This window comes from Oryctolagus cuniculus, chromosome 1, assembly GCF_051225735.1.
Source record: "Oryctolagus cuniculus isolate XC-2025 breed Fujian yellow rabbit chromosome 1, ASM5122573v1, whole genome shotgun sequence".
Lineage (NCBI taxonomy): Eukaryota > Metazoa > Chordata > Mammalia > Lagomorpha > Leporidae > Oryctolagus > Oryctolagus cuniculus.
Window position 1 is genome coordinate 236,832,436 of NC_142867.1, and position 56,983 is coordinate 236,889,418.

The following is a 56,983-nucleotide window of genomic DNA, read 5'->3' on the forward strand; positions in this document are numbered from 1 at the left end:
TCACTCCCACTGTACAGGAGGGGAGACTGAGGCCGGGGTGGCAGCTGGAAGCCCGCCCGCCCCGCCCCTCCCCCCGCCGCCTGGGAAACGTGACCGTGACCGGCTGCCCGGCGGCTCCGCCCCAGTGCTGGTTCTCACAGCCCTGGCGGCGGCAGCGGCTCCCACACTCCCGCCGGCTTCGCCCCCAGCGGCTGGAACGCCGACCAGATGTTGGGACTGCCGCGGGGGCGGGGCGGGGAGGCGCAGAGGAAGTGGCTTCTGGGGGCCTGGCCGCTGTGACCACGGGAGCTGAGTGGACCGGAGCCCTCCCTGCCTGTCCTCCCCGCGGCCCCGGGGGGGGGGGCAGGGAGCGCACCGGCACCCACCCCTCCCCCTCCTCCAGGAGGCCGGCCCCCGCTGCGGACCCCAAAGCAACCCCTCTGCTGCCCCTGCACATAGGGAGACATCACGTGTGTGCACACAGGTACATGCGTCCACATGCATGCGTACACGCAACACGCATGTGCTGGCATGCACGCAGGTGGGTGCACACACAAGCACCCACACACGTACACACGCCTGCATGTGGACACACGCAGTAGGAACAAGACACGCATGTAATGGACCCCACATATGCACACACGCATGTGAACTTTGCACACGCGTGCCCCCTCTGACACTCACAGGCACACATGTTCACGCACACGCGTGACAGCCGTTCTTCCCCGGGTGCTGCGTCAGCTCTGCTGCCCCCTGCACGCTCTGTGCCCCGGGGGGCTGCCAAGCAGAATCCCTCCCTCCCCATGCCTGGGGGGCCAGGCAGCGAGGGCCGGGGAGGGGGGCGAGGGCCGGGCATGGGCAGCGAGGGCCGGGCTGCGCTGGGCTGTGGGGTGGGGGGGAGCGAGGGCCGGGCTGCGCTGTGGGGGGGGGGCGAGGGCCAGGCTGCGCTGGGCCGGGGTGGGGGGCGAGGGCCGGGCATGGGCAGCGAGGGCCGGGCTGCGCTGGGCTGTGGGGTGGGGGGGAGCGAGGGCCGGGCTGCGCTGTGGGGGGGGGGCGAGGGCCAGGCTGCGCTGGGCCGGGGTGGGGGGCGAGGGCCGGGCACAGGCAGCGAGGGCCGGGCTGCGCTGGGCCGGGGTGGTGGGGGGAGCGAGGGCCGGGCAGCGAGGCCCGGGGAGGGGGGCGAGGGCCGGGCACAGGCAGTGAGGGCCAGGCTGCGCTGGGCCGTGGGTGGGGGGAGTGAGGGCCGGGCTGCGCTGGGCCGTGGGGTGGGGGGGAGTGAGGGCCGGGCTGCGCTGGGCCATGGGGTGGGGGGCGAGGGCACAGGCAGCGAGGGCTGGGCTGTGCTGGGCCGTGGGGTGGGGGGCAGTGAGGGCCGGGCTGCGCTGGGCCGGGCACCTGCCCGGAGCTCCTGGACGCCCAGGCCTCACCCAGGTGCAGCCCGGGGCACTCACTGGGCTTCCTGCCATCTGGCCCAGCGCTGGCCCCCACGCTGGCCTCCCGGGCAGCGGTCTCTGGAGCAGAGCCCAGGGGCCGTGGTGTCACCGTGTGGCGTCACCGTGCGGCGTCATGGTGTGGTGTCACAGTATCTCAGGATAAGCATTTGCTGTTTCCTGCCCGCCCACCTGCCGCCGTGTGTGTGTGTGTGTGTGTGTGTGTGAGCACGATTGTGAGTGTGTGTTGTGTGTCTGTGTGTCTGTGTGACTGTGAGCGCACAGCCGGCCGGTCAGCTCTGGGCTGAAGCTTGTGTGGGCGCCTCTCCATTTTTGTGGCCTGGGGCGGGGGAGCCGGCGGTGCTCCAGGGCCCTGGCTCCAACCCCCCAGCCATCACCCCCCCCCCCCGCTGGCCCAGCCCCCCCGGCTCCGGCCACCCTCTCGCAGCCACCCGGCCTGCGTGTGCTTTGCCGGCCAGGGACGTCCTGCTGGCCCTCTGTGGCTCACGTGCCCCGTCTACCCTCGTGGCCTCAGCAGGGACTACTGGGGCGTCGCCGTGGTCCCCTCCCGCCACAGTGGGGGCCTCGCTCGGGGGCGGAGCCTGCAAGGTGGGAGGAATTTGGGAGGAAGCCCTGGGCCCCGCTGCTCCTCCCCCCAACCCCCCTACGGAGGAGTGGAAGCAGGAGCGAGGCCCAGCCAGAGCTGGGGGCCCCGGCCAGCAGCTGACCCCCTGCAAACAGCCGTGAGCCTGGCCAGGGTGCCCAGGGCCCCGGTCCAGCAAGCAGCCCCTGGGCCGCGGGGGACAAGGCAGCCAGGTGGGGGGACGGCCCTCCTGTGACAGCGGGGGGCAGCAGTGGGGGCCCCGCCCAGCCTGGCCTGGTGCTGGGCACCTGGGGGCCCAGGACACCCCTGCTGCACCCCTGGGGAAGCCAGGCTGAGTGGCCGCAGCCCGGGGGCTTTGCGAGCAGCGGCGCCAGTTCTCCCCAGAGCTGGGGTCAGGGGTCAGGGGTCTGCAGTGGCCCCGCTGGGCCTCCTCCTCTCCAGGACACTGGCTGGGCTGGGTCCCACGCCCACCCTCACCTCATTCCACCTGCGAGGTCGTGCTCTGGGCTTCCAGGTGGGCCGCGGCCCCTCGCCCAGCACCTGTGCCAGTGCCCCCTCCCGGCCTTGGTCGGTTAGCGGGGGAAGGTGTGGGCGACGTGCTCCTGGCAAGGCAGGCGGCGGGACAGGACGGGGCCTGTGGGCTGGCGGCTCTGAGCCCGGCTCCCCACGGTGGCGCGGCCGCCTTGCTGTGCACGGGGGAGGCTCTGGGGCCCGGAGCCGGGAGTCGGCCAGTGGACAGCATGGCCGCAGGTGGGGCCAGGCTGGGGCACAGAAAGGAGACACCTCCTACGGCCCGAGGGCCTGGGAAGCCGCAGCAGGTGCGTCCCCAGCCCCCGAGGCCCAGCCAGGGCCGGGCTAGGGTTTCGCGGGCTGGTGCCAGCGCTGGGCCAGCCCGTGGCCCGCTCCCAGGGTACCACAAAATATCCTTTTGTTGGCCGCACAGAGCAGCTCTGAGCCAGGCCCTTATCTCTGCTGTGGTGAGACGGACACCGGAGAGCCGCAGGAGCCAGCCGGCCAGCCGGGCGCCCCCGCCCCAAGCCCGCGGAGGCAGAGAAAGCTACGGGAGGGGCGGAGGGGTCCGCCAGAGCTCGAGGGAGGCAGCAGGCTCACCAAAGCCCCAGCTGGGGCCCCGCACTGTGGCACAGCGGGTAAAGCCACCGCCTGCAGTGCCCGCAGCCCATATGGGCGCAGGTTCGAGTCCCGGCTGCTCCACTTCTGGTTCAGCTCCCTATTGGTGGCCTGGGAAGGCAATGGAGGACGGCCTGAGTCCTTGGGCCCCTGTGCCCACGTGGGAGACCCGGAAGAAGCTCCTGGCTCCTGGCTTCAGATCTGCCCAGCTCTGATCACTGGAGCCATCTGGGGAGTGAACCAGCGGATGGAAGACCTCTCTCTCTCTCTCTCTCTCTCTCTCTCTCTGGCTCTGTAATTCTTTCAAGGAAAATAAATAAATATTTAAAAAAAAAAAGGTCCTAACTACCATCAGGGAATTCTTAGTTAAAACAACACCCAGAGAAGTCTCCTTATCGACTGCAAGTGCATCTGGAAAACAGGAAGTGGGCACGCAGGCGCCGCTCCCGCTCCCAACACGCGTGTGACAGAGGGGGCGAGGTCGAGATGGGGGCAGGGCGCAGGGCAGGGGGCAGGGCGCAGGGGAGGGGGAGAAGGGTGCACGGCAGGGAGGAGAGGGTGCAGGGGAGGGGGAGCAGGGTGCAGGGGAGGGGGAGCAGGGTGCAGGACAGGGAGGAGAGGGTGCAGGGCAGGGGGGAGCAGGGTGCAGGGGAGGGGAGCAGGTCGCAGGGCAGGGAGGAGAGGGCACTGGCTGTGAAGAGCTGGGAAGAGCCGATGAAAGGTGAGACCTGCAGGGAGAGGAAGCAGGGAGGAGCGCGAGCTGTGGACGCAGGAAAGCCCGGCCCACTCCTGGGTGCCTGGGCAGCGCCAGGACCCGCCCTTGAGCCCCTCCCCAGTGCCGTGCCCACCCCCGCGGCGCTGCTCCCACGGCTGACCCCCCCCAGCAGGGGCGCAGGAGGAGGCTTTGCCGGTCCCACCTGGCATGGGAGGCAGGGCACCGCGGAGGGGGCTGGCAGCCCTGGGAGGGGTCTCAGGAACCTGGGGACACTCCAGGGCCCCCCCCACCGGGGTCAGGCTCAGGCTCCAGGGTGGGTGGGGGAGGGGGGGCTGGCCGCTCTGCCACTCACCAACAGTGCCGAGCCGGGCGGGCCTTCTCGATACCCGGGCTCGGGCTGGAGACAGGTGGGCCAGGCCGACCCTCGGGACTGGGGCCGCGCTGGCCGGGGGCGGGCCCAGAGCAGGGGCACCCCAGACCCAGGCGGGAGGCCCCAGCGCAGCCCCGCCCCCAGGGAGGAAGTTCCCAGGGCCCCTGGACTCTGGGCCCCTCGTCAGCATCTCATTTGCACGGCCTGCAGAAGGCGCTGAGGCCTGCCCCAGCACTGCCCTCCCCAGAGCAGGGACAATGGGGCAGCAGGGGCAGCGGCCATTGTGTGCGAGGCCCTGGGCGGCTGAATGGGGCGCAAGCATCCCAGGAATGCTGCACCCCAGCGCCTGTCACTCACTGTCAGGGCGGGGGGGGGGGGCGGGGCCGGCCGAGCACCACTCCAGGGAGCGCCCTGGCCTGGGCAGCCCTGCGGCTTCCCATGGTCTCAACAGGAGCCGGGTCCCAGAGGGCACTGCTGTCACCCCCAGGTTGGAGGAGCATGGGGGAGGCGGGGGGGGGGGAGGGAGGGGGAGCAGGAGACAGGGGGTGGGGGGAGCTGGCCAAGGAAGCAGGAGATGAGGCCAGGGGACCCGGGGTCCGTGGACGTCATGGAGAGGCCGGGGCAGGCAGTGTGTCCCCGTGTCCGCAGCCTGCAGCCCTGGGAGGCCACGCAGGAATTTCTCCTTCTGCGCCCAGGGGTGGGTGGGTGTGAGGTGGGGCTGGGCCCTGCTGGTCCCCTGACCAGTGGCGGAAGGACAGGAGGGCTCCTTGGTGGAGGTGGCACGTCCAGCCGGAGCCCGGGGCCAGCGTCCCCAGCGCTGGGGGGCCAAGTTCTTTCTCAATGTGAGGCTGGGGACGCAGGCACAGACTGGGGAGGGGCTTGTCCCGGACACTGAGCGAGAGACTGGCAGGGTGGGCTCAGGAGGACGCCGGGGAGAGCACAGGACAGAGAGCAGGAGGGTCAGTGAGGCCGGGGAGTGGACCGGGCCGGACGCCACCCCTGACCCCACGCCAGGACGTTCTGGGCGCCCTGGCCCGGTCTGGGCAGACGGCAAGGTGGCAGAGGCCCGAGCTGATGGCCAGTGGCTAAGGGGCACAGGCACCCGTCCCCCTGCCGCGGCTCAGATGGGCCGGGGGCCTGGCATGAGCACGGTCACCACGCAGGGCCACGGAGCAGCCCACTTGAAGGGTGGCCCCGCCCCCCACGCCCCTGGGCTGCACTGGGGTCCCTCCTCCTCCCTCCACCAGAGCTGGCCCGGGATCTGGGAGGCAGCTGCCGGCCAGCAGAAGGGACCTGGGCCCCTGCCCTAGAGCCCCAACCCGCCAGGGGAGCACACGGGGAGGCGGGCTCTGAGTGGCTCCCACGGGTGGGGGCAGGTCTGGGGAGAGCAGTGGCGGGGGGTGGTGAACCTGGTGGGAGCAGCAGGTGGGCGGGACCCGGTGGTGCTGGGGGCGGCCTGGGCCTTCCTGGACGCAGGTCCAGCCCAGCCCCGGCTCCGGCCCCTGGCCTGCTAGGCCAGCCTCCCTGGCCCGTGCGGGACTCTGGGCGACAGCAGGGTGAAGAGGAGGCCGGGAACCTGGGTGAGGGGCCACGGGGATGGGGAGGGGGCAGGAGCTGCCTATGCCACAGGCCAGGCCCAGACGCCAACCACGAACCACCCCGGATGTGGGCTGTGGGCGGGAGGACCGTCCACGGGCAGAGCTGTGGACGTGGCCTCTTCTTGCCTCCGGGACGCTCTTGGGAAATGCAAGCCCGTGGCCCCAGCTCGGGGCCGCTCCCCTCCCCCACAGAAGGGGAAGGGGAAGGGGAAGCCGAGGCAGGGTGCCTCCTCCACACCCCTGCCCCTGGCAGCCAGAGACACCTGGGGCCAGGCCTCGCCCCTGCCCTTGGCCAGGTCACCTCCTCTCCGCCGGCTCAGCTGCGAGGGGACAGGAACGGAGCCCACCTGCTGGCTCCTGGGCTGGGAGGGCTCAGAGCTGGGGCTGCAAGCCACTCCCGTGCCCACCCAGCCCCAGGGCGTCTCCTCCCTTCCCAGGAGACCCCAGACCCCTGAGAAGCAGGCCCCTCCCCAGCCCCTCCCCTGCCCCGGCGCCTGCACATTCCATGGGCACGCGGGCTGCGTGGCCTCCCGCGTGGGCTCCCTCGGCACCACGGGGCTCTGATTGCGAGGCCGGTCCACGGGGCAGCCGGGAGCGCCACACCTTTCCCCACACTGCTTCTCTGCTCTGTCACCCGCACCCAAGGAAGAGCTGGGCTCTGCTGGCCTCAGCCCGCGCCGGCCCTGGGGGAGGAGGCTGCCCCCCTGCCCCGTGCTCCTTGGGAGAAGCCCAGGGGTCGGGGCCGTTCCTGCTCCTGGGGGCTGAGGGTGCACCTTGCAGACTCCGTGTCCCTGGGCAGAGGGCCTGGCACAGGTGAAGGGGACGGAGCGGCTTTTTCCTGGAGGGGGTGTTGGGCCCGCCCCCACCAGGGCTGGAGGAGGCTCGCCCGGCCCATGCCAGCCGCTGGCCGGGGGCGGGGGGCACGTGGCCCACCCAGCCTCGGAACTGCTGGGCCCTGCATGAGCATCCAGACGACGGGCGCCTTGTGAGGGGCTTGGCGGTCCCTGCAGGGCCCCTGATTTCAGCCCCAGTAGGAAGAGCACCAAGGACCCACGGGCGGCCTCTGGCCTGGCGGTGAAGCGGCTGCCTGGGACGCTGGGGGCCCACGTCCGGCGGCCGGAGCACGCCCTGGCTCCAGCTCTCTGCTAATGCAGCCCCGGAAGACGGCACTGGGGAAGGGAACCGGCCGGCAGGCGCTCTCTCCGCCTGCCTCCCAAAAACTATGAACTAACACTTAAAGTCACTGCCAGGAAGAGGGTGACAGCCAGCACAGCCCACTCCCCAGGTGGACGGCGGCCCTCACCCCAGCCCCTCTTGTCCAGGGGGCTTTGGGCAGAGCCTCCAGGATCCTGGGGCTCCCTGGGACAGGGAGAACCACGGAGGGGACAGCTGGGTGGGGCCTCGGCTCTGCCCCTTGCATGGCCCGGAGGGTTGGGGGGCCAGGCAGGGGGCTCAGACCCCTCCCAGGAGATTTCCCAGAGGCTCAAAGCTGTGCAGAGAACTCAAGGGGCATCCAGACTTGGGAGGGGCACCCAGCAGCTTGGGGAGCCGGGGGGCCGGTCCACTCCCGGCTCGGCCCTCTTGTACCTTGTAACCGCCTTTCAGACACAGAGCAAGCTCCCACGGGCTGGCTCCTCCCCCCTGCCCGAGTGCCGGGGCTGGGCTGGGCTGAAGCTGGGAGCCGGGAGCTCCGTGCGGGTCTCGCCCGGGCGGCAGGGCCCGGTCACCTGAGCTGCGCTGACAGCTGCTGCCTCCCCAGCAGGCGTGGGCAGGAAGCTGGGGTCAGCAGCCAGAGCCAACATCAACCCCAGGGGCTCTGATGTGGGACCCAGGCGTCTGAACCAGGTTGGAACCGCTAACCACCAGGCCGAATGCCCCCACACCTTTCAAACGGACCCGCCTCCCTGGCCCAGAGTGACCGTGGCTACTGCTGTGTCCTGTTCCAGCCACAGGGGCGGGAGGCCTGGCTGGGGCCCACCTGGTCAGGAGGAGGGGCTGGAGCGGGGGCGGCCTCCCTGCCCCAGCGGAGAGGCTGCTGCCCAGGGCCGGGTCTTCGCCCCCTGCCAGGCCCTCAGGGCTCAGGGTCTCACCCCAAGATCAGGACTTGGTGGGGGCACGGGTCACCCTCCTATGTCGCATTCCTGACGCCCTCCCCAAACCCCAGCTTCAGAGTGGTCACCCTCCTCTGTGATGGCCTCAAAGACCTCCCAAGCCCCAGTGTTGGCCAGTGGGGTGGGGAGGGCAGAGTGGACAGGCCTGGGAGGGAGGGGCCGCCTCCTCTCTGGGCTGAGACCGCATGCTTCCCAGCGTGGTGGAGGGGGCACACGCAGGCTGGCTCCGGGGTGGGAACCACAGTGCAGCCGGAGACGGACCCTGCGGAGGGGTGGGGGCGTCCGAGGCGGGGCGGCGACAGAGACCAGGCCCAGTATTCCCTCCCTCCTCCCGTCCTGCGGGGGCGCAGCGGAATCCGGCCGCAGTGCGAGACCCCCGCGGAAGGAGCGCTCTCCTCCCCGGCTGGGAACACGGGGCGGTCTCTCCCCAGCCTGGGCCCCTCTCGCGCCTGCACGGTGCCTCCCGGGGCTGGGGGCGGGCGGCCCCAGATTCCCACGCTGTCAGACGCAGGGGCCCTCCTCCTAGACAGAAGACCCCAGGGCCTGGGGCTATCCCCACGCTGGGCCCCAGTTCCCCGGGAGGGCGTGGGCAGTTTCTGCCGCGGGCGCCCCAGCCATTCCCGCACCGGCCGGCTGCGGTGCTGGCTGGGGGGGGGAGGGGGCACGGCACGGATGCCTCCATTTCCTGCCGATTTTAAGAGTTCTGCGTGCCCTTTGACCCGGCCCCTTCCTTTCCCAAAGGGGCGCCCAGGCCCCCTGTGGATTTTCCTGTTTGCTGCCCCCCAGAGCCTGGCTTGGCTGCAGCTGCTGCGTCCACTTCTGGCCCCAGCCCTGGGGTCCTGGGGTGTGGGGAGATTAGGATGCGGGTCTCCCACGGGGGTCCATGGCTCCCCAGCCGCCCACCCCCAGCCAAGCTGTCGCTAGAGCCCAGGGCAGTGGAGGAAGCCCTGGCATGGACTGCCCAGAGCTGTGCACCTGCCAGCCTGGGAGGGGGGACGCCTGAGGGCCCTGCAAAAGGGGGCTCCAGAGAACGCTGTGGAGTCCTGCGTCTGGACGTGGTGGCCCTGGGAGGACTCGCCCCCCCTTCCTGATTAGCACATTCCCAGCCTGCTGGCTGGGCTGGGCCGGCTGCTGCCACCAGTGCCAACCCCAGGCTGAGGGAAGGGGCTCGCCAGGCCCGCCTGCCTGTCAATCACAGGGCCCCGCCCACTCATGCTGGGTCCCGGCCTGCAGGCCGCCTGCCGGCTGCACCCCCGTTTCCCTCTCCCGGCCCGTGGCCCGTGTGGTGTGAGGAGAACCCGCCCTTTCTCAGAGAACAGCAAGGCTCGGCTCGGCGAGGTGAGGGAGGGAGGGAGGGCCGTGGCCACACAGTCCGTTTGCCACCCTCAGAGGCCTGGGCTCCCAGGGCAGCACCGCCCACCAGTGAGGCTCCTCCCACGTGGTGGGTGCCACCCATGCTCAGGCCCCGATGTCGCCCCATGGCGTCCTCCCCGGCTCCGGCTGGCCGCTGGTCACTGCCACGTGGGGACAGGGCTCCCATCCCTTCCTGCTAGCCAGCGGTCTCCCCACACTGTGCCCACGTCCATGTCCCAGCTGAGGGGGTACCAGGGACCCCCCCAAGGACATCCTTTCTCTGAATCCCAAACCTGTCAGTGGCTGTGGCCACGGGAGGCCCAGGGCGGCCGCCGGGGAGCCGGTCCCCAGCCTGCAGAGACCGTCTTCCTGCAAGACCAACAAGCTGTGGCCTGGCCATGGGCCCGGCACCTCTGATCCCGCGGTGAGCGCCGGGGTCCCCTTGAGCAGCTGGGTGCGGAAACACCTGCTGGCCCGGGAGGCGGCGGCGGGTGCAGCCCTGCGCGGGGAGAGCGCCAGCCAGGCCACTTCCCCGTGAAGCCCACGGCCTCTCCCCCGCCGCCCCCCGGCTGGCTCTGGAGTGAGGAAGTGTGCACGGGGTGGCCGGCGGCCTCGGCTGGAGGGCAGGGACCCAGCAGTGGGCTGGTGGCATGGAGCCCAGCGCTGCCCTGGCCTAGCCTCTGTGGCCTGGGAAGGCAGGGGTGGACGCGGTATCTGCTATGACCGGCTGTGGGCCAAGGCCCTCCCCACAGTGTGGCCAGGGTGGCTCCTGTCCCCCGGCTCGGCCCCTCCCCCAGGAGACAGCTCTGCACAGCCATCCCCCCTCCCAGACCCAGAAGCCCTAAGGTGTGGGCAGAACAGGCACCAGGGGTCCGCAAGCCTCAGCCATCGGCCAGAAGTGCTGCCCGTGAGCCACGCCCCAGGGGGCCACCTGGCCTGGCACATCGCCCGGAGACGCCAGCAGCGAGCCTGCTGCCGTAGGACCCTGGGGTGCAGCTGGACAGAGGCCTGGCCCGCGGGATGCTCCGAGCCACCCCTTGGAGGCCCTTAAGTGACCCTGACAACCCCACAGGACCGAGGCCGGCCCGTTTCCCGTGGGGGCTGGACTTGAGGGAAAGGTTTCCCGGCCGACCCATATCCGCGGGACACAGCACGGTAGTTTGAGCATCTCACTCGGGAGCTAAGAGGATCTTTAAGGGCAACGCAGACCTGAGAACCCACCCAGGAGATGCCCCTGCCAAGGGCCATCTGGCTCTGCACCCCCTGGGCTCCCGGACTCTCCCAGAAGTCTCCTCTCTCAGCTCCCGGGCCGAGAGCCCGAGGCCGGGCTGGGGGCCGTGTGCTCTAGCCTGCACTGCCACTGGGCCCCAGAGAAAGCACCACCCAGCAGGAGCCCCCCCCCACCATGGAGGCGGCCTCCCTCTCACTGGGCCAGACGGTGTCCCCGGGGCCCCACACCACCTCCACGCCATAGCTCGCCTCTGCAAACCTCCATGAGTTTGCTTCCAGGAGCCCGAGGTGTGTGCTCAGGGTTCCCGGGGCTGCCGGGGGTCACAGGAGGGGTGACCACGGCGTGTGAGCGGGAAGGGAGTCTCAGGGCGCGAGGTGGGAGGTGGGCAGAGCAGCCCTGTTCCTCCCAACCCCACTCATCCATACCCAGGTCGAGTGTCCATGCTGCAAGTGGCGAGCCCAACCCCGCCTGCCGCTGTGGCCTACCGAGTGGCCGATAAAAACCACCAGTTTTGGCTGGTGCTGCAGCTCCCTAGGCTAATCCTCCACTTGCGGCGCCGGCACACCGGGTTCTAGTCCCAGTTGGGGCACCGGATTCTGTCCTGGTTGTCCCTCTTCCAGGCCAGCTCTCTGCTGTGGCCCGGGAGTGCAGTGGAGGATGGCCTAAGTGCTTGGGCCCTGCACCCCATGGGGGACCAGGAGAAGCACCTGGCTCCTGGCTCCTGCCATCGGATCAGCGCGGTGCACCGGCCGCAGCGGCCATTGGAGGGTGAACCAACGGCAAAGGAAGACCTTTCTCTCTGTCTCTCTCTCTCACTGTCCACTCTGCCTGTCAAAAACAAAACAAAACAAAAATACCAATTTCAAGCTGTAAGGCAGGGCCTGGCCGTCTGGGGTGGGGGTGTTGAGGGAAGGCACCCGAAGAGGGGCCCATAAGCTGGGGGTTTGTGCCGCATGTCCACCCCGTGGGCTCTGGGGGCGAAGAGGTGGGTCCACGACATTGAAGGCAGGACCCAGTCTACGACGTGCTTAATAAATAAATGTGCTTAATAAATAAATGTGCTTAAAACACATTTTCGGGCCATTGCTTTGGCACAGGGGGTAAAGCCGCTGCCTGCAGCTCCAGCGTCCCATACGGGCATGAGTTCGAGTCCCGGCTGCTCCACTTCCGATCCAGCTCTGCTATGACCTGGGAAGGCAGTAGAAGATCCCCAAGTCCTTGGGCCCTGCACCCGCGTGGGAGACCTGGAAGAAGCTCCTGGCTCCTGGCTTTGGATCCGTGCAGCTCTGGCCGTTGTGGCCAGTTGGGGAGTGAACCAGCGGATGGAAGGCCTCTCTCTCTCTCTCTCTCTCTCTCTCTTCTCTGTGTGTAACTCTGACTTTCAGATAAATAAATCTTTAAAAAAAAACATATTTATTTGCTTATTTATCCACAAGGCAGAAAGAGAGAGAGAGAGAGAGAGAGAGAACGCAGTCCATCAGTCTTCGAGCTGCTGGCTCACTCCCCAGACCCCTGCACAGCAGGGCTGGGCCGTACTGAAGCCAGGAGCCCCCTCCTCGCCTCCGCTGCTGAACGGAGAGCTGGCTCCTGCCCCGTGGGACCCCAGCGCGCAGGGTGGAGCCTGAGGATTCGCGGGGGTGTCGGCGTCTACTCGGAAGCTGAGGCCCAGCCCAGGGAATCTCAGGGCTCTGAGGAACCCAGGGGCTGGCCGCCAGCCCACTGACCACCCTCCAGGCAGTCCGCAGCCTCCCGTGTGCTGGAGAGAGGCAGCCTGTTGCCGGAGGCCAGCGCCGAGCGCCAGGCCCGCTGGGCAGCTCCAGCTCCACTTTCAGAGCCAGACTACAGCCCTGGGCTTGCTCTGGCCTCTGCTGGAAGGGGCGGGCCGGCGGGCCCTGACGGACAGCTGCACACACCTGGGCTCAGAGGCCCCGTCGTGGCTTGGTCTGGCCGCCTTCCACCTTCATCGTTAGAGAACGCAGCTGGGGTAAGTCCCAGGGGCTGGCGATTGGGCAGAGATTTGTCCCTCAAGGGGACGGTGTCAGCCACTCGGCCACAGTGGACAGGCACGCCAGGCCAGGCATTCTGCCTGCTGCCTGTGAGGAGGGCCGAGCGGCCGCCCTGCACTGCTCAGAGCCAGGGACAGCCAGTGAGTGGGTGGAGACAGCCACAGGGCAGGCCTGCGACGGCCTGGGCCCCTGACCACCCCGGTGCACAGCCTGAGCCGACGTGTGGGACTCGAAAGCCGTCTTCGTCGCATGACTGTGCACCTGTGTGCTCCATGAGATTCCCAGCTGACGAATCCCTGCCAGCGTGGTGGCTTCAGCCATGGACACGTGTGTCTCCTGAGCCCCCCTGGGAGGGGTCTTCCCACCTCCCCCCGCCTGCCCCAGCCCCAGCAGGCTCCCGGCTGCATCAGCCTCCGTCCTGGGTCCCAGCACCCCTCCCTCCACTGGGTCACACCTGCCAAGACCCAGCTTCCGGATAAGGTCAGAGCCTGGGCTGGGGGCTGGGGGCACTACCCTGTCTCCTCTGGGGGACAAGAGGGAACCCAGGCCATCCGTGACCAGCAAGTGACAGGCCGGGAACCCTCTCCTGGAGGCAGGAGCAACGCACGGGACCCGCCAGGCTTGAGCCAGAAGCCCCGGCACCCGCCTGCAGCTGCTGAGCCCGCGCTGGCCCGTGCTAGACGCAGGCTGCAGGGTGAGCACCGTGAGGAGCCGGCCTGTCCACCGTCCCCAGCGTCCCCAGCCGTCTGCGTCTCCTTTACTTCCCCTGGCTCTCAGAGCAGCCTCCTGCCCGGCCCCGCCCACCTGAGCCCAGCGCTCTCTTTCGGCCACAGAACCTCTGGGCTGCAGGCACCTGCCCCAGTCGTCACCTCTTCCACCGGGCGTGGCCTGAGCCCCTAGACCCCCCCAACGCCCTACCAGGACCCATCCCTGCTGCCCGGCCACCTGCCCGCATTTGGAACATCTCAAAAGCGTCTCCGTCGCGGGGGGAGGGCCAGCACGGGCACAGGCACCAGGGGCTTGAGTGCTGGTCCACAGACGATGGGCAGGTGGAGCCGCGGAGGAGTGAGTGGGTGCACAGAGGCGTGGGCTCTGCAGCCCGCACACGGTTCCCCTGCGCAGCCCGGCGGGGCCTCCCCGCCCGCAGCCTCCAGGAGCCTCCAGGCTGGGGGTGGAGCGGGGAGGGGGGCTCAGGGCAGGCAGCGTCTGCTTTGCCTCACGTCCCTCCTCTGGAATGAACTCCGGGACGCAGAGTTCTGGGAGCAGATGTTATCACAGCCCCGCCAGCAGCCCCAGCTTCGGGGGGCAGAGGACAGATCCCCCAGGAGCGTGGGCCCTGGGGAGGGGGGAGAGATGGCCCCTGCCTCCCCGTGTTGCCGAGGGCCGTCCAGCACACGCCCGGCCGGCGCCCTGCCTGGCCCACGAGAACAGAACCTGAGACAGAGCCGTTCCCCGAGGCTCTGAATCCATGTCCCCCGTGGGGGTCTGCTGGGCACCCCGGGCAGGGAGGGGGGGCCCGGGGACTCCCACGCCTGCTGGCCAGGCCCAGACCCCCTCGGCAGCCTACCCCGGCAAGCATCTCCCGCCCCTGCGGCCCCTACGTGAGCGTCTCCCGCCCAGCGGCGGCCAGATTCACGGAGGAGCGGCTGCAGGGTCCCCCGACCCTCAGACAGGCGTCGGGAATTCCACACCTCCCAGCCCCAAGGAAGGCTCGCTGCCTCCTGTTGACTTCTGGGAAAGCTGACTGAGATGATCAGAGGGAGGCCGCCGCCCCCCCCACCGCGGGAGCCGCGAGCGCCAGGGCCAGGCGCCCCCAAAGAGCCTGTCTTCACTTGAGCGCGCGCTCACGTTCCCACGCCAACGCTCACAGCGCTCTGGGTTCGGGCGATTTTTCTCCGGCAGCTGGAGGACTCGGCCTCACTTAAGGCAAGCAGGGGGGTTCCTGCCCCCTGGAGACCCAACAACGGCTCACAGGTGTGCGTACCTGCTCGCGGCCCCGTGTCCAGAGGGGCCGTGGGGGCCGTGGGGGCCGATGGACACTCTGGACGGGTCTGGAGCAAAGTGGAGGAAGCCCAGGCCCCAAGAAGCTCTGGAGCCCGCGGTGGCTGGGGTCAAGGACAGCCCAAGCGGGAGGGGTCGGACCCGGCTGGGGGATTCCTGCTAGGCAGAGGGGTCTGCTCTGGGAACACACACCATGGGCTTTCCAAACAAATTAAAATGAGCTTTCCAGCCACTCTCCACCGTGGAATGAAGGAAGGGGGTAGGGAGGGGGAAAGGGGGGAAGGGGGGAGGGCAGAGGGGAGGGGGGAAGTGAGGCAGGGGAGGGGAGGGAGGGAGGAAAAGGAAGGGAGGAAGAGGAGGGGGAGAAAGAGAGGAAGGGGGAGGGGAGGGGGAGGAGGGGAGGGGAGGAGGGAGGGGGAGGGGATGGGGAGGAAGAAGAGGGAGAGGAAGGAAGCAAAAGAGAAGGTGGAGGAGGGGAGGGGAGGAGGGGGAGGGAAGAAGGAGGGGAGGGGAGGAGGGGGAAGAGGTCGAGGGGAGGGGAGAAGGTGGAGGAGGGAGGGGAGGGAGGGGAAGGAAAGGAGGGGAAGGGGGAAGGAAGAGGAAGGGGGAGGGGAGGGGAGGGGAGGAGGCGGTGGCTTCCCAGTGACTCAGCCCCAGCCCTGGGGGGGGCCGAGTTCCCAGCGCCCAGGGGCGGGGCCTTGCAGTTTCGTCCCCTGAGGCCGTTTCTTCCTGGAGAAAGTTCTGAGCTGCTTGGGCAGGGGGCCAGGCTGGATGGAGGCTTCCCCCTCCCCACAGCCCCACAGCCTCTGCAGGTCCTGAGCTGGGCCTAGGGCCAGGCCAGGCCGGCTGACCCCCCTCAGAGCCCCAGCGACCCCGGGGGCTCCGTCAGCTCCCACCGGGAGGGCACAGGTCCTGAGCCGCCGTGCCCACGCTGCCACCGGCAAAGCCCCCAGGTCCTTTTTTAAAGATTTATTTTATTTATTTGAAAGGCAAAGAGAGAGGGAGGGAGAGAGGGAGGGAGCGAGGGAGGAAGGGAGCAAGGGAGAGAGGGAGGGAGGGAGGGAGGGAAGGAGAGAGAGGGAGGGAGAGGGAGGGAAGGAGGGAGGGAGAGAATCTTCCATCCGCTGGTTCACTCCCCAAATGGCCACAACGGCCAGGACTGTGCCAGGCTGAAGCCAGGAGCCAGGAGCTTCTTGCTGGTCTCCGTGTGGGTGCAGGGGCCCGAGCACTTGGGCATCTTCCGCTGCTTCCCCAGGCCACAGCAGGGAACTGGATTGGACGTGGAGCAGCCGGGACTCGAATCAGCGCCCATATGGGCACCTGGTGGCAGTTTAACCCGCTATGCCACAGCTCCGGCCCCAGAGCCCTGCCTTCCTCATGTACCCCTCGACCCACACGCTCCTGGGGCCCCAGCTGGGCGCCGCCTTTTCTGACCCCCTGGGGCTCCATGGGTGGACCACTCACCTCCCCGAGAGGGCACAGCCTAGACCCAGCTCAGTCCAGGCCCGTGGGCAGCTGCAGGGCCCTGGGGGCTGGCGAGGTGGGAAGAGGCAAGAGGCCCTTCCTCTGAGGCCATGCCCAGGGCCAGGGGCCGCCTCTGGGGCACCCGCAGGTGGGGTCTGTGCCCTGAGGCCCCAGAAGAGGGGAGGGAAGTGGTCCCCATCAGGCTGAGCCGTCCCGCCCACCCTGCGCCCCACCTCTGGAGTGGCAATGCCAGACTGCCCGGGGGGCCGGCCCATCCTGCCTCGTGGAAGCCGGCTCGGGAGCCCGGTACCTGTCTGGGAACTTGCCCGGGCAACGCGTGCCCCGGTGTCTGGGCCAGGGGATCAGCAGGGCCGTGCTGGCCCCTGCCCTGCTCGGTGCCTGGGCAGAGTCCCGGCTGCACCTGGGGCCACTGCACTTGTGGCTGGCCACGGGCTGGGGGAGGCCAGCTGACCCTGCAGCACGTGCCCTCACCCCGTCCCAGGCAGCAAAGCTGGGGTGCCCGTGTGTGCACATGCGTGTGTGTGTGTGTCTGTGCGTAGGACCCGGCAGGGAGGGCTGTGCCTCCGGTCTCTGCAGGGGGCCTGGAGGGCTCCGGGCAGGCAGGGCGGGCAGAGTGGGCACCGAGGGCCTGGCAAAGCTGGCCCGGGGAGATGCAGGAGGCCCCTCCCGCACGGGCAGGGCGGGCCAGCCAGCTGGAGGCCCTGCCCTGACGATGGACCTCCGTCCTCCCCGCGTGTGCACGTGTGTGCCTGTGTGTGTGCACGTGTGTGCGCCTGTGTGTGCATGTGTGCGCCTGTGCGTGCACGGGTGCGTGCGCGCACGTGTGTGCCATGTGTGTGCAGTGTGCGTCTGTGTGTGCACTGTGTGTGCGCCTGTGTACAGGCCTCTGAGGCCGGCCCAAGTCTATCTGAAGGGCAGAGCTGCAAGGCGCCAGCCGGCCCTGCCCGCACAGCCGGAGGGTCCAGCCCGGGGCCGCCCGCCTCGGCAAGGCCCAGCGCCGGCCTCTGGGGAATGCAGGCCTCCAGGCGGAGAGAGGGCACCGCCCGGCAGGGGCAGACAGACGGGGCAGACTCGCGAGTGGCCGGGGGCAGCCTGGGGAGGGCCGTCTCCTCGAAGCAGTTCTGATACTTTTTACAGTCACTTCAAAGATTTGTTTACGTACCTGAAAGGCAGAGAGAGAGAGAGAGAGAGAGAGAGAGAGAGAGAGAGAGAGGCCTTCCGTCCACGGGTTCACTCCCCCAGTGGCTGCAACGGCCAGGGCCGGGCCAGGCCAAAGCCAGAGCCAGGAGCTGCACCCGGGTCTCCCACGTGGGTGCAGGGCCCAAGGACCTGGACCATCACTGCTGCCCTCCCAGGTGCCCTAGCATGCTGCCCCCCCATGCTCACACATATGAACACACATACATACACCCACATACATATACATACACATAAACACACAGATACATAATATACCCCCACATACCTGCAATATGTATATATGTTGCTTCCACGCCACACACATATACCCCACATATCTACATGCTCACACACCACATGCACATATACACACAGAGACTCACACACACAGACTCACACACAGACTCACACACACAGACTCACACATACACCGAGACTCACACACACAGAGACTCATACACACACACACAGAGACTCACTCACACACAGAGACTCACACACACACAGAGACTCATACATACACAGAGACACACACACAGACTCACACACACACACAGACTCACACAAACACACAGACTCACACACACACACAGACACACACACACAGAGACTCACACACACAGACTCACACACACACAGAGACTCACACACACACACTCACACACACACAGACACACACACACGGCCCCATCAGCTGACCCCCACCCCTGCGTGCGCAGTGCCCGGCTCCGCTCAGAGGCTGCGCTTGGCCTCACAGTGCAGGGTGAGCACACACAGACGTGCACCCGGCGCCGAGCGAGGACGCCTTTACCTTCCACGTCCACAGAGCTGCGCTCAGCTCTGACCGGGCCTGGCCTCTCCCCTCACACCAGGCCAGTGCCAGCCCGGCCACCCCAGCCCTGACGAGGGCGCCCCGGCGTGTCTGAAGGGGAGGAAGTGACCGATGCACCCCGCCTCGGTGGTGCCGGCTCCCAGGGCAGCCTGGGGAACGGCAGGCCCTTCCATTCAGCGGCTTCCCACAGAGGAGGCCTGGCTGCCCCGCACGCCCTGCCCAGGTGTCGGCTCCCAACCCCCCCAGCACGGGGTCACCAAGCAGCCTGCACTGGCAGAGGGGGTCTCCAGGCCCTGCCACCAGGACGTGGCCCTGGTTGGTCTGGACCGCTTTCCTCAGCCCCCACCCCCTGGCTCCGTAAAGAGGGGCTCGGGGGTCGCAGAGCCTCATTCCTGCGTGGATGAGGGCCCAGCCCCTGCCACGTGGGTGCCCCAGCCCCAGGCCCTGGGGGCCTCCCTCCTACTGCACACCCAGGGCCCTGTCTGTGGTCTGCCACCTTCTTCCCTGCCGGCCGAGGGCAGAGGCTGAGAGTGGAGGTGCTGGCCGCAGCGCTGGGGAGGACCCCAGGCCAGGGCTCCCCTCCTTCCGTTCAGGCCGCCCCAGGGATCAGGGACTCTGCAGGGCTCCAGCGGAAGCCCCGGCCCCCTCCCCACCCCGGCGGGAGCAGGGGCGGCGCCGGGTGCGGACCGCGCAGCCCGGCTCTTCCTTCTATGGGCTGCAGGGCTCTGTTACATAAACATGGCGGCGCTGCCTCCGGGGCGCTGACCCCGAGGTGCTACCCCAGCTCTGGCTCTGGGAAGGCAGGAGCGGGCCCCCCGCCGCAGAGCCGCCGCGTCTCCCGGAGACAGGTGTGCCCAGAGAAGGCAGCGGGTCAGGTGCGCAGAGCGCCAGCCTGCGTGCGCCCCCCTGGGCCAGGGCTGCCCCGCTCGGCTCCCAGCTTTCTGCGCCCCCCTGCCCCGGCTGCGGCGTGAACTGGCCAAGGCAGGCACACTTGGGACGCGCTAGCACTGCCGCGCGGAAAACCGGCCGCCCGACGGGACACGTGGGAGCAGCTGTGCGCGTGACAGCCCCGGGTCTCCCTGCACCACCGCGTGCCCGCGCCAGGCCCTGGCCCCTCTCTCCAGGGGCCCCGGCGCCATCAGCCCTCAAGGTCATCGTGACCGGGGTTGGGGGTGGGGGGTCTGGGCGCCATCCTCCGGGCTGTTACCCTCGAGGCCCCGGAGGGCGCAGCCGCCGGGCCAACCACGCAGCCAGGCTTCGCACCGAGCCCCGCGCCAGGCCTCGCTCCGGCCCAGCTCCGAGGGCCCCGCCGGACCGAGCTGCCCCGCCACGCCCGCGCCGCCTCGGCTATTGAGATGCAAATCGCGCCCCCCTGTCGCCGCGCGAGGCGACGGCCCGGGCGGATCCTTCCGCAGCCCCGGCTCAAACTTTCGGCCTCCGAAAACTTGAGAGCGAGAAGTAGTCCCCGGGCGCCCGCTGCCGCCCGCCCCGCGCCGCCGCGGCCCCCCGCCGCCCAGCGCCCGGCTCCGGACGCGCGCCCCAGGCCGCGGGGCGCGGGGCCGCCCGGGGCGCGCGCGCAGGGACGCGCGGCCCGCGACGGGGCGCGGGGTGCGGAGGGATCGCGGGGCGGGGCCGGCCGGGGCGGGGCGGGGGGCGGCTCTCCCGGCGGGGGCGGAGCGCGGCGCGGCCCCGCGCCTCACTCGTGCCTCGGCCGCGGGCGGGAGCGCAGGGGCGCGGGCGCTGCGGAGGGGCGAGCGGCCGCCGAGCCGGCCCGGACACTGCGAGAGCGCAGCGCGCCGCCGGCCGGGAGGGAGCGGGACCCGCCCGCCGCACCGTCGGGCGCGCGTGTGCGTGGGAGCCGCCGCCCGGGGCAGCGGGCAGCCGACGGGCAGGCATGCGGCCGCTGCCGGCGCCCCTGCTCTGCCTGGCGCTGCTGCCCGCGCTGGCCGCGAGAGGTAGGCGCCCGCCCGCCGCGGCCCGCAACTCCCCGCGTTCCCCGGAAACTTCGCGCGCGGGCGCGCGTGGGGGATCGGGCCCTGGAGGGGCAGGGAGCGGCGGCCCGGCCCCTGCCGCTCGCCCCTCGTCGGGGCGCCGCTCCGCGGTCGGGGTCGGAGCCGGGCGTGGGGCCGTGGGGGCCCCGCGGGGCGCGCCGCCGGCCGCCCGCCGCTTCTCGGTTTGAGTCGAGTCCCTCTGGCTTCCTGTTGCTTGTCGGGGCCGCTTGTGTTCTCTGCTGCGCCCGGATGTCGGGGCGCGGGGCGCGGGGTCCGGGGCCGCGCGGCGCGTGTCGCGCAGCCCGGCTCGCGGGCGGGTGCGTGGGGGTGGGAGATGCGCCGAGGCCTCCCCCGTGCCTGGCGGGACTGGAGTTTTCGGTCGCTCTCCGCAGCTGAAGTTTGGAAACCGCGGGGGCGGCGCGCGGGCTGGGGCGCTGGTTCCCGCGCGCTCCCGTCGGGAACTCCGGGGCGTGAGAATGACCTGTCCGGTACCCCCTCCCAAAAAGTGGGTTCCAGCTCACACCCGTCCCGTGGCAGCCGCGCGCGGGGGTCGCGCGCGCGCGCTCCGCAGCCGCCTTCCGGGGGCCGTGGCGGGGCTGCCCCTGGAGACGCCCGCCGCGGGGGCAGGTATTGGGTGTCGGCGGAGGCGGGGCGGCCCCGGGCGCTGTCCCCGTGCCCCGGAGGCGGCCCCGGCGACAATGGGCCGCTCTGATTCCGCGCCTGGCGCTTTGTCGGCGGGCGGGGCGGCGGGGGCGCAGCTGTCGCATTTTCCCACGAGTGGGGGCTGCCCTGGCAGATCGCGTTCGCACGAGACAATCTGGGTGGCTGGACGGGGCCCCCGCCCTCCAGGGCTCCCCAGCACCCAGCTTGGGGGGGGCTCCAGCTGCCCCTCCCCACCAGTTCACCTGCTGGCCTCGCCCACCTGTTCCCAGGCCTGGCCACCTCTGGGCACAGACCCTGGGCCAGAGCACTGAAGCCCCCGGGTTTCATCGGGGCGGGCTGTGGCCCCGGCCGCTCCCCACCCCACGCTCATGCCCCGGAATCGAGGGGTGGGCCCTCGGGAAGCCCCGGTAACCACCCTCTCTCCCCCACTTCCCCAGGCCCGAGATGCTCCCAGCCCGGGGAGAGCTGCATGAATGGTGGCAGGTGTGAAGTGGCCAACGGCACGGAGGCCTGCGTGTGAGTACCGCCGCGTCGCGCCGGGGACCTGTTGCCTTGGTGGGGAGCCGAGCCCCTGCCTGCTGCGGCCCGGAACACTGGGCCATTGTCTTCTGGGGATAGCCCAGAAGGCCGGCTGGGTCACGTGCTGACTTTTATTGGACCCAGCCTGGCAATTACTTAATCACCAGCAATTATGCCGCACGCGGGTCTGGCCGCTGGAGGTCTCAGTGTGCTTCGGGGTCGAGGGGCGACCCCTGGCGCCCCTTGATTCCTGAAGACCCTGGGACACGGTGGGTGTGGGGGGGTGCTGTGTGTCCTCCCCCACTGTGTCACCCGGGGAGCCGCCTCCCCTGCGCAGGAAACAGCTCCAAACAAAACCCACCCCCTGCTCGGCCCAGAGCCCTCCCTGGGCCCGGGGTGCCGGGCTGCACCCAGCTCCTGGGGCTGTGGGATGTGGGGCCGCCTGCGGGGAGTTTGCTTCCTGTCTCGGCATCTGCAGCCTCTGACCTCCCAGACTCGGGGTGGCGTGGGCGGGCGGAGGCCGGGATGTCTTGGAATGTGCTCCTCCTCGGCCGCCCGCCTGCCCGGGAGCCCCCCGTCGGCCCCCGGCCGGCGCCCGTCAAGTTCAGCTCGTCCCTGACCAGAATAACGAAGAGGCGTCTGGAACCGGAGGGAGTTCCCCAGCCGTGGGCGCCCTCGTTCCAACCGCCCAAGGGCCCATTGCCGTGGCAACCCCGGCGGCTCCTGCCGCCCCGGTGCCCGGCCTGTGGGCCGGCAGCCCCCCCCACGCCGAAGCCAATTAGGCCGTCTGCGTGCAGTTTAATGGACAAAGCGGATTGTGTCTTTGTCAGGCACTAATGAATGCATGCCGGCTCCTCTACCCCCTGGCTTTTGGGGCTGCCCTGCCCGTGCAGAAGCCTCGCGGACGCTGGCGGCCCTAAATCTCGTTTCCTTTCATTCAGGGGCCGACAGCTGGGCTTCAGCGGCCGCGCAGCCGCTATTGTTGGGGAGGCGGATTAATGCCGAGTGATTAATTACGCCCTTCGCTGCCTCGGCGCTCGGCGCTCCGCGGGCCAGGGCTGGGAACCTTCCTGGGAGGGCGGTGCCGGGCGCGCGCCCCCCGAGTCCCCTGCCCGGGCCCGGCGGGAAGCCTGCCTCAGTTGGGCCTGGCGCTCAGCCGAGCTCTGCCACAGAGGCCTCATTGTGCCCACGCCACCCCCCAGAGCCAATTGGAAGGCAGGACGGAAGCGCCGTGGGCAGAGGCCCCCACCCCTGGGCAGCAGGGCCTCCGAGGGACGCAGGTCCGGGGACTCTCACTGCCCCCCCCCCCCCGTGGGCCGCCCTGCCTCCCGGTTCCCGCCCAGCCTTCTCAGAAGGCCCCGGAAGGTCTGTCTAGGAGTTGGCCAGAGCCCACGGGGGGCCCATGGGGGCCCAGGGGAGAATCCCACCCTCTTCCCAAGGAGGCAGCTGGCATGGGGCCTCCCGAGCCCGCCGGCCCCATCCCGGCTCCGTGCTTGGAAAGTTCTGGACTCATGGTGCTGACTCCCCTGCAGAGGGCATGGGAACGGATCAGGCGGCGGCTCGCCTGTCCCCGGTGAATCACCTCTTCCCATCCCGGGGAGAAGGAGCCGTCCCGGGCGGCCGGTCAGGTGGTTGCGGGGCTCAGAGGCGGAAGGAGCCATGTCCGTTGGCGCCGTCCCAGGAGGTGCAGCCCCGAGACTGTGGAGGGGCTGCAACCTGGGGGCAGGTGGGCGTGGCCTCTGGGCAGCTGCCATGTGTGGTGGCCACGGTGGCTCCGTCCGGTGCTGGGGATGCCGGAGAGCCCCCAGGAGCAGAGCGACCGTTGGGGTGGGCTGTGTTGTCCAGGGCTGCTGGCCTCTGGGCTGGGAGATGGGCATCTTCTGGGAGCCCCCGAAGTGGAGTGGTCCCTCGTGCCGGAGCTCCCCGGGGGAGAAGGGGGTAGTGGGCGTTAGCTTTGGGCCGCCCCGTGTCCAGCCCTGGCTTCGGCGCCCCGCTAGCTCCGTGACCTGGGTCATCAGGGCACGCGGGTCTCGGTTTTCCCATCTGTGCAGTGGGACTGCTTCCCAGTTGCCCTGTAGGGGGCGGGTGGCTGGCACCAGGTGAGAGGCCCTTCCCTCCCGGCCTCCCTGGGAGCCCCAGCTGCTGTCGGTTCCTGTCCCTGGGACATTAATGTGGTTCGTGAATTAACTCAGAGTGGGTGGGTGGGGCGCAGGCCCAGGCCCTGCTTGGGGAGGGCTTGTGATTTTGTGATTCTGCTACCCGTGGCGGTGCTAGTCCCAGCGGCCCTTGCTTCCTGCGACGTTTTAAAAACAGTTTAGGAATTTGGAAGAACCGAGAACAAGACCCCCCACCCTCATTCATTCTCCAGACGGCCACAACGGCCAGGGCTGGGCCACACTGAAGCCAGGGCCTGGAAACCCGCCCAGGTCTCCCACACGGGTAGCGGGGACCACGGCACCGGCACCTGGGTCGGCGGCTGCTGCCTCCCCACGCCGGGAACTCAGCATCGGGTCGGGAGCAGAGCAGCCAGAACTGGAACCAGCGCTCTGATGGGGGTGCTGAGCCCGCGGCACGGCGACACCAGCCCTGTGGGACCCACGCGGGGGACGCGGCAGGCCCAGCCTCACCCATACTCAGTCAGCGTCCAGGGTGGGCTGAAGGCGGCGGGATGGCCTCCAGCTCGCGTGACTAGCGGGATCGGGCCTGGCGTGGCCTGATGTCAGGGTCAGGCGGTGGCCCTGGGGTCGCACAGCTGGTGCTGCGTGTGGCCGCCCTGCCCCTCTGGTGCGCTCGCCCGCCCGCCCCAGCCACTTCCCAGCCGCTTCCCAGCCGCTCTGCGAGGAAGTGGGGCTGGGGGTGTGGCTTCCCTTACGGGCCTGGTGGGAAGTGACCGGGCCCTGGACGCCAGCTGTCCCTGTCACCCCTGTCTGGCTGTTTCCATCCAGTCACCTGCACGTCCCAGCCAGGCCCCGGGGAGGCACAGTGCCGGCCTTGGTCTGTGTCGCACCTGGGCCTCCAGGATGTGGTCAGAACAGCACAGACGCGGCGTCAGGTGGAAAGTGGGGGGGTGGCCGGGGCCCAGGGTTCTTCCAGGGAAGGTCCCTGCAACCCGCACTTTGCCGTTGAAGGGCAAGGACAAGTGGAGAGCGGGACGGGACAGACGTGTGACCTGGCAGAAGAGGCTGGGGCGGCCCCCCACGGAGTGGCCCAGCTGCTGGGGCCGGGACCCCTGACGTGGGGGGCGTCGCAGGCTGAAGGCCCCCGTGGAGGGCCCAGGGCTTCTTGCGCCATCCTGGTGTGGGGAGGGGACCTTTCCTGTTTCATGTCTTGGCTATAAATAGCGAGAGGATGTGGCTTTGCAGTCGGCTGCGTGCTGCTTTCCTGGGTTACGCGGGGTACGGCGGCCAGGGCAGACGCGGCCCCGGCTCGGGCCTCGCGGAAGCCTGGCAGGCGCTGCTGGTGGTGGGCGCGGTCCGTCTTGTTCCCAGTTTACAGGTGGGAAGACGGAGGCGGGCGGTGCGGGCGGGTCCTGCCCCTCACATCCCCAGGTTTAACGAGCGGCTGCCCCTGGGCGTCTTGGCGGTGGGCCCGGGCCTGCCTGCCTGTCCAGGCCGGGGCGGGGCCCCTCTGCTGCGGCAGGGACATGCAGCCAGGCTGACCCCTGGGAGTCAGAACGGCCCCGGCGGGCAGCTTCTGCCAGGCTGGGGCCTGCCCCGGCCCAGGTGTGCTCCCCTGATGGCCGGAGCAGGCTGGGAGGGCGGGGGGCACCCTTCTCGGGCCCTCACCCCACTCCCCCGAGGCCTGGATGGCTGTCGGTAGTGGTCAGTTAGGCATAGCAGGAAGCCTGCCCTTCAACCGTAGTCAGCGTGGAACTTGGGGCACGGTCCGATGGCATTCGGGGCGCTTTGGTGGCATTTAGCTCAACCCCGGACTCTGGGAGCAGGACGTTTTTGTCACCCCACGCTGAAGCTGTCCCCGAAAACAGCCACTCCCAAGCTTTGCCTGTTCTGGGCGTGCGCGTGTGTCCCAGGCGGGCTGGGTTGCGGTGTGGCGCCCGGCCTCGTTCCTCTGGGGCCGGGCACCGGCCAGGGGTGCAGGCTCTGGGCCGTCAGTGGACACAGTCCAGACGTGGGGCCTGCCCTCTGTCTCTGAGTGGTCTCAGACGCCCCGGCCGCTCCCGGGTCTCGGGCAGACTGCGGGCCGCCCTCAGCTCCGCCAGGGACACCTGCGGCTCCCACCGCGTGGGTTGCGGCCGGCTCCGGGGGCCCTGGCCTCCTGGGTAGACGGGGCTGTTTGTCACCCCACGGTCGCCGGGCTTCCCCTGTCGCCTGCCTGGGTGTCCTTGTTTGTGGGGTGCTCTCGAGCCAGGGGATCCCCAGCAGCGCAGGGGGCCAGCCTGGCCCTTCCCTGAGCCAGTGCCGCGGGGAGGCGGGTCCCGAGGTGCCGCCCGTCTGTGTGTGGACAGGCCGGGGTTTGAGAGGTGGGCTCCCCCTCCCCCTCACACACCTGGGAGTCCCTAGGCCCGGACGGGGGACGCGGGGCTGGGAGGACGCTTGGGCGCTGAGGTGTGGCTTGGCCCTAGACTTCTGCCTCCGTCAGCCTGCGCCACAGCCGCGTGGGAGGCCACGTCGCTCCAGGCGGTCCCTGCAGGGCGCCCTGGCGGGAGGAGGGGTCTTTCTGCCTTGAGTGTCCCGCCGGTTGTGGGCGGGGCCGGCCGGGTCTGGCCTCTGGGGGCTGCCGTGGGGGTGCGAGCGGGAAGGCTCCGTCCAGGGGCCTCCCCCCTCGGTTTCAGGTGCTGACGGCCGGAAACGCGCGGTTACTGGAAATGAGGCTGGCGGAGAAGCCGGGCTCTGAGGCTGTTTTTCCCTGACAGCTTTCTGGTACGCAGATGCTGCCGCGGGGACTCGGCCCCGCCTCTGCCTGCCGTGCGCGGCTGTCCCTGGTTCGTCCCTGGTCGGTCCCTGGTTGGTCGTGGCTCCTGGGGGCAGCCCCAGGGGGCGGGGCTGCCTCTGCCTCACTTCCTTCCCGGGGCGGGGGGCAGCCTGAGGCTTGTGTGTGTGGGAGGCCAGCCAGCCAGTGCCAGCGTCGGCGCTTGGTGGGGGTCAGGTGCGAGATTGATGTGGGTCACATGGGGAGGATACGGGTGATGTTGGGGACAGCTCAGTGCCCCCCACAGTCCTGGGACACCCTGGGTCCCGCCCCCAAGAGCCCCTCCAGCGCTGGGAGCCCATAGCTGGAGCCCAGGCACCTTGGTGGCCGTGGCTGTGTGGACGGCAGGTGCGCCTGTGCGAGCCGGGCTGGGATGGGGCTCAGCTGTTTCGGGAGGCTGTTCTGCACCTTGTCGGGCCAGTGTGGGCTGTGGGGGTGGGCGTGGCCTGGGGGGCCACATCTGCTGCCCACCACCTCTGCCACGGCTAAGTCAGGGGGCAGCTCAGAGTTGGCCCCGCGGGGGTCTGTGTGGCCGCACAAGGCAGGTGTCCTGGGAGCTGCCTCACCCAGCGCCCCGGCTCTCTGCCTGGGGGCAGGTGGCTGTGGGCTACCTCCCTGAGCCCCCCGAGTGCACACGATGGGCAGGAGGGACACAGGCACCGTGGGGGAGCGGTGCAGAGGTGGCTGGGGACTGCCTGCTTCCCAGGGCTCCCGCCCGGAACCCTGCCTCTGCCCCCATGGGTTTCCTGTTTCAGCTGAACTCAGGTTGGAGCGACCCTGGGCCTCCTGGCCTGGGGAGATGCGTGGTCAGCCGCGAAATCCAGGCCGGGGCCGGGTGGGACGGGAGGGACGCACGCCCTCCTCGCCTTTCCCACGGACCCGCCCCAGGGCTGCCCGCACCCCTGACCTGCCTGCGCCTCCCGGCGAGGCCGCAGCTGTGAAGTCCCAAGTGCGGGGGAGCAGGAGGGGTGTGGCCTGGTTGTGCCCCGCCCCCGTCCTCCAGGAGGATGCCGGGTGCCCCCCCCCCCGGGCCTCCCCCCAGCCCCCGCACGTGGTGGAAGTTGTCAGCAGGCTCGCTTTGGGCTTTGGCGCCGAGCTCTGTCTGCGATCGCCGACTTCATTAATCGAGTTTTGGATTAAGCCCTCCCAGCGGCACCCGCCCCGTGTGCGTATCGATCACCTCGGCTGAGCAGCTGTGGGGTGCAGGGCTGGGCTCGCCCCACGCGGGAGCGCAGGCCCCGTGGCACGCGTGGTGCCGGGAGCCGAGTGGGGTGTGCGTGTGCGCATCTAGGGGGGGCCAGCCTCGTCTGCAGCTCTGGATGGGAAATTACCCCGGTGGCCCGTGGGGAGGCCGGGCCCTGGCGCCCCCATGCACCCCTCCGTGGGCCCTGGGTTCACACCCCCGGGGCCTGGTGCCCCCACGCGCCCCTTGTGGGCCCTGGGTTCACACCCCCGGGGCCTGGTGCCACCACGCCCACGTGGGCCCTGGGTTCACACCCCCGGGGCCTGGTGCCCCCACGCGCCCCTCCGTGGGCCCTGGGTTCACACCCCCGGGGCCTGGTGCCCCCACGCGCCCCTCCGTGGGCCCTGGGTTCACACCCCCGGGGCCTGGTGCCCCCACGCGCCCCTCCGTGGGCCCTGGGTTCACAGCCCCGGGGCCTGGTGCCCCCACGCGCCCCTCCGTGGGCCCTGGGTTCACAGCCCCGGGGCCTGGTGCCCCCACGCGCCCCTTGTGGGCCCTGGGTTCACACCCCCGGGCCCTGGCGCCCCCACACACCCCTCCGTGGGCCCTGGGTTCACACCCCCGGGGCCTGGTGCCCCCACGCACCCCTCCGTGGGCCCTGGGTTCACAGCCCCGGGGCCTGGTGCCCCCACGCACCCCTCCGTGGGCCCTGGGTTCACACCCCCGGGGCCTGGCGCCCCCACGCGCCCCTTGTGGGCCCTGGGTTCACAGCCCCGGGGCCTGGTGCCCCCACGCGCCCCTCCGTGGGCCCTGGGTTCACAGCCCCGGGGCCTGGTGCCCCCACGCGCCCCTCCGTGGGCCCTGGGTTCACAGCCCCGGGGCCTGGTGCCCCCACACGCCCCTCTGTGGGCCAGCTGGGCTGTTTGCCGGAAGCTCCTGGAGCCTGCCCTGGCCCCCAGGCCCCTCGGTTGGGGCTGCTGGGGCCAGCGGGGCCTCAGGCATTGTTTGCCTGTGGTGGGAAAGGTGGCTTCCGGGAGGCCGTCCGGCTCCGGCCGCCCCCCACACAAAGGGCTTCCCCGGAGCAGGGAAGGAAGCTGGCCTTTCCTGTGCCCCGCGCAGGCTGCTGGAGCCCCAGAGGACGCGCCTCGGGCGGAGATCGGAAGACAGCAGCAGAGCCCTGGGTGCGCGGAAGGCCGCCCGCCTCGGTTTCCCCAGTGCCCACCGCGGCCTTCTCTTCCGGCCGGCCCCTCCGCGGCGCCTCCGGCTGAGGCTGGGGAGCGGGGCCCCGCGCGGCTCCGGGCTGCCCCCGCCTAATGCCTGCCGCGGAGGCCAGGGGAGGCCACAGGCGGTTGGAGGCATCCGCGCCAAGCCCGTGGCTCTGCGTCCCGTCCGTGGGCAGGGCCTGTGTGGGCGCCCCGTGCCTGCACCCTGTGGGAGAGGGAGCTGGGAGCGGAAAGGGGAGTCAGTCGCGGCTTGTGGAGCTGTCTCCCCACGCGGCCGGCTGGGCCCGGTGGGGCCGTCTCCCCACGCAGCCAGCTGGTCTCAGACAGGTGTGCGGGCAGCCTGCGGCCTTCCGTGCCGTGTGGGGCTCTGCCCAGGACCTCCGGGGAGCCCCTGCCCAGCCTGCCGTGAGCACTTCATTCGTCAGCAGCCGTGCTTCCTGGCGGGGTCTGGGCCGCTCGGCCTGGGACGGCCCTGGGCTCGCTGGCCCTCTGTTCTCAGGCCTAATCTGGCCTCTCCCAGCGGCAGGAGCCTTGGGGTCCCCTTCCTGTCCCCACCCAGCCTGCACTGACCCATTTGCCCTGGCGGGGGTGATGGATGGCGGGGTGGGGGTCAGGCTGTGAGTGCGGCAGGGCAGCTGTGGTTTGGGCAGAAGGCAGCTGCTGGGGGCGGGGGGGTCGGCAGGGTCGGGCTGTGGGGTGGGGCAGGCTGAGCCGTGCTTTGATGGTGGTGTGGCTGATGCCCTGTGGGGACCCAGGCAGGTGCAGTGAGACCCCCCACTCCTCCCTGGGCAGGAGGCCAGTCAGGGCTGGGTGGGGGAGGCAGAGCCCGGCAGGGTCTGGCCCCGGCTTCCCAGGAGCAGGCAGCGCGGTGGGCATCTGGGGAGGAGATGACCCCCATTTATCACCTGCCGTCCGGGAAACTTTGGACTTGTGTGTGTCGGGAGATGGGCTGGGAGCTGAGCCAGGGGGCCCTGGGGGGGGCGTGTACCTGGGCAGGTCTCCCAGCACAGGGGGAGCCGGGCCGGGGCTAATTAAAGCCAGGGCTGCCTCCCCTCTGTTCCCAGGGACACGGGCTGCCTGGGGTGGTGGGCGGGGCCGGCCGGTGCCTGGCTTCAGCCCTTGCGTGGGGCTCTGCCCCCCGCCCCCCTGCGGAGCACAGCCCCGCACCGGCCTCGGTTTCCAGGCTTTTCCCCACCGCAGGCCCCTGGGGTGGGGCGGGGCACCCGGGTGCCATGGGAGTCCTGGGTGTCTCTGCACAGCTGCCTTTAGCAGGTGCACCTCACCTGTGCCAGTCCAGCCTGGCCTCGGCCAGAGCCAGAGTCTGGGCTGGTGGCCGGGGGCTGCTCCCTGCCATGCCCCAGGCACTCGCGGGAAGGTGACGCCAGCATGGGCAGGTGCACATCTGGCTGGGGGCCCCTCCTCCGGGCCCCCGCTGTCCATCAGAGGGAGCCCCTCTGGTTCCGCGTGATGAGGGGCCCCACACTGCCCCACCCTCCGGCTGGACAGAAACCGCTCGCCTCGTCCCGCTCAGCCCCTCCCCCTCGTCACTGTGCGCAGGGGGAGCCGTCGCCTGACCCCGGGGTGGCAGATGGCCACTTAGCTTAGAAAGGAAAACAGCACAATTTAGAATTAGTCCCGGGTGAAAGGTCACGGCAACATCTGCCTCCGACGCTTTCTGGAGCCGCATTGCTGTGGAGGGCGGGCGACGCCCGGAACAAAGCGAGGCAGAGGCCCGGCCGCGTCCGCGCCCCCAGCCACCTGCTGCTCACCTGAGCGGCCAGGCCACCGAGTGCCGTGGGGGCCGGGAGGGCAGGTGCATGAGCAGTGGCCGCTGACCTCAGGTGGGGACTTGGAGGGGAGCCCATCTCTGTGGCTGGGCTTGTGCCGTGGGGGCTGCAGGGGGTGGGGGGACAGTGCCGCTCTTGTCCCGGCCAGGGCGGCTGCGTCCATCTTGGGAGGAAGGAGGAGCCACAGGCGGCGGGGGTGTCGTGGGTCGCTCCGCGTGGCCCTGGCCAGGACTCCCGTGGGGTGTCCCCAGCGTCCACACCCACCTGCCAGCACAGGTGTGCAGGACAGAATGGCCGCTCCAGAGGTTGGGCTGAGCTGCACCCCTTCAAGGGACAGCTGGGCACTGGGGAGAGGAGGCGCAACAGGTGTCAGTCCCCGGGCAGCCCAGCTCCGTGGCCAGGTGGGCCCAGGCTGAGGCCACCTGGAGCTGGAGCGGGGGCCTGGGTGTGGGGGCCGGGCATGGCCCCAAAGCTGCACCCTTGCCCGCACTCCCAAGCCCCTCCGCCGCCTCCCGGCTGAGCCAGGGCCCACCCCACCCCTCCCGTGGCCCTGCCTGTGCCGTGGCTCTGGGGTGTGAGTGGTAGGTGCTGGCCGCCCCACGGCAGGCCCTTGGGCAGCGCGCCTCGGTGCGGCCCCCGGAGCCCGGGGTGGCAGTGGAGGACAATGGGCCCTCTCAGCCACTGCATTCCCCCACATTCTCCTCGGCCGGCCGCCCGGCTCCTGCCCCACCCGCCGGGCTTGGCTGCCAGCCGGCCCGGCGGGAGCAGCTGCTGCCCCATCCACCCGCGGGCGCACCTGCTCCCAGCTGCTTTGTCCGCCTGCCGACGCCTGATTTATTGGTGTATTCTCCCCGGGGACGGCCCAGCGTCACACGGCCGCGGTGACGGGGATGCCTCTGGCCTGGGCAGGTCTCCCACAGGTGCCCCCCTGGGTGGCCGGGGGGGGGTGAGGTCTGGGCAGGCCCCCGTGTCCCATCACCTTGGGGCACTCCGTTGCTCTGACCGCCCCCCGTGTCTGCCAGGGACCGGTGATGGGGCGGCCCTGGCTGTGAGCGGTGGGCTTCCTGCCTCGGAGCCTGGCTGGGGAGGGGCCCAGTGTGTGTGCCGGGAGCCGCGGCTTTGATGAGCGGGCGCCCTGTGTCCCGCCCCCACCCCCTGCTGCTTTCGTCAGCGGCTGGGAAAGGAGAAAGAGCTCTTTCTCGCAGTGGGAGCCCCGGCCAGCTCCCGCCCGTGACAATGGGGCATTGATGCGGCCTGGCCCGCCTGTAACTGGACCTCACGCGCGGGGGCCCCGCAGGAGAGGCGGGTGAGGGCGCGCCTTCCTCGGGGCTGTGCCTGCTCGCTGGTCCCAGGGTCCCAGGCCCGGCCGCCCGGGGGCGGGGTGTGTTCCTGGAGCCTGGTTGGTTGGGTGGGGACTTGTGGCTTTCTGGCTGCAGATGGTCAGTGGAGTGGCCATTTTGTGTCCCCCTTGCCCGAGGTGTGGCCGCAGATGAAGCCTGCAGGGGAGACAGATGCCCCCGGGCCTGTGGGGTGGGGCCCACAGACCCCTGCCCCGGGCGGGGGCGGAGCCAGCAGCACGCGGACCGGGACTGTCGGCAGCAAGGGCTCAGGTGCAGGCCTGGGGTGTGCCCGGCCCGGGGACCGTCTCCCCACGCGGCCGTTCTGGTTGGCTCTGCTGCCGAGAAAGCGAGGCCGCCCCTGACCAGGCCAGCAGGTGGCCGGGGACCCTGCGAGGCCAGGCCCGGACCGTGGGTCCTGGGGGGAGGCGGGCAGGGACCAGTGACCCCTTGGTTTCCCCAGCTGTGGCCGCTGGCCAGTGCCATCTGGATGTGTCGCGGAGCCCTGCTGCTGTCGGGGGCTCGGCCTCCTCGGGGGGAGGCGCCCGTGTGGGAGACAGCGTCCGTCCGTTAGTCCAGGTGTCGCCCTGCTTCCCAGCCCCGTACACAGGGTGGTCTCCATCACAGGGCGGCCCCTGGGGTCAGCACGGCCTGGCTGGGTTTGAAGCCTGAGCCAGGTCTTTCTGGAACGTTCCCGTCTGCAGCCTGTTCCCCCAGTCAGCAGTCACTGTCCTTTGGAGGTGACATTAAGCCCCTGGCAGCCGGCAGTGCGGGGAAGCGGCGTATCGTGCGGCCGCCCCCTGCCCGCCTCCCCGAGGAGGCCCTGGCGCCCGCACCCGGCTGTCCGGGGCAGCTGAGGCCGTGGCAGGTGTCCGCGCCGAGCGGTGCTAACCGGCCTGCCTGTGTGCCAACAGCTGCAGCGGGGCCTTCGTGGGCCCGCGGTGCCAGGACCCCAGCCCGTGCCTCAGCAGCCCCTGCCGGAACGCGGGGACGTGCCACGTGGTGGACCGCGGCGGCGCCGTGGACTACGCCTGCAGCTGCCCCCTGGGCTTCTCCGGACCCCTGTGCCTGACGCCCCTCGACCACGCCTGCGTCACCAACCCCTGCCGCAATGGGGGCACCTGCGACCTGGTCACGCTGGCCGAGTTCAAGTGCCGCTGCCCGCCAGGCTGGTCAGGTGAGGGTGGGGGCCCAGGCCCTGGCCTGCCTTCCAGGGGTGCCCTGTGTCCGCCCCCACCCGCCCCTGACCCCGTGTGGGGGTTCCAGGCTCCAGGCCACCGCGCCCCACCGGCTGCTGTCCCAGGCAGGGGGCGGTCACTCGGGCCCTCGGTGTGTGCAGAAAGAATGACCACGGAGCAGATGCTGGGGGCCGCACGGGGTCACGCCTGAGGCCCCTCCCCAGTGACCTGGGGGCTGACTGCCTCCCCTCTCTCCCACCCCTCCCCCACCAGGGAAGTCGTGCCAGCAGGCAGACCCGTGTGCCTCCAACCCCTGTGCCAATGGCGGCCAGTGCCTGCCCTTCGAGTCCTCCTACATCTGCGGCTGCCTGCCCGGCTTCCACGGCCCCACATGCAGGCAGGACGTGAATGAGTGCGCCAGCAACCCCGGGCTGTGCCGCCACGGGGGCACGTGCCACAACGAGGTGGGCTCCTACCGCTGTGCCTGCCGCGCCACCCACACCGGCCCCCACTGCGAGCTGCCCTTCGTGCCCTGCAGCCCGTCGCCCTGCCAGAACGGGGGCACCTGCCGCCCCACGGGGGACACCACGCACGAGTGCGCCTGCCTGCCGGGTAGGTCCCGCCTGCTGCGCACGCCTGGGCAGCCGGGCAGCAGGTGCGCCTAGGAGGAGGCCCGCACGAGGCCGGGGCCAGGCCGGAAGCCAAGCTGACGCTGGCCCAGCCGGGTCCCCACCTGCGGTGCTGCTTGGGGTTAAAGCCTGTGGCTGGGCCAGCAGGACCCCCAGTGCCAGGCTCCTTGGAGTCGCCAGCCTGGGCCGTCCCTCCCGTCTCCCACCTGCCTCCGGGGCCCTGGGGTCTCCGCCCTCCCCCGTGGGGTGGGCGTGCACTGTTTCGCAATCCCCAGGGCTTCGCAGTCTCCTGGTGGGAAGATGGGTGGTGCCCCCCAGCCCCGCCCACAGACTCGGCTTTCTGGAGGGCGGGGCAGAGCCCTCGGGCTGGGTGGACCCCTGGGGCAGCGGGGTCCTGGGTTGGGACGGCCAGGGTGCAGGTGGGGAGGTGAGGCGTGAGGGGCCTTGTCACGTGATAGCTTGGGCAGGCTGGGGGAAGGCCACGCGGCCTGCTCAGAGCTGCCGGCCTGGCCCCGGGCAGTGCTGGGAGGGAAGAAGGGTGGCCGGTGGCCGGTGGGGTCCTTGCGCCGGGAGCACATGGGTCTGAGGCCTGAGAGCCGGGGGCCGGCTTGTGCCTCTGGTGAGGGGACGCCCGGCCTGGGGCGGGGTCAGCCATCCCGGGTGCAGAGCTGAGCCGCTGCCCAGACACCACCCACAGACCCTGCGGGTGTCAGGGAGACCTGCGTGATGGTCACAGCGGACACGGAGGCTGGGACCGCCCCGCACTCCGCCAGCCCTGGCTTCCCCGTGAGCGGGCCTGGCTCTGAGCCCACAGCCGTCACCCCCAACCCCGCAACGAGCCCTGGGCAGCCCCTCCCGGGTCCCTGCTGGCCCTGTTTCCAGGGAAGGGCTGCGTGGGCAGAGCTGGCCAGTCCACGTGTGCTCTCACACGCCCTCCCTCTCCACTGCCCAGGCCACAGGCCAGAGCCCGGTGCTCGGGGTCCGGGCCTTGGACCCCTGGCTCTGGGCTCTGACCAGGGGGCTGCCCCCAAACCGCTGTCCGGTCTGCACCGACTATTCCCGGCCTCGGGCTTTGGCTGCAGTGTGGTGGTGGGGGACGCTGGGTGGGGCCCTGGGAGCGGGGGCGGGGCAGGTGGGGCTCAGAGGCGCCCTGGGAGGGCCCTTAATCAGTAACCGGCGCAGGTTTGGCTGTTGCCAGACGCCTTTCTGGGTTGATGATTGAACCGGGGAGGGTGAGCGGATTAATGCGTAACCGCCTGGTGCCGGGGCCGCGCCGGGAGCCCAAGGCTGCGCCCCTGCCCTCCCTGGAGCTGCCGGCCAGGGGCTCAGAGCCTGGAGACCGCAGCGTCAGCCCCAGGAGACGAGGTTGCCGTGGACGGTGCCCCGTTGGGCACCACTGGGGACTTGTTTGGGGGGTTCCCACAGAACCTTCCAGACCCCAGTGTCCCTGAATGCCCTGTGTGGCTGCCAGCCCGTCTCGCGGTGGCTTCCCACGAGGGCGGTCACCTGTGGTCCCGGGGCGCAGCCTGGGCGCAGGCGCCGCAGGGCGAGGAGCCGGGTGCGGGCCGAGGCTCATGCGGCCCCGGCTCCCCTGCCGCAGGCTTCACCGGGCAGAACTGCGAGGAGAATGTGGACGACTGCCCCGCCAACAACTGCAAGAACGGGGGCGCCTGCGTGGACGGCGTGAACACCTACAACTGCCGCTGCCCGCCGGAGTGGACAGGTGCGCCGCGGGAGGCGGCCCCGCCCTCCGCCAGTCTCCCCCCATCCTCCGGCACAGCATGGCAGCTGCACCTGCCCCGGGGCCCCTCCCTGGGGGATGCAGGCAAGGGTAGCAGCCGACACCGCACCGCGGCAAGACGAGAGCCCCCGTGTGCTGGGCACAGGAAGGAGCCAGGGTGGGGCCGGCCCAGGAGGGCTTCCTGGAGGGGGTGGCACCGCAGCCCTGCACGTGGTGGGCGGGGAGCGCCCCGCGGACGGTCACCTGCCCCCGCCCCGCAGGCCAGTACTGCACGGAGGACGTGGACGAGTGCCAGCTCATGCCCAACGCCTGCCAGAACGGCGGCACCTGCCACAACAGCCACGGCGGCTACAACTGCGTGTGCGTCAACGGCTGGACCGGCGAGGACTGCAGCGAGAACATCGACGACTGCGCCAGCGCCGCCTGCTTCCACGGCGCCACGTGCCACGACCGCGTGGCCTCCTTCTACTGCGAGTGTCCGCACGGCCGCACGGGTGGGTGCCGGGCCCGCGGGCGCCCCGGCCGGGCAGGGCCAGCGTGAGCGAGGGGGCGGGGCCCACGGGGGCGGGAAAAACCCGAGGGTCGGAGGGAGGGCCGTGGGGGGAGGCTCCTCGGGGTGTCGGGGGGTGACCGCCGTCCGCCCTGCCCCCTGGGTGTCGGGGGGTGACTGCCGTCCGCCCTGCCCCCTGGGTGTCGGGGGGTGACCGCCGTCCGCCCTGCCCCCGGGTGTCGGGGGGTGACCGCCGTCCGCCCTGCCCCCTGGGTGTCGGGGGGTGACCGCCGTCCGCCCTGTCCCTGGGTGTCGGGGGGTGACCGCCGTCCGCCCTGTCCCTGGGTGTCGGGGGGTGACCGCCGTCCGCCCTGCCCCCTGGGTGTCGGGGATGGATGACGGTCGTCCGCCCTGTCCCTGGGTGTCGGGGGTGACCGCCGTCCGCCCTGTCCCCTGGGTGTCGGGGGTGACCGCCGTCCACCCTGTTCCTGGGTGTCTGGGAGTGACCGCCGTCCGCCCTGTCCCCTGGGTGTCGGGGGTGACTGCCATCCGCCCTGTCCCCTGGGTGTCGGGGGGTGACTGCCGTCCGCCCTGCCCCCTGGTGTTGGGGGTGACCACCGTCCGCCCTGCCCCCCAGGCCTGCTGTGCCACCTCAACGACGCGTGTATCAGCAACCCCTGCAATGAGGGCTCCAACTGTGACACCAACCCTGTGAACGGCAAGGCCATCTGCACCTGCCCCTCGGGCTACACGGGGCCAGCCTGCAGCCAGGACGTGGACGAGTGCGCCCTGGGTAGGCACGGGGGTCCCGGGGTGCCCGAGCCGAGGCCCTGGGCCACAGCGGCCCCTGACCTGCACCCCCCACCCCGCCAGGCGCCAACCCCTGCGAGCACGCGGGCAAGTGCCTGAACACCCTGGGGTCCTTCGAGTGCCAGTGCCTGCAGGGCTACACGGGCCCGCGCTGCGAGATGGACGTGAACGAGTGCATCTCCAGCCCCTGCCGGAACGACGCCACCTGCCTGGACCAGATCGGGGAGTTCCAGTGCATCTGCATGCCCGGTGCGTGCGGGGCGGCGTGGCGTGGGGGCGCCGGGGAGGCGCAGGGTCGCTGGGGCGGCGGGCGGCGTGGGGGCGCAGCGGGGGGGTGCTGGGCGTCCGGGCATCCGGCCTGCAGGGGCTGTAGGGGAGCCCCCGGCTGACCGCCCCGGTCCCCGCCACAGGCTACGAGGGCGTGCACTGCGAGGTGAACACGGACGAGTGTGCCAGCAGCCCCTGCCTGCACAACGGCCGCTGTCTGGACAAGACCAACGACTTCCTGTGCGAGTGTCCCACGGGTGAGGCCCGGGGCGGGGCGTCCGGGGCGGGGCCTCGAGCCTCCTCCCGAGATGGACACGGGTTCGTGTGTGAGTGTCCCACGGGTGAGGCCCAGGGCGGGGGGGACGTCCGGGGTCGGCCTCGAGCCTCCTCCCGAGATGGACACGGGTTCGTGTGTGAGTGTCCCACGGGTGAGGCCCGGGGCGGGGCGTCCGGGGCGGGGCCTCAAGCCTCCTCCCGAGATGGACACGGGTTCGTGTGTGAGTGTCCCACCGGTGAGGCCCGGGGCGGGGGGGACGTCCAGGGTCGGCCTCGAGCCTCCTCCTGAGATGGACACGGGTTTGTGTGTGAGTGTCCCACCGGTGAGGCCCGGGGCGGGGGGGACGTCCGGGGTCGGCCTCGAGCCTCCTCCTGAGATGGTCGCCAGCAGCCTCAGACCCCTGGGCAGGCGGGAGTGGGTTTGGGGGAGGACTGGCGGTAGGCTGTGGGCGGAGCCAGCACTGAAGGTGCCCCTGCCCGGCCGCAGGCTTCAGCGGGCACCTGTGCCAGTACGACGTGGACGAGTGCGCCAGCACGCCCTGCAAGAACGGCGCCAAGTGCCTGGACGGGCCCAACACCTACACCTGCGTGTGCGCCGAAGGTGCGGGGCCCGCGCGGCACACCTGGCACACCCGGGCCGGAGCGTGGCTCTGCTCTGACGCCGGCGGGGGGTGGGAGCGCCCCATCCCCTGCCCCGCACGCCTGCCTTCCTCCCGGGGGTGCGCTGGCCCGGCCTGGCTGGCAGCGTCCCGAGCCCTCCGGTGCCCACCCCTCCCGCCACGCAGGCTACACGGGGACCCACTGCGAGGTGGACATTGACGAGTGCGTCCCTGACCCCTGTCACTACGGCTCCTGCAAGGACGGTGTCGCCACCTTCACCTGCGTCTGCCGGCCCGGCTACACCGGCCACCACTGTGAGACCAACGTCAACGAGTGCTACAGCCAGCCCTGCCGCCACGGGGCCACCTGCCAGGACCGCGACAACGCCTACCTCTGCCTCTGCCTCAAGGGGACCACAGGTGCCGGGCCGGGCCGGCGGGGGCGGGGCGCCGGCAGGGGCGGGGCTTGGGGCTGACGGCCCCGCCTCTCTCCCCAGGCCCCAACTGCGAGATCAACCTGGACGACTGTGCCAGCAACCCCTGCGACTCAGGCACCTGTCTGGACAAGATTGACGGCTACGAGTGTGCCTGCGAGCCGGGCTACACAGGTGAGCGGGGCCCGAGGGCCGGGGTGGCAGGGGCCCGAGCCAGCTGCAGCAGAGTGCCTGGGTGGGCCAGGCCGGCACCCGTGTGCCCGTTGTCCCCGGTCATCCCTCCAGCCCAGGCTGGGCCCCATACCGTGGCCTGGTGGGCAGTGAGGGCGCAGGCTGTGGGCAGGCCAGGCCCCTGGGTGTGTGTCCATCTCTGTCTGCGGCCTCCCTGGGCCACAGGCACCCACTGGGTAGCCTGGGTATGGGCGGCGCCAGGCTGGCTGGGGCTGTGGCCACCTGGGAAGTGCGGAGGGGCAGTGCGCTGTCCCGGGTTGACCCACGGGGAAGCGAGGGCGTGGCTGCCCCCACCATGAGGGAGTCTCTGAGCCCCGCCCCTGCCCGCAGGCAGCCTGTGCAACGTGGACATTGACGAGTGTGCCGGCAGCCCATGCCATAACGGGGGCACCTGTGAGGACGGCGTCAACAGCTTCAGCTGCCGCTGCCCCGAGGGCTACCACGGGCCCACGTGCCTGTCCGAGGTCAACGAGTGCAGCAGCGACCCCTGCGTCCACGGGGTCTGCAGGGACGGCCTCAACGGGTACGGCCGGGAGCAGGGGCCCCACACCGGGCCAGAGTGGGCCTGAGACACCCGTGGGTCCTGGCCTGGGTGGCGCCGTCGGAACCGGCAGGGGCCCCCCATCTTTGCCCGGCATCCACAGTGGGGGAGGAGGGGAGGACCCCCAGCCGTGGCCCCTGCCCTGCGCTGTCCCAGGTCTGGCACAGCCTCAGCTGCGGGTCCAGGGGCCCCGACTCTGGGCCGCTGACGGCCCGCAGCCAGACCCACGTCCGACCCGCCGTGTGGCTGCCTCACAGGTACACGTGCGACTGTGCCCCCGGCTGGGGTGGCACGAACTGCGACACCAACAACAACGAGTGCGAGTCCAACCCCTGCGTCAACGGCGGCAGCTGCCGCGACATGACGGGCGGCTACGTGTGCACCTGCCGCGAAGGCTTCAGCGGTGAGCCGGCGCGCCCAGCTCCCACGGCCTCGCCCCCGGGGCGCCTGGCCTCTGCTCGGGACAGGAGGGGGCTGGGGGCCCGTGGAGCAGGCCCCGGGCTCCTGCAGCGGCCCACATGCTGACCGCTGTCCACTCCTGCAGGCTCCAACTGCCAGACCAACATCAACGAGTGTGCGTCCAACCCTTGTCTAAACCAGGGCACCTGCATGGACGACGTGGCCGGGTACAAGTGCAACTGCCTGCTGCCCTACACAGGTGAGCCAGGCGTGGCTGGGCGTGACCAGGCGTGGCCGGGCGTGACCAGGTGTGGCTGCGTGTGGCCGGGGCCTGGCTCAGTGGGTCTCAACAGGTGTTCCAGGAGGTTCTGCAAGGAGTCTCAGTAAGCCCACTGCCGGCTGCCCAAAATGTGGGCCTGCACCTGGGGGAGGGGTTGCCAGGTTAGCGGAGACACGGAACGCCCGGCTGAGGGCTGTGCCCTCCCCCGGGAGCCGGCCTGAGGGGTCCTTTGGACAGGGGTCCCCTGTGTGGGGACCAGGGAGCAGAGGAGGGGTCCCAGCGCCTGCCGTGCCTGCAGCCACGGGGGCCGTGGGAAGCAACCCCCTTGGTTGAGGACCTGTGGAGTCGGGCCCCCAGGCTGGGGCCCAGGGTTCCAGGACAGCGGCGTAGCCGTGGGTGTTCTCGGTGACGGAAGGCAGGGGCTGGGTCTCGCCCCTCCCGCCGCACGGGGCGCCCCTGAGGCCCCGGCCGCCGCCTGCCTCTGGCCAGCGGGCGGTGCGGGCTGTGCTGACCGCTTCCTGTCTGCCCGCTCCCCGCTTCCCTTGCACAATTGTCGGAAACGCTGGCCCTGTTCCTGCCTGCCCGGGTCGCCCTGGAAACCGATGGGAAGAAAGGCCCTGGGAAGCGATAGCGGGGACGCGGGAGATAGCGGGGGACGCCAGCCCCGCGCCCGTAAACAGGAAGTCAGGGCTGTGTGCAGCGGCCCGGGGCCAGGGGCTTGGGCCTGCGGCCCCGTCCATCTGTGCCCAGCTGTCGCCCCCATTCAGGGTCCCACTTGTCCCACGGGTGCCGGCCTGGGGTGCTGGCCCGGTCGAGGCTTCACCGCGCGCCCCCTCCCCGTAGGAGCCACATGTGAGGCGATCCTGGCCCCCTGCGCCCCCGGCCCCTGTAGAAATGGCGGCGAGTGCCAGGAATCCGAGGACTACGAGAGCTTTTCCTGCGTCTGCCCCCCGGGCTGGCAGGGTGAGGCTGGCCCCCGAGGGACCCGCGGTGGACGGTGGGAGGTCCCGGGCGGCGGCCTGCAGGGCAGGACCCTTCCTGTCCCCAGCTCCCCTGACCCCACGGCTGGGCGGGCGGAGGAGAGGCGTGGCCTGGGGTGCGCCCCGCCTGGCGAGTGGGGGCTGCAGGTGCCTGAGCGGCCTGGGCCCCTCCCCCGCAGGGCAGACCTGTGAGATCGACATCAACGAGTGTGTGAAGAACCCGTGCCGCCACGGCGCCTCCTGCCGGAACACCCACGGCGGCTTCCACTGCCTGTGCCGGCCCGGCTACACGGGGCGCAGCTGCGAGACCGACATCGACGACTGCCGGCCGAGTGAGTGGCCCCGGGGAGGACGGGGCGTCCGGCTGGTGCTGGCCGGTGGCACCCGGAGAGGCCGCCCAGCCCTCCGCCTGCTGTGCTGACGTGGGCGGGACGGGGCTCCCGCAGGCGCCCCCAGGCTGGCCCAGGTGGTTTTGGGAGGCCGAGGAGCCGGCGGCCAGCTGGGCCGCACACAGCTCAGCTCTGGGGGAGCCGAGGTTCTGCGTGGCGCCCCCAGGCGGTGGCAGAATGCTCCGTCCGTCTCTTCGGCTCTCCTGGGAGCCCCGTGGGGAGACAGACGCCACACAGGAGGTGGGCCGTGGGTGGGGGCTCCAGGGGGCTGGCCGATGGCCGCAGTGACGGCCCCGCTCAGGCCTGCCCTTCCGCCCCTCCCAGACCCATGTCACAACGGCGGCTCCTGCACGGACGGCGTGAACGCGGCCTTCTGCGACTGCCTGCCCGGCTTCCAGGGCGCCTTCTGCGAGGAGGACGTGAACGAGTGCGCCAGCAACCCCTGCCGGCACGGCGCCAACTGCACCGACTGCGTGAGCGGCTACACCTGCACCTGCCCGCCCGGCTTCAACGGGATCCACTGCGAGATCAACATCCCGGACTGCACGGAGAGGTGTGCGGGGCGGGGGCTGGGGGCGGGGGGCTGGGGGCCGGGGGCCGGAGGTCAGGGGCCGGGGCTGGGGGCGGGGGCCGGAGGTCAGGGGCTGGAGTTTTGGGCCGGGGGGCCGGAGGTCGGGGGCGGGGGGTGGGGGCCGGGGCCAGGGCGGGGGGCCGGAGTTGGGAGCCAGGAGCCGGGAGTCAGTCCAGGCCCTTGCAGTGTGGCGTCCCCGGGGTGGGGGGGCTCGTGACCTGCTGCCCTGGCCCAGGGGGTTCAGCCTGCAGGTGCTTGGGGCTGGGAAGCTTGGGGTGGTCCTGGCCACGCCCACTTCCTGTCCAGCTTCCTGCCCGTGCCGGTCCTGGGGGGCCACAGCGATGGCTCAGCTGCCCGGGCCCCTGCAGGCACGTGGGAGATGTGGGTGGGGGTCTGGATGCCTGTCTCAGTTTCTCTGCTCCTCTGCCTTTCCCGTACAATGAAAGCAAATGCAGGAGAACTCAGCAGGGCAGGTGTGTCCCGCACCCGCAGGCGAGAACTTTGTCCCGGTCTCGTTTGCTCCTTGCCGTGGCCGCCAGGAAACTCGGCACTGCACGCCGGCCAGCGCCGTCCCTGGTCCTGTGCCCTGTGCCCTCCTGCCTCCTACTTTAACCCCCGCGTCCCTGGGCGTGTGGCGAAGCCCCCGTCTGCAGGGAGACGGGCTGAGCAGTGAGGGTCTGCGGCCTCCCTGTGGTCAGCCAGGCTGCTCCCGGCCTGTCCTGGCCGACGGGCCCCGATGGCTCGAGTCGAAGGGAGGACGCTGGCTTGCAGGAGCCTCCCCGAGCAGGGACCCCCACCCTGAGCCTGCTCCCCACTGCCTGCCACCCCAGCTCCTGTTTCAATGGCGGCACCTGCGTGGACGGCATCGACTCCTTCACCTGCCTGTGCCCGGCCGGCTTCACCGGCAGCTACTGCCAGCACGACGTCAACGAGTGCGACTCGCGGCCCTGCCTGCACGGCGGCACCTGCCAGGACGGCTACGGCACCTACAAGTGCACCTGCCCCCAGGGCTACACCGGCCTCAACTGCCAGGTGAGGGCGGGCGCTGGGTCGTCACGGCTGCCGGCCGCCCCGGCCAGTGCCGCCGTGGGAGGAGCCAGAGGCAGAGGCAGGAGACACCGCCCAGGTTTCTGGAGCTGGGGTGGGAATGCGGGCCACCGGCGGGAGATGGGTGGCCACGATAGGGCCCCTCGTGGAACAGGGCGGGATTACCGCCTGTCTGTCTTCAGTGGATGGCTCCCAGTGGGCGTTGCCGATGACAGGCTTCACTGTCTGGGTTTGTGGCGGGCGCGGCTGACCCCTGCCACCCGCGGCTGACCCCCTGCGGCCCGCGGCTGACCCCCTGCGGCCCGCGGCTGACCCCTGCCGCCTGCGGCTGACCCCCTGCGGCCCGCGGCTGACCCCCTGCGGCCCGCGGCTGACCCCTGCCGCACGCGGCTGACCCCTGCCGCCCGTGGCTGACCCCTGCGGCCCGCGGCTGACCCCCTGCGGTCCGCGGCTGACCCCTGCCGCCCGCGGCTGACCCCTGCCGCCCGTGGCTGACCCCTGCCGCCCGTGGCTGACCCCCTGCGGCCCGCGGCTGACCCCCTGCGGCCCGCGGCTGACCCCCTGCGGTCCGCGGCTGACCCCTGCCGCCTGCGGCTGACCCCCTGCGGCCCACGGCTGACCCCTGCGGCCCGCGGCTGACCCCTGCCGCCCGTGGCTGACCCCTGCCGCCTGCGGCTGACCCCTGCCGCCCGCAGAGCCTCGTGCGCTGGTGTGAGTCCTCGCCCTGCAAGAACGGTGGCAGGTGCTGGCAGACCAGCACGCGCTACCACTGCGAGTGCCACAGCGGCTGGACCGGCCTGCACTGCGACGTGCCCAGCGTGTCCTGCGAGGTGGCCGCGCACAAGCGAGGTAACGCCCGGCGCCCGGCGCGTGCTGGGGCTCTGCCGCCAGCGCGGGGCCCGGCCTCACCTGCCCGCGTGCCGTCCCCGCAGGCATCGACGTGGCCCAGCTGTGCCAGCACGGGGGCCTCTGCGTGGACGCGGGCGACACGCACCGCTGCCGCTGCCAGGCCGGCTACACAGGCAGCTACTGCGAGGAGGAGGTGGACGAATGCTCGCCCAACCCCTGCCAGAACGGGGCCACCTGTGTCGACTACCTGGGCGGCTACTCCTGCAAGGTGGGGCCCGGCCGGGGGTCCGTGGGGGGACGGCTGGGAGGACAAGGCTGTGCCGAGGGCTGGCACGGGGGGCCCGGCCCCCTCCCCTCAGCTTGCAGAGGCCCTGCCCGGGGCCCCCAGGTCTGTCGGGTGAGGGTGCTGAGCCCCGCCCCCCGTTCTGCCCGCACAGTGCGCGGCTGGTTACCACGGCGCCAACTGCTCCCTGGAGGTCAACGAGTGTCTGTCCCTGCCCTGTCAGCACGGGGGCACCTGCATCGACCTCACCAACACCTACAAGTGCTCCTGCCCCCGGGGCACCCAGGGTGAGTGCCCGCCCCGGCCCGGCCGCCCAGCCCCCGCCCCGTGCGCCCCGCGGGCCCGGCCCTGACCGCCCGCGCCCCGCAGGCGTGCACTGTGAGATCAACGTGGACGACTGCAGCCCCGCGCTGGACCCCGCCACGCGGAGCCCCCGCTGCTTCAACAACGGCACCTGCGTGGACCAGGTGGGCGGCTACAGCTGCAGCTGCCCGCCCGGCTTCGTGGGCGAGCGGTGCGAGGGCGACGTCAACGAGTGCCTGTCCGACCCCTGTGACGCCCGCGGCACCCAGAACTGTGTGCAACGCGTCAACGGCTTCCACTGCGAGTGCCGCGCCGGCCACACCGGTGGGTGCCCAGGCCGGGGCGCGGCTGGGCGGGCAGGGGGCAGCCACACCGGCGGGTGCCCGGGCTGGGGTGCAGCTGGGCGGGCAGGGGGCGGCCACACCGGCGGGTGCCCGGGCCGGGGTGCAGCTGGGCGGGCAGGGGGCGGCCACACCGGCGGGTGCCCGGGCCGGGGTGCGGCTGGGCGGGCAGGGGGCGGCCACACTGGCGGGTGCCCGGGCCGGGGTGCAGCTGGGCGGGCAGGGGGCGGCCACACCGGCGGGTGCCCGGGCCGGGGCGCGGCAGGCGGGCAGAGGCGGCCCCTCACGAGCCCCGCTTCCTGCCGCCCCCAGGGCGCCGCTGCGAGTCCGTTATCAACGGCTGCAAGAGCAGGCCCTGCAGGAACGGAGGCACCTGTGCTGTGGCCGCCAACACTGCCCGCGGCTTCATCTGCAAGTGCCCGGCGGTAGGTGGGGGCGTGCCGAGTCCTGGGGTCTGCAGGGGCGGGAGCAGGGTGGGCACCGGGGGCGGAGCCTCTGGGCCTGAGAGTCCTGTCCCCTGGGCTTCGGGCAGCGAGGTCTGTGTTGCCCCCTCTGCTGTTTTCCCAGCTGTGGACACCTTTTTTGCTTCGTGATTTTTCAGGATTCGCGTGTTTCTTTGAAAGAGTGGGGAGGGGAGGGGGTTATCTGCCGTCCCCACTGGTTCAGTCCCCGGGTGGCCGCAGTGGCCGGAGCTGCGCCGATCCGAAGCCAGGAGCCGGGAGCTTCCTCCAGGTCTCCCACGCGGGTGCAGGGCCCAAGTACCCGGGCATCCTCCACTGCCTTCCCAGGCCACAGCAGGGAGCTGGACTGGAAGTGGAGCAGCCGGGACTGGAACCGGCGCCCACATGGGATGCCGGCCCCCAGGCGCTTGGCGACAGGCGCGGCACGATTGCGGGTGTTTGTTTCGGGCCGGCGTGGATGCCTTGTTGCTAACGGAGCTCTGCGTTCAGGCTCGGCGCTCGCCCGCCACCCCCTACCCCGCTGTCTCCAGACCCCCGCCGCGCCGGGTTTTTCCGCTGTGGAGACGGCCATTGCCCTCCGGGGGACGGGAAGCCGCGGCGCCACTGGGGCCGGCCGGGCGTGTGGCGTCCAGGGAGCCGCCCGCTGAGCGCCCGCCTGCACGCCTCCCGCAGGGGTTCGAGGGCGCCACGTGTGAGAACGACGCCCGCACCTGCGGCACCTTGCACTGCCACAACGGCGGCACCTGCGTGTCGGGCCCGCGCAGCCCCACCTGCCTGTGCCTGAGCCCCTTCACCGGCCCCGAGTGCCAGTTCCCGGCCAGCAGCCCCTGCCTCACCGGGAACCCCTGCTACAACCAGGGCACCTGTGAGCCCACGGCCGAGAGCCCCTTCTACCGCTGCCTGTGCCCGGCCAAGTTCAACGGGCTCCTGTGCCACATCCTGGACTACAGCTTCGGGGGCGGCGCGGGGCGCGACATCCCCCCGCCGCCGGTCGAGGAGGCCTGCGAGCTGCCCGAGTGCCGCGAGGACGCCGGCAACAAGGTGTGCAGCCTGGCGTGCAACAGCCACGCGTGCGGCTGGGACGGCGGCGACTGCTCGCTCAACTTCGACGACCCCTGGAAGAACTGCACGCAGGCCCTGCAGTGCTGGAAGTACTTCAGCGACGGCCGCTGCGACAGCCAGTGCAACTCGGCCGGCTGCCTCTTCGACGGCTTCGACTGCCAGCGCGCCGAGGGCCACTGCAAGTGAGGCGGGGCCTGGGCGGGGCGGGGGCGGGGCTGGGGGCGGGGCTGAGGCTGGGATCAGGTGCAGGATGGGATGGCCCGGGGCTGGGGATGGGGCTGGAGGGCGGAGCGGGGCTGGAGGCTGGGATCAGGGGCAGGATGGGGGCGGGGCTGGAGACTGGGATCAGGGGCAGGATGGGATGGCCCGGGGCTGGGGGTGGGGCTGGAGGGCAGGGCGGGGCTGGAGGCTGGGATCAGGGGCAGGATGGGGGCGGGGCTGGAGGCTGGGATCAGGGGCAGGATGGGATGCCCGGGGGCTGGCTGGGGGCGGGGCGGGGGCGGGGCTGGAGGGCGGGGCAGGATGGGATGGCGGCCCTGGGCTGGCTGGGGGCGGGGCTGGAGGGTGGGGCTGGAGGGTGGGGTGGGGCTGGAGGGTGGGGCGGGACTGGAGGCTGGGATCAGGGGCAGGATGGGACGGCCCGGGGCTGGCTGGAGGGCGGGGCGGGGCAGGGGGATGGGGCGGGGCAGGAGGGCGGGGCAGGGCAGGAGGCTGGGGCGGGGCTGGAGGGCGGGGCGGGGCAGGATGGGACGGTGGCCCAGGGCTGGCTGGGGGCGGGGCTGGCTGGGGGCGGGGCTGGCTGGGGGCGGGGCGGGGGCGGGGCTGGAGGGCGGGGCAGGATGGGACGGCGGCCCCAGGCTGGCTGGGGGGCGGGGCTGGCTGGGGGCGGGGCTGGAGGGCGGGGCAGGATGGGACGGTGGCCCGGGGCTGGCTGGGGGCGGGGCTGGCTGGGGGCGGGGCTGGCTGGGGGCGGGGCTGGGGCGCCCCGGAGCAGCCCTGACTGAGCCCGCCTCCCGCAGCCCCCTGTACGAGCAGTACTGCCAGGACCACTTCAGCGACGGGCACTGCGACCAGGGCTGCAACAGCGCCGAGTGCGAGTGGGACGGGCTGGACTGCGCCGAGCACGTGCCCGAGCGGCTGGCGGCCGGCACGCTGGTGGTCGTGGTGCTCCTGCCGCCCGAGCGCCTGCGCAACAGCTCCTTCCACTTCCTGCGGGAGCTCAGCCGCGTGCTGCACACCAACGTGGTCTTCAAGCGGGACGCGCAGGGCCGGCAGATGATCTTCCCCTACTACGGCCGCGAGGAGGAGCTGCGCAAGCACCCGGTCAAACGCGCCGCCCACGCCCACGCCGACGCCCACGGCTGGGCCGCGCCCGGCAGCCTGCTGGGCCGCGTGCGGGCCTCGCTGCTGCCCGGCGCCGGGGGCGGGCGCCGCCGCAGGGAGCTGGACCCCATGGACGTCCGCGGGTGAGCGCCCGTCCCGGCCCCTCCCGGCCCCTCCCCTCACCCCTCCCGGGGGCAGCGCGTCCGCCCACGCCTGGTTTTGAGGTTCTGCCCCCGGCGCTGCGGACGGGGCTGAGCCAACCCCGGTCCCCGGGTGCTCCCACCCTGGGCGAGAACACCACCCAGCCACTGTCCACCCCAGCCACTGCAGTGCCCCCCCAGCCACCACGTCCACCCAGCCAGTGCCCACCCAGCCACCACGTCCACCCAGCCACTGTCCACTCTGGTCACTGTGTCCACCCCAGCCACTGCAGTGCCCCCCAGCCACCACATCCACCCAGCCACCACGTCCACCCAGCCACTGTCCACTCTGGTCACTGTGTCCACCCCAGCCACTGCAGTGCCCCCCCAGCCACCATGTCCATCCCAGCCAGTGCCCACCCAGCCACCACATCCACCCAGCCACTGTCCACTCTGGTCACTGCGTCCACCCCAGCCACTGCAGTGCCCCCCCAGCCACCACGTCCACCCAGCCACTGTCCACTCTGGTCACTGTGTCCACCCCAGCCACTGCAGTGCCCCCCCCAGCCACCACATCCACCCAGCCACTGTCCACTCTGGTCACTGTGTCCACCTTGTTGGCCTGGGGGGTCCCAGGACGGGTGCTCTGGCCAGGTCTTGAAGGCGAGAGCTGAGTGAGGGAGAGGTGCACCCTGGGTGGGGGGGGCGCAGAACCATCAGGGGCGCTGGAAGCGCTGGCTGGCAGAGCCCCTCGTGCCCACGCCGCTCAGCAGGGGCCCAGTCCACCTGAGGTCCTGGCACGGGCCCTGGGCCGCCCCTGACGGCCGTGGGGCCCCAGTCCACCTGCGGTCGCGGGCGTGGGCCCTGGGCTGCCCCTGACGGCCGCGGGGCGGTCCCGAGCGCGGCCCTGACAGGTGCGCCCGCAGGTCCATCGTCTACCTGGAGATCGACAACCGGCAGTGCGCGCAGTCCTCCCTGCAGTGCTTCCAGAGCACCGCGGACGTGGCCGCCTTCCTGGGCGCGCTGGCCTCGCTGGGCAGCCTCAGCATCCCCTACAAGATCGAGGCCGTGCAGAGTGAGTGCCCCCCCACCGCCCTGCGCCCAGAGTGCCCCCCCCGGGGCTGCCGCCCTGCCCCCAGAGTGCCCCCCCCGCCGCCGCCCTGCCCCCAGAGTGCCCCCCACCCCCGCTCGGGCCGCCACCCTGCCCCCAGAGTGCCCCCCGAGTGCCCCCCGGTCCGCCACCCTGCACCCAGAGTGCCCCCCCGGCCGCCGCCCTGCACCCAGAGTGCCCCCCCAGGCCGGCTCGGGCCGCCGCCCTGCCGAGTGCCCCCCCGGCCGCCGCCCTGCCCCCAGAGTGCCCCCCGCCCCTGCTCGGGCCGCTGCCCTGCCGAGTGCCCCCCCGGCCGCCGCCCTGCCCCCAGAGTGCCCCCCCAGGCCGCCGCCCTGCCCCCAGAGTGAGTGCCCCCGTCCCGGCTCGGGCTGCCTCGGCGGCCTGCCTCTGGAAGTAGCTTTTTGGAACCTCGCGGGGCCACGCCTTCCCTGCCTGGGGTGACAGCGTTGGCGAGCGCACCCCCCCAGCTCTCCCGACCCTGCCCCCCGATTCTTCTTTGTTGGGTATTATTTCAAAAATCATTATAGCTTTTTTAAAAAAAAAAAAAACGAGGAGGAGAGGGAAGAATTGATCGGTGTCATGTGAAGTGTTGAAGTTTGTATCTCGAAAATCCCCCTAAATCCTTTGTCTTAGCAGCTCGATGCGGAGCCGCGGTGTGAAGTTGGCTAATCCCTTCTCCCTTAAAGGAGAAGAGAGTAAACCGTCTCCAGACGGCCGCTGGCGGCGGGAATTTAGCGATAGTTTGCAATTCTGATTAATCGCCTAGAAAATGACCTTATTTTGGGGGGCGGGATGGAGGCGCGCGGGCGAGGAGGCGCCGGCCGCACAGCCAGTCGGCCGCCACTCACGTCCGGGCGCCTGCCCACGGCCCCGCGCCCGCAGGTGAGACCGTGGAGCCGCCGCCGCCCTCGCAGCTGCACCTCATGTACGTGGCCGCGGCCGGCCTCGTGCTGCTCCTCTTCCTCGGCTGCGGCGTGCTGCTCTCCCGCAAGCGGCGGCGGCAGCATGGCCAGCTCTGGTTCCCCGAGGGCTTCAAGGTGTCGGAGGCCAGCAAGAAGAAGCGGCGCGAGCCGCTCGGCGAGGACTCCGTGGGCCTCAAGTGAGTCGCGCAGGGGCCAGGGGCAGGCGGGGGGTCCCGGGGCGGGGGCGCGTCCCACGGCCGCCATGGCTGCGAGGGCACCCCCGCCCCCTCGGGACGCCCGGCTCAGCCCCGCGTGCTGACCTGACCCTCGCCTGCAGGCCGCTGAAGAACGCGTCGGACGGGGCCCTCATGGACGACAGCCAGAACGAGTGGGGGGACGAGGACCTGGAGACCAAGAAGTTCCGGGTGAGTCCCGCGGAGCCCGCCCCCCCCCCCCCTGCACCGTGGCGGCCAGCCACCGGCCCGTCATGACACTGGCTCTCTGCCCGCCCCGCCTCGCTTAGTTCGAGGAGCCGGTGGTTCTGCCCGACCCAGATGACCAGACCGACCACCGGCAGTGGACCCAGCAGCACCTGGACGCCGCCGACCTGCGCATGTCCGCCATGGCCCCGACGCCGCCCCAGGGCGAGGTGGACGCCGACAGCATGGACGTCAACGTGCGTGGCCCGGGTGAGTGCGGCCGGCACCTGTGCCTGCCCTGCGGCCACGCTGGCCCCGGGCGCTCTGGGTCAGGAGCCTCAGCCCCGGGCGGGCGGCGCCGTCCAGGGCGGTCTGGGGGTTGCTGTGTCTGTCACCTGGGAGTTCAGTTGCCCCCGAAACGCGGCCTTGCGGGTACTACAGTGTGGGTTTTCTGCCCTCACCTCTCGCTCTGTCTGCCGGCTGGGTCTCGAGTGGGGAGAACGGCAGGGTCTCCACCTGCCGCCCGGAGCCGAGGCTGGGGACCGGCCCCCGGACGCCGAGCTGAGCCCCTGCCCGTCTCTGCCCTGGCTGCAGATGGCTTCACGCCCCTCATGATCGCCTCCTGCAGTGGGGGGGGCCTGGAGACGGGGAATAGCGAGGAGGAAGAGGACGCGCCGGCCGTGATCTCCGACTTCATCTACCAGGGCGCCAGCCTGCACAACCAGACGGACCGCACCGGGGAGACCGCCCTGCACCTGGCCGCCCGCTACTCCCGCTCTGACGCCGCCAAGCGCCTGCTGGAGGCCAGCGCCGACGCCAACATCCAGGACAACATGGGGCGCACCCCGCTGCATGCGGCCGTGTCTGCCGATGCCCAGGGCGTCTTCCAGGTGGGGGCGGCGCGCGTGTGCGTCCTCGGGGACACCCCCAGGGCGGCCGCCTGCTTTCTCTTGGCCCTGGGAGCCCTGATCCCCTCGTCCTGTAGGCGGGCGTAGCTGCCGGCCGGCTGCACCCTGCACCTTGGCTCTTTGAAAGAGGCGCCCCATCTGTCGTTTGCCTGGGGAAGCAGCGGCCCGAGGCAGGCTCAGCTCAGTCCCAGCCCCGCTGCAGCCCCTCGAGGCCCCGCCTCCTTCTCGCAGCTGTGGCCACAGGCACGGCTTCGGCCGCCGCACGCCCGGGCCTCTCCCGGCAAGCATGGATTTAGGGATTTGCATGCCTGGTGTCTCCGGGGCTCGTCCGAGGCAGGGGCTTCTGCCCGCCGCCCGTGCCCAGGCCTCCAGGCAGCCCTGGAGCAGGTCCGGTCGGGCACAACCTGGGGCCCTGACACCATGTCTGATAAGTGTGTCAGTGACGTGTCGGCGTTCCGTGGAAATGAGAAACTCAAATGAGCAGAAAGAAGGGAGCCACGTTGAGCCCCGGGGCTGCCTGCTGTGCCTGCGTTTGGCGAGCGCCTCCCCAGTGGCCTCCCCAGTGGCCCCCCAGGTGGCCTCCTCCGTGGCCGCTTTTGCACCTGGAGCCTGGCCAGTGCCAAAGGTCACTCCCAGCAAACGGCCACCACCCGTCCCGCCCGGGACACCTGGGACCTGCCCGCCGTGCTCCGGTAATCCAGGTGCCCGCAGTGTAGCCCGGCAGCTCCGAGCACGGCTGGGGCGCCGAGAGCTGGGGTCGCCAGTTGGCTGGCTCGGACCTGGCGGCCGGGGTCATAGTGCGGATCGGACGAGGCCTCGCGTGGTCTTGGGTCGCCGCCGTCACCGAGGGGCTCTTGGTGTCGAGGGTGGCCGCCCTGTGTCCTGAAAGACCCGGGAGGGCCTGGTCTGTGTCCGGAGGCCGCCGCCCCTCTCCCCCAACCTGAACCCTTCGCTTCTCGCCCAGATCCTGATCCGGAACCGAGCCACAGACCTGGACGCCCGCATGCATGACGGCACCACACCGCTGATCCTGGCCGCCCGGCTGGCCGTGGAGGGCATGCTCGAGGACCTCATCAACTCCCACGCCGACGTCAACGCCGTGGACGACCTGGGTAAGCGGGGGGCAGGACCCCCGCCTGCAGGGGTGGGGCGGGGCCGGGATCCCCGCCTGCTGGGGGCAGGGCCGGGCCGGGACCCCCGCCTGCTTGGCCTGCAGCCCACCCCTGCCATGACTCCCCCAGGCAAGTCGGCACTGCACTGGGCGGCCGCCGTGAACAACGTGGACGCCGCCGTCGTGTTGCTGAAGAATGGCGCCAACAAGGACATGCAGAACCACAAGGTGCCGGGGGGCGCGCGGGGGGCGCGGGGGGGGGGCCAGGGCCACGTGCAGGGCTGTCAGCGGTCACCTGACCTCACCTCCTGCCCTGGGGCTCCCTGCTCGCCGTCCACCTGCCACACTGCCCCCTCCGCCTGCCCCTCGCCTGCACCTGCCCTCGGCTGTTCCAGCCGGGTCCTTTCATCCGTCCTGGGCAGCCGGCAGGTGGCGGGAGGTGCTGTCCCCGTGGGAGAGGCCCAGACCCTCAGAGGGACTGGCTCCAGGCTGGAGAGGCCTCATAGAGCCTCCTGTGTCCAGGCAGCAGCCTGGGGGAGGTGCGGCCTGTCCCCTGTGGGTCGGACGAGACCCGGGGCTGAGAAGCCAGGGCCGCCTGGAGACACCCCCGCCCCGCCCCCGGTGCCTTGGGGATCCCCAGCCCCTGAGTCTGCCGAGGGATCTGCGTCTGTGCCTCCTGGGGGCTGCTGCCCGTTTGCTAGCTGCCGGCAGGGGGCGGAGCCCTGGTGGTCTAGAACGTGGGTTTCGGAAGCTTCTCCGGTTTTTTGTATTTTTCCCCTAAAGACCGCTGGGGCGGCTCGGTAGCCACGGGTGCCAGGGTGGGGTCGGGACCGATCTGGCGCTGGATCTGGCGCTGGAGCCTGGGGCGCGCACCCCCGGGAGGGCCGTGCCCCGCCGCGCCAGGCCCCCTCACCCGCCCCGCCCCGCCCCGCCCCCAGGAGGAGACGCCGCTGTTCCTGGCCGCCCGGGAAGGCAGCTACGAGACGGCCAAGGTGCTGCTCGACCACTTCGCCAACCGGGACATCACCGACCACATGGACCGGCTGCCGCGGGACATCGCGCAGGAGCGCATGCACCACGACATCGTGCGGCTGCTGGACGAGTACAGCCTGGTGCGCAGCCCCCAGCTGCACGGCCCCGCCCTGGGCGGCACGCCCGCCCTGTCGCCCGCGCTCTGCTCGCCCGGCGGCTACCTGGGCAGCCTCAAGCCCGCCGTGCAGGGCAAGAAGGCTCGCAAGCCCAGCACCAAAAGCTTGGCCTGCGGCGCCAAGGACGCCAAGGACGCCAAGGCGCGCAGGAAGAAGTCCCAGGACAGCAAGGGCTGCCTGCTGGACACCTCGAGCATGCTGTCGCCCGTGGACTCCCTGGAGTCGCCCCACGGCTACCTGTCGGACGTGGCCTCGCCGCCTCTGCTGCCGTCCCCGTTCCAGCAGTCCCCGGCCGTGCCGCTCACCCACCTGCCGGGGATGCCCGATGCCCACCTGGGCCTCAGCCACCTCAACGTGGCCGCCAAGCCCGAGATGGCCGCGCTGGGGGCGGGCGGGCGGCTGGCCTTCGAGCCGGGGCCCCCGCGCCTGTCCCACCTGCCCGTGGCTGCCCCGGGCGCCGGCGGCATCGGCGGGGCCGTGAATTTCACGGTGGGCGGGGCGGCTGGCGTGAACGGCCAGTGCGAGTGGCTGTCCCGGCTGCAGAACGGCATGGCACCGAACCAGTACAACCCGCTGCGAGGGGGCGTGGCCCCCGGCGGCCTGGGCACACAGGCCCCCGCGCTGCAGCACGTCGGCATCTCCGCCAACACCCTGTCCCAGATGGTGGGCTACCAGGGCCTGCCCGGCACGCGGCTGGCCGCCCCGCCGCCCCTGGTGCAGACGCAGCCGATGCAGCCGCAGAGCCTGCCGCCGGCACCGCAGGCGCACCTCGGCGGCGTGGGGTCGGCCGCCTCTGGCCACCTGGGCCGGGGCTTCCTGGGCGGGGAGCCAAGCCAGGCCGACGTGCAGCCGCTGGGCCCCAGCAGCCTGCCGGTGCACACCATCCTGCCGCAGGAGGGCCAGGCCCTGCCCACCTCGCTGGCCCCGCCCATGACGGCCGCGCAGTTTCTGACGCCGCCCTCGCAGCACAGCTACTCCTCGCCCGTGGACAACACCCCCAGCCACCAGCTGCAGGTGCCCGAGCACCCCTTCCTCACGCCCTCGCCCGAGTCCCCCGACCAGTGGTCCAGCTCGTCCCCACACTCCAACATCTCGGACTGGTCCGACCGCGTGTCCAGCCCGCCCGGCGGCCTGCAGCCCCAGCTCGCCCACGTGCCCGAGGGCTTCAAGTAGCCGGCGGGACCCCAGCTTCCGAGCCCCAGCCCCACCGGGCGCCGCCTGGGGCCGACCAAAGGAGTCTTTTAACAAAAGAGGCGTTTTTATACAAAACGAGAAGACAAGGATTGTAATTTCTTTTTCTAGTATTTATTTATGGACTTTTATTTTACACAGAAACACTGCCTTTTTATTTATATGTCCTGTCTTTGTGGCCCCAGGTAAACTCTGTCCCGAGGAGGACGCGTCCTCAGGCGCCTGTCTCTAAACTAAAGGACTCGTGGTTTATAAATCCGTTTATTTATTGAGCTCTGTCTTTCCAGAAGGAGCCGGTGTTGGGGGGGAAGGGGGCGAGGTGTGCACGGCGCCACCTGCCACCCACCCGCAGGTGCGTCTGCGGGTGACCCCGAGGCGGAACCACCCCGCCTGTGTGTGGCACGGGATTCATTCACACCGGGGGAGGAGAACCGGTGAGAACGGGCGCCTGGTGCACAGTGGTGGCTTTTGGAAAGCGTGTTCTCGGGGCGCAGAGCCCGCTCCCCGACGGCGCGGCTGTTGCCATCAAGTTCTGGCTCCCCGGTCCACCCCACCCCCTTCCTGACAGCTCAGCCTCGCGGCCGGGAGACGCCGGACGTGTGGGACCCCGGTGCCCGCCGTGGGCACCCCCTGGGAGAATCGTGCCCTTGGCTGCGGAAAGACAGTGCCTGGCCATCCCCCTCGGAGGGCCCGGTGCTTCACCCTGGACGGCAGAAGGTGGACGGACTGCGGTGGCCCAGCCCTGCGCGCGGGCTCGGCCGCTGGGGGGAGGCTGGCCGGCACAGCCTACACCAGGGTCCCTCCTGGCAGCCTGGTGCCCAGCCTCGGGCGTGCTGGAGGGTCACTCGGAGCCCGCCCTGGCCGGGGGGGGGGGGGCAGCAGGCTCTTGTAATGTCGAGCGTGGGCCTGTGGCGCAGTAAATGTTTGTAAATACGTTGTTAAAGGTGGATTTTGTTTAAAAAATCTGAGCGAGCCGGTGCGTCCTGTGGTCGGGACGTGGCTCCTGTTGTGTGGCCGGGGTGCCCCTGCGGCTGCCCGTCTGCGGGGGGCACAGCGTGGGGGGCGGGGGAGGGACGCCCACACTGTGCTGGCCTTCGGGGGTGTGGCCTGAGGTGTTGATTCTTACTGTTTTATAAAATAGAGTGTAGTTTACAGAAAAAAAACTTTTTTAAAAAAAGTTGTCTACGTGCAAAACTGTAGATGATGTATTTTTTTCATCTTTTTTTGTTTAACTGATTTGCAATAAAACGATGCTGACGATCCTGCGGGTTTGCTAACTTGGCCGTGGCGTTGCCGCCTGGGGTGGGTGGGGGTGCATCCTGCTCCCAGGCAGTGGGCGTCCTCCATCGCTTCTGGCAGGGGCGCAGGGGAGCGGTGCCCAGTCCGCCCCCACAGTGGCCTTGGGGTCCACGCCAGCTTCAGACGTGCTGGCAGGGGAGTGGGGACACGGGGGTAGCAGGGGACTGTCCTGTCGGGTGGCCCTCACCCCTGGGACGCGTGGGCAGAGCTGACCGCCCCAGGGAGGGGCCCGGCTGCACTGAGCCGGGTGCAGCCTGCGGCGGAAGGGCCGAGGGCGACAGCCCGTGCCGTGGCGTGGGGAGTCTGGAAGGTTCTGTGAGCTGGAGCGACGCACAAGCAGCACAGCCCCCCCCCCTCCATGTTCCCAGGCCAGTGTGGCCCCTCCCCCGCGCCTGGGCCCCCTCCAGCTGGCCGGGGTCTCCGGCCGGGACCAGGGCGAGTCCACTGTCCCTCTTCCGGCTGAGAGGCGCTGCCTGTCCCTAGCCTGGCCTCCCCAAGGACAGATGCCGGAGGGGGTGGGCACACGGGGCATCGGGGCAGGTGACCTGGCCCCCAGCCCCGTAAAAGCCACCGCTTGGTGAGGAAGTGGGGACGGGGCGCAGACAAGCCTGCAACGTGACCAACAGGGCCAAAGCCCGCCCAGATGTCAGCCCCCTGCGGGCGGTCAGCACATGGCCTGCACAGGCCATTTGGCCAAACGTTGAGTGTGTCTGGGAGGGCGTTCCCTGACAGGACCAGCTTGGGAACCTGAGCCCGACGGCAGGTGGCCCTCCCCAGGGTGCCTGGGCCTCCCTGCCCCTGACCCCCTCATGGCCTGAGTGCCCAGTGGGACGTCCACCTCCTCCTGCCGTGGATCGGGGCTGTGACTACTCGGGCCCTCTTTTTTTCCCTCCAGATTAATTTATTTGAAAGGCAGAGTTAGATTTTCCATCTGCCCGTCACTCCCCAGCTGGACGCGATGGCCGGGGCTGGGCCAGGCTGAAGCCAGGAGCCGGCAGCTTCTCCAGGTCTCCCGCGCGGGTGCAGGGCCAAGCACCTGGGCCATCGGCAGCTGGACTGGACGTGGAGCAGCCAGAGCTCAGACCGGCGTCCAGTTGGGCTTACCCCAGCGCACCACAGCCTTGCGGCCTGGCTGTCCACTGCGCGTCTTAGGATCTGAGGTCCTTGCCAAGGGTGACAGCTCCTCACTCTGTGTGTGTGTGTCCCCCACAGCCGTGAGGGACGGGAGGCCAGCGATGCAGTCTGGAGACGGACGCCTGCGCAGCGTGGCTGCACCCTGAGCCCGCCCGAGGCCCCACACAGCGCCTGCTCGCGGCACTGAGCTCTGCAGACAGACAGCAGCTGGCGTCCCCGAGCAGCGGGCGGGTGAGGAGTGGCTGCTGGGCTTCAGGCAGGTGGAATGTTCTGGACTGTGCAACAGCAGGATCACTGCACAGTGCCACTGGCTGTACACTTTTTTTAAGAAAAGATTTATTTATTTGAAGGAGTTACAGAGAGAGGTAGAGCCTGAGAGAGAGAGAGAGAGAGAGAGAGAGAGAGAGAGAGGTCTTCCATCCGCTGGTTCACTCCCCAGATGCCGCAACGGCCAGCACTGGGCCGATCTGAAGCCAGGAGCC

General features: G+C 70.9%; 1 protein-coding gene across 1 annotated transcript; it reads left to right on the forward strand.

Moving 5' to 3' along the window:
* The first annotated feature begins 19,715 nt into the window (after window positions 1-19,715).
* On the forward strand, window positions 19,716-55,330 carry NOTCH1 (notch receptor 1). The gene is made up of 34 exons (XM_070058926.2): window positions 19,716-19,977; window positions 21,114-21,192; window positions 32,569-32,831; window positions 33,106-33,444; window positions 35,062-35,184; window positions 35,463-35,696; window positions 36,330-36,485; window positions 36,566-36,751; window positions 36,913-37,026; window positions 37,533-37,646; window positions 37,831-38,064; window positions 38,142-38,252; window positions 38,640-38,832; window positions 39,108-39,253; window positions 39,395-39,508; window positions 40,373-40,492; window positions 40,689-40,841; window positions 41,223-41,451; window positions 42,300-42,501; window positions 43,212-43,365; window positions 43,449-43,633; window positions 43,803-43,935; window positions 44,018-44,275; window positions 44,605-44,717; window positions 45,426-45,997; window positions 46,835-47,281; window positions 48,205-48,353; window positions 49,272-49,488; window positions 49,629-49,716; window positions 49,815-49,980; window positions 50,305-50,600; window positions 51,583-51,730; window positions 51,860-51,957; window positions 52,668-55,330. Exons 1-34 carry the CDS (start codon window positions 19,917-19,919, stop codon window positions 54,048-54,050), a joined length of 7,578 nt encoding a protein of 2,525 aa, XP_069915027.2. The 5' UTR covers window positions 19,716-19,916; the 3' UTR covers window positions 54,051-55,330.
* The last annotated feature ends 1,653 nt before the right edge of the window (window positions 55,331-56,983 follow it).

Excerpts from the sequence above, each read along its gene's own strand:
- NOTCH1 (XM_070058926.2), top strand. The coding sequence starts at position 19,917 with ATGCGGCCGCTGCCGGCGCCCCTGCTCTGCCTGGCGCTGCTGCCCGCG. Across the intron at positions 43,634-43,802 it reads TGGGCGGCTACTCCTGCAAG|TGCGCGGCTGGTTACCACGG; the intron begins GTGGGGCCCGGC and ends CTGCCCGCACAG. Across the intron at positions 49,981-50,304 it reads CGTCAACGTGCGTGGCCCGG|ATGGCTTCACGCCCCTCATG; the intron begins GTGAGTGCGGCC and ends CCCTGGCTGCAG.